Source organism: Chenopodium quinoa, unplaced genomic scaffold (assembly GCF_001683475.1).
Source record: "Chenopodium quinoa cultivar QQ74 unplaced genomic scaffold, ASM168347v1, whole genome shotgun sequence".
Taxonomy (NCBI): domain Eukaryota; kingdom Viridiplantae; phylum Streptophyta; class Magnoliopsida; order Caryophyllales; family Amaranthaceae; genus Chenopodium; species Chenopodium quinoa.
In genome coordinates this window covers 1696496-1768584 of record NW_018742651.1, presented here as the reverse complement: position 1 = coordinate 1768584, position 72089 = coordinate 1696496, and the positions used below count along the sequence as shown (strand labels likewise).

General features: G+C 36.6%; 7 protein-coding genes and 1 long non-coding RNA gene across 8 annotated transcripts in view; 7 read left to right on the top strand and 1 right to left on the bottom strand.

Annotated features, from left to right (window-relative positions):
• LOC110722094 overlaps nt 1-652 on the bottom strand; it is a 6263-nt gene extending 5611 nt beyond the window's left edge. Inside the window, exons 1-4 of the mRNA XM_021901332.1 lie at nt 482-652; nt 330-392; nt 180-243; nt 20-82 (exon numbers count right to left, since the gene is read on the bottom strand). The gene's annotated coding sequence lies outside the window, so the exon portion shown is untranslated. The remainder of the gene's footprint in view (nt 1-19; nt 83-179; nt 244-329; nt 393-481) is intronic.
• Nucleotides 653-16252: 15600 nt separating this feature from the next.
• LOC110721985 lies at nt 16253-18317 on the top strand. Its single transcript, XR_002511498.1, has 4 exons — nt 16253-16903; nt 16992-17055; nt 17139-17220; nt 17751-18317. It is a non-coding gene; the product is annotated as an uncharacterized LOC110721985 (long non-coding RNA).
• A 31113-nt stretch (nt 18318-49430) lies between these two features.
• On the top strand, nt 49431-50807 carry LOC110722014. Its single transcript, XM_021901236.1, has one exon. It carries the CDS (start codon nt 49431-49433, stop codon nt 50805-50807), a length of 1377 nt encoding a protein of 458 aa, XP_021756928.1.
• Nucleotides 50808-52093: 1286 nt separating this feature from the next.
• LOC110722013 (glutathione S-transferase T3-like) lies at nt 52094-53176 on the top strand. The gene has a single exon (XM_021901235.1). The coding sequence runs from the start codon at nt 52094-52096 to the stop codon at nt 53174-53176; it is 1083 nt and encodes a 360-aa protein (XP_021756927.1).
• A 565-nt stretch (nt 53177-53741) lies between these two features.
• On the top strand, nt 53742-55429 carry LOC110721984. The gene has a single exon (XM_021901213.1). The coding sequence runs from the start codon at nt 54487-54489 to the stop codon at nt 55201-55203; it is 717 nt and encodes a 238-aa protein (XP_021756905.1). The 5' UTR covers nt 53742-54486; the 3' UTR covers nt 55204-55429.
• LOC110722012 lies at nt 53788-54459 on the top strand. Its single transcript, XM_021901234.1, has one exon. It carries the CDS (start codon nt 53788-53790, stop codon nt 54457-54459), a length of 672 nt encoding a protein of 223 aa, XP_021756926.1.
• Nucleotides 55430-56607: 1178 nt separating the features above from the next.
• LOC110722093 (protein BLISTER-like) lies at nt 56608-69496 on the top strand. The gene is made up of 13 exons (XM_021901331.1): nt 56608-57476; nt 59300-59921; nt 60017-60567; nt 61503-61622; nt 62122-62187; nt 63063-63173; nt 63677-63753; nt 65628-65695; nt 66090-66200; nt 66427-66599; nt 66679-66747; nt 68365-68520; nt 69061-69496. The coding sequence occupies exons 1-13, from the start codon at nt 57399-57401 to the stop codon at nt 69136-69138; spliced, it is 2280 nt and encodes a 759-aa protein (XP_021757023.1). The 5' UTR covers nt 56608-57398; the 3' UTR covers nt 69139-69496.
• Nucleotides 69497-71635: 2139 nt separating this feature from the next.
• The window catches only part of LOC110722092 (uncharacterized lipoprotein syc1174_c-like), a 5615-nt gene continuing 5161 nt past the window's right edge, over nt 71636-72089 (top strand). Inside the window, exons 1-2 of the mRNA XM_021901330.1 lie at nt 71636-71842; nt 71976-72089. The exon at nt 71976-72089 is cut by the window's right edge and continues 21 nt beyond it. Coding sequence (XP_021757022.1) covers nt 71699-71842; nt 71976-72089 — 258 coding nt within the window. The 5' untranslated portion in view covers nt 71636-71698. The remainder of the gene's footprint in view (nt 71843-71975) is intronic.

The following is a 72089-nucleotide window of genomic DNA, read 5'->3' as shown; positions in this document are numbered from 1 at the left end:
AATAAACTCAACCACTTACCTGAGTATAATGGACTGAAAACGGAGGAGGCAAGGATTGAAGAGGAAACCGGCGACTTGATGCCTGCGAAGGAGTTGATTTGTGACCAAGTTTAGGGTTTTTGCCTAAATTAACTAAATTAAAAAAAAAAAAAAAAAAGTAACCAAATTGCATGAATTACCTGGAGTAGGGTGGACAGCTAACGGAGGAGGCTAAGAGAGAAAAGGACACCGGCGACGGTAGGCCTGCGAAGGAGAAGTTTTTTACCCAAATTTTAGGGTTTTCGCTCAAATAAACTGAAATTCAAAAAAAAAAATTAACATCGACTTACCTGAGTACCGCCGTCGGAATACAAAGGAGGGAAGAGCAGGAGGGGAATCCGGCGACGGTGGGCCTGCGTGGTGTTGATTTGCGACCCTAAGTTAAGGTTTTCGCACAAAATAAAATTTAAAAAAAAAAAAAAACAAAATCAAAACGACATACCTGTGTAGCGTCGACGGCCGGAGTGAGGTTGCCGGTGGGAACAGCAGCGGAGCAGCAGGAGCCTTATTGCCGGTCGCTGTTCGTGGTTCCCTTTCCCCCTTCTTCTCTGTTCTTATTTCCCTTTCCCCTTGTTTAACAAAAGCAAAATCGATTTTGTTTTATTTTTTTAAAAAAACTGTTACGACCGGTTCTACGACTGTCAGTCGTAATTATTTTAAAAAAAAAAAAATTCATATAATTGTAACGACCGTTATAACGGCCATTATAATAAAAAAAACGGTCGCAATTAATGAAAATTACGACAGGCTATAAAACGGTCGTTACGACAGTCGCAATAAAACAGTCGTAATATTCCCGAATTTTAGTAGTGGGCCCAGGCCATTAGCAAAGAAGGTCCCAAGATCGAATCTTATTTGTTTGTTTTTTCCATACATTGAATTTATTCATAGTACGTATAACCTATTAGCTAACAACATTTGTTTGGTTATATATTAGTTAAAAAAAAAGTTATCAAAAAAATATAGTCGAAGCTAATTTATAATAATAAAACAGAAAAAAGTTTGAAACTGAAAACATATATAATATTATCTTGGAAATTTTACATTAAACCACCTTTTATAACACTTTAATTGCAAGAAACCACCTTATAAAAAAAATTTCGCAAAAACACACCTTAATCGTAAATTTTTTTGCAATCACACACCTTTTCCCGGAAAATACCCATTGACTTGGTTTTCAGGGGTTGACTCGACAATGAGACGCCCTAAAACCGCTAACCCTCCCTTTTCCCCAGCCACCCACTTCCAGTGGCCGGCGACCATTTATTTTTATAAATGTCTTAGGACACTCCCACGATTCCCGAGGGTATGGACGACGACGTCTTAGAGTCTGAGCCTCGGGCCTCTACGGGTAGAGGTAGGTGGGTTCCACCTCTGTGGACTCCAGACCAGTTGGTTTTCTGTCGTGAGAACCACATTTCTCATCGCCCACTTGCCGGCATAGTTGACGGCACGCTTCGCCACCACGGTTCTGGAGCCGGAGATTTGATTCCTCGACTTCACCAGATTATTACGAGGGATCCTGCTACGAACGCCTTATGGGAATCGGCTGGTTTAATGGATTTTTATTCGGCGGTCGTAGGTTTCGCAGCCCCCAGGGTTGCGGTGCGACAGTCGTTCGCGCATTGTTGGAGTATTTTTAGGATACTACCAACACCTTTCACTTTGCTTGGGGGGAGATGACAGTGACCCCTCTTGACTTTAGCATGATTAGCGGGTTGCGGTTCACTGACCGGGCCGTAGCATAGATGTCTGATCTTTCTTGGGGAGCGGCTGAGGCAGCCGATTTGTTAGGTCCGATCGTTCAACATATCAAGACCCGGCCAGTGTCTCGAGGTGGTCCTAGGAGCGGGCGATCGGAGCTGGCTTTGGTTCTAGCTCGTGGTTTTGACATGGAGGAGACATCGGCTGAGCAGCGAGTGCGAATCTTCATTCTGATTCTTATTTCCATGACTCTTTCTCCTGATAGGAGTTCACGTGCACTCCTTTGCTACCTCCCTTCTTTAGTCAGGATCAGTGAGATAGGATCCTTTAGCTGGGCAGCCTCGGATACGCCGACCTTCTCTTGCCGTTACGTCATGGCTGTAGGCAGCTGAACAACGAGTCTCCCGTCACTGTCTACGGTCTATGGAGAGTTGTAGAGGTGACGATCCTTTCCTTTTCTTGTTTTATTTTAATTTGTTCGACTCATATGCTCAAAGATTACTTTTCACTGCAACTATGGTTCTACGAGTAATTCCCAAGATTGGCTCCTCGACGGCGTCGTGGAGCGATTCATGACTTCCCTGTCGGGGCTAGCTGGCGTGACCGAGGAGAGTCACGGGTGGAGTCAGTCTCTGCGCTACGCGGGCTGCTACGCCGAGGCACCTCTTCTGTTGGCGTAAAAATTAGTTTTGTTGCCTGTTATTTTCTCTTTGACGTTATTTCCGATGTCTCATGCCATCTTTGTATGGTTTTCAGGTTGTCATTGATGTCCAGTATCGTCCTTGGGCTGGGATGACTAATCTTCCCGAGGCCTTGCATCTTTCAGCGCACCGCACTATTTTGGTTGGTACCAGACGCTTTGTCTGGTATTTGGAGGAGCGTGTCATTCGTCAGCACAGTGGTGATCACTTTGTGGTGCCCTTATCTCCACCGGAGTCGATGCTGGACTCGCGCTTGCTTAGGGAGTTGATAAACAGGGGAGAGCGCTAGACTTTTCCTTGGCAGGAGCTTGTGCACATGGAGGGTGATTATGCGCAGAACTTACTTCCCTCTTTGGCTCCTCCACCCCACCTTCTTGAGGTATGATTTCTTTTGAGGTTTTTGCCGCTAGTCTCTGTTTAAATAGTCGAATAACTTGATTATTCGATCGTATTTTCAGACGATTGTTCGCCCTGTGAGGAGGATTGAGATTCCGCCTCAATTTGTCCGCTACCTAGGGCCGATTGGTATTACCGAGGACCATATTGCTGACGCGCCAGAGGGTTTCAGATATGCGCAGGAGTCTCTGCCCGAGGTTTTTGAGCCGATAAGTTTTTGATGCATTATTCATCCTTTTAACACCGCTTGTTACTGATTTTTCTTTGTTTTGTTCTGAGCCTAACCGCCCGGAGATGATGGGACTCATGAAGCTGGTTGACGCTCTGAAGCACTGCATCATCAAGCTTCGGCGTGGTGTGAGTTGTCGGAGCAGTTCTAGCGATGTTCTTGAGGTATGCTCATTTTTTCCACTTCTACCATTTGTTTTATTTTGCATTGTTGACGCCTTTTGATTTTGTATCTTTCAGGAGCAACGGAGGTCCCGCTCGCGCTCGAGGCATAAAGGCTCGGACGAGGGGGAGCTTAGTCGTGGTAGACGATCTCCTGAGGTTCATTGGCATTCTCATTCTAAGCGGGAGCCTCAGATTACTCAGCCATTTCAGGAGGCTCAGTGGCAGCAGCCTCAGTCTTCCCAGCACTTTCAGGGTCAGGGTCAGAGGCAGCGATAGTCGTTTTCATAGCCTTCTCAGCCTGAGTTTAGGCCTGTTTTGACTCCCGTGGATCCTGGTTTATTTTCAGCTCCATCGTATGGGATTCCTCCACCAGGTCGGGCTTGTTCTCAGTTCCAATGTATGGGACGATGCCTCCACCGACGATTCCCGTGTCTTTGAGTCAGTCTACACCGTTTGCCAGTTGGACGGGTCCTGCTTTGAGTTTGAATGCTGCTGGAGTCACAGGGAATAGTAGGGACACTACTCCCCGTACTCGGATGATGACGGGACTCTTTGGCTCACCGTTCCCGTATTCACATGCTGGAGATTATACTGATTTTTGACCGAGGGTCTTTATTTGTACACACTGTGATGACACTTGACACTGCTTATTTATTATAACTCATTTTGTATATTATTCACAGTTTATGTATTTATTAGTGTGTGCTTGAGACTCATTGTGTGTGATTGTGTATGTATTAATGACGCAAAAAAAAAACGTAAGTGGAGTAAGTGGAGGGTACCGACCTTCCCCAAAAGAAAAAGAAATAAAAAAGACAAGAATAATAAATAAGTATATAAAGAAAAAATAGGAATAAAATGAATAAAATACTAAAAAAGATAATAAATAAATAATTAAATAAATAAATAAAAATAAAATGATAAAAAAAAGTTGAGAGTTTTATTGGGAATGAAACTCTCGAAAAACAGAAAAGTAAACGGTGAAGAAAAAAACTAAAAAAAATCCGGATAGATACAGGAAAAGATAAAAAAAAAACGCGTGGGTGCCGCGACACGGCACTGTACACCGTGTCACGAAAAAATCTACCGTGTCGCGGCAAAAAATCCCGTGACACGGTGGGCGTATTCTACAACGGTGTGGTTTACACGTACGAAAAGATAATTTCTGAGTAGTTCCGAGTGCTTTTGCTATAAAATAGGACCAGTATATTCGTGATATGTATAATTACGAAATAATTAGAATTTTATATTTCAATAATAATGTCTCAGAATTTTGATAATACATTGCGCGACTGGTCTTATTCTTTGACCAATGCTGACAAAAGAGAGTTAGAATTATTTCATGTCAGGGGTTTACTAGCCCTGAGGCATGTAGCGATTGAACATGATTTTCTTAGGGCAACATTAGATTATTGGAGTCCAGAAACACATTGTTTTAAATTTGATTACGATGAAATATGTCCCCTGCCGGAGGAATTCGGTGCAATCTTCGGATTTCCTGCTAGAAATCTTATTGCCATGCCTACCCTACGTGAATATTATTACCAAGATTTTGAACGCCATCTGAATCTAACAGATCCAGATTTAAATAGAATTGTGTGTGGTAATGAGGTAGACTTAGAAAAACTTGCAAATTTATATTTTAATCGCCCTATTTCTGAGTCTTATCATGTATATCGTAGAAGGGCATATTTTTTTGCATGTTAGAAAGATTTTATTTGCAAACGGTAGGGTAGGACATGCTTGTCTAGCATCTGTGCTTGAACATGTTGAATCTAGGAGATCTCCTATGCCTACGTGCCTTGGAGAAACATTTTGTGGCCTTGACGAAGCAAAAGCTGACTGGAAAGCCATCAGGAAGGGCTCTCTGGTATTGCTGCAGGTAAAAATACGCTCCGAGTAGCCCCCGTGACACAAAACAGACACCGTGTCACGGTGGCTCTCTGCCGTGACACGGTGAAGTCTTCCGTGCCACGGGAATCTGCATTTTTTTTTTTGCAGATTTGGTTGATGGAGCGTTTAGAACTATATGAAGCCCCCGACGATGTTGAAAAATATGGCCCTGACGATCTAGTCCGCAGAAAGAAGAATTACTCTGTGAACATGTCGTATGAAGACTGGAAAAATTTCTTTGCAAAGAGAGAATTTTCCATTTGTTGGGTGGTGCCTTGGTGGAGGCTTACTAGGATGGTTGGTACGAATGATACTCCATATTGCTGTGTTCCTAGTATCTCAAAACTGACTTTTTATTGTCCTTCTTGACTGATGCGGCAGTATGGACTTGAACAAGTAGTTCCACGCTATAACGATAGTCCTCGTGAAGTATCGTTTCATGAAATTAACGTTTACAAATACGTGACTTATTGGATTGGAAGACCTTTGTGGACTGTTTCTGCAAGTAACCAAGCTCCTCCTCCTTTATCTAGTGCATACAAGTCATGGTTGAACCCTAGAAGTAGGAGGGAACGATTCGAATCACGCAAATCTGATGTGAAGAGTTATCTTGGCAATAAGAGAGCACCTCCTAAAGATCGTCTAGGTCCAAGAACACAAGGGATTGATTTTAAGACTCCTATGATGCTGAAAAGGAAGAATTATGTGAAAGGGAAGGGTAAAGTTCGACTAGGGGTGTAACGGTTCGGGCTACAAAAGACACATTAATGGTGAAGGCCGACCTAATAAAAAAGGGAATGAGGTTCCTAAAGTGAAGAGGGATTAGATCAGTATTGTTTTGCTTTTATGATTTATAATTTTTATTTAAAATAAGGCGTATGATGCCAATAATTGTAGTCACATTTATTTCAATAATAATAGCATATTTATTTTAGCCTTAAATAAAAAATTACAATGACTTTTTTTTTTATTTATTTATCCGAGTCAAGGAGTCGGACGCAATGGAAGAATGAAAATAAATAAAACAAACCCTCGAACAAATAATGAATTCGTAAAGACTACGTCACTAAAAAGAATCGGAAAATCTGAAATTCAGTGACACGTTGAAAATTCCTGCGTCACGGCAATTTTTTTTTTTGCTCAGGTCCACCGTGCCACGGTGGAATGTGCCGTGACACAGTGGACATTCCCGTGTCGCGGCAAACATCCTTTTTTTTTTTTGCTCAGGTCCACCGTGCCACGGTGGAATGTGCCGTGACACGGTGGACATTCCCGTGTCGCGGCAAAACATCCCTTTTTTTTCCTCAGGTCCACCGTGCCACGGTGGACTGTGCCGTGACACGGTGGACATTCCTGTGTCGCGGCAAAACATCCCTTTTTTTTCAGTGACGCAATGCTGAACTGACGCGTATACTTGATCGACAGAGGGAGGATTTTATTTTTTTAAAAGTGGACGGTCCCCCTTGAGGGGTTGCCTACGTATCCTTAAAAAGGAATCAGGCTAAACGTAGCTCTATTGGATCATGAACCCATGGGATTAGGCATAGAATTTCTTGAGTTGATCCAAGTTGGTTAAATTGTGGAAACTGTTACCGTCCATGTCTACCAATTGTGCCGCTCTGCCAGACAAGATGGCTTTAACAATGTACGGGCCCGACTAATTTGGTCTGAATTTTCCACTTGAATCCAACACATTTTTACGAAGTGCCTTAAGCACCAGGTCACCCACTTTGATGTTCCTAGTCTTGACTTTTTATTAAAATGTCGCGCCATACGCTGTTGGTAGGTTTGGACATGATGCAAAGCTGCCAAGCGTTTTTCATCGAGTAAGATTAGTTCATCATATCTTGCTCTAATCCAGTCGACTTCATCTAGTTGGCTTTCCAACGTGATTCGGAGAGAAGGGATTTCGAGTTCTATTGGTTGTACAACTTCAACCCATAGACCAAAGAGAAAGGGGTAGCCCCCGTTGATGTACGAACAGAGGTTCGATAACCCCAAAGGGCGAAATGTAGCTTACTTGGCCAATCCTTGTAATTTTCTGTCATCTTTTCGATGATAGTTTTCACATTTTTGTTGGCCGATTCGACCACACCATTCGTTTGTGGTTTGTAGGGTGATGATCGGTGATGCTTGATATGATATTTCTGTAATATTTCCGCGCATTCAGCTTGGAAATGCGTTCCATTATCGCTGATCATCTCATGAGGTACCCCATAGCAACATATGATATTTTTCTCAATGAATTGAGCTACGTGTTTCGCCGTTAGCTTAGCATATGAGGCAGCTTCGACCCATTTGGTGAAATAGTTGATCGCTACGAGGATGAATTCGTGCCCCCCTTGTCCTGGTGGTGTTATTTTTCCAATGATGTCAATGCCCCAAGTGGAGAAAGGCCATGGAGAAGTATATGTGTAGAGAAGCAAAGGTGGAACATGCTGTAAATTTGCGTAGAATTGACACTTCATACATTTCTTGACATATTCGTGAAAATCTTTCTCCATAGTAGTCCAATAATAACCTTGTCGTTGAATCTTTTGGACTAACATCTTCGCATTTATGTGCGTTCCACATATACCGGCATGAAGATTTTCCATGGTTCTGTGTGCTTCTTTCTTGGCTATTCATAAGAGATTTCTCCCCATTGCAGTTCTCTTGTGGAGTTCTCCCCTGATGAGCACATTCTGTAAGGCCAGGAGCCTCAAAGCACGGCGTGCCCTTTTATCAGTATTAGGAGGGTATTCTCCTCTTGTCACATAGTTAAGGATATCTATATACCATGGCTCTTCATCTTCTTCTTGTGATTCTTGTTCATCGTCGAGTGCGTGAACATAAGCCGGTTCATATCTTCTTTCTATGGTCAACGACATTCTGATTGTATCCGTTGGAATTCGCACCATTGATGCTAATTTAGCTGCGTCAGCGAACTGGTTTTCTTCTCTCGGCAAATACGTATATTCCACTTCATCTAGTTACTCCATGAGAGTTTCTAAATGAGCTTGATACGTAGCGAGACTTTCACTTCTCACTTTCCATCTCTTGGAGATTTGGTTAATGATAAGAGAAGAATCATCATAGATTCTGAGCTTCTTAATTCCCAAAGCGACAGCTGTTTCTAACCCCAAAATACATGCTTCATATTCTACTGCATTGTTGGTGACATCAAAGTCGAGCTTCATGGAAATTGGGATGTGCTCTTCATTGGGTGATACAAGCAAGACTCCTACACCACAACCTTTTTGGTTTGAAGCTCCATCGAAATAGAGTGTCCAGCTATCGTCTTCGGTCATGAGTAAATCTTCGTCAAGGAAATCGTACTCATCACCTTCTTTCTCAAGTTCTTCTAGCGGAAAGTCTGCTAAGAAGTCAGAAACTGCAGAACCTTTGATGGCTTTTTGTGGTACAAATTTCAAGTCAAACTGAGCAAGATTGACTATCCACCTTGATAATCTGCCATTGAGTGTTGCTTTTTTGAACAGGTCTTTGAGAGGATCCATCTTGGACACGACATGCACTGTATGAGTGAGCATGTAATGTATTAGTTTCTGTGCGGCCCACACAAGTGCGAGACACAATTTTTCAAGTGGTGTGTATCGTGTCTCATATCCTTGAAGCTTCTTACTCAAGTAGTAGATTGCATTCTCCTTGCTTTCAATCTCTTGTGCTAGCATTGCCCCCATCGTTTCTCTTGTGACCGTAAGGTAGAGTCGAAGAGGAAAGTCAGGTATTGCTGGCGCTAGCACGGGTGGGTTTGCCAGGTACTCTTTGATTTTGTCGAAAGCTTTTTGGCAATCGTCATCCTATGTGACAGGGACGTTTTTCTTAAGCTTCTTGAATATAGGTTCACATATCTCTGTGAGCTTTGATATGAACCTACTTATATACTGCAGCCTTCTAATGAAACCTCAATCTCCTTCTCATTCTTGGGCGGTGGCATGGCCATGATCGCTTTTACTTTTGTGGGATACATTTCAATCCCTCGAGAGCTGATCACATATCCAAGTAATTTGCCTGACGTGACTCCGAATGCACACTTTGATGGATTTAATCTCATGTTGTACTTGCGGAGTCTTTCAAAGAACTTGCGAAGTGCAATAATATGGCCTAGGCAATCTTTAGACTTAACGATCATATCATCGACATAGACCTCTACTTCTTTGTGCATCATATCATGTAACAATGATGTAGCTGCTCTTTGGTAGGTGGCACCCGCGTTTTTCAACCCGAATGACATTATCGTATAGCAATATGTACCCCATTGTGTGATGAATGTGGTTTTCTCCATATCTTCTCCAGCCATCAATACTTGATTATATCCGGCGTAACCGTCCATGAATGATAGGAGTGCATGGTTTGTTGTGTTATCGACCAGAATGTCAATGTGAGGTAGAGGGAACCCATCTTTCGGGCTTGCTTATTGAGGTCCCTGTAATCAACACACATTCTGACCCTTCCATCCTTCTTTGGAACTGGAACCACATTTGCTATCCATTCTAGATACTTGGATACTTTGATGAAACCTGCGGCCAACTACTTTCTGATTTCTTCTTTGATTTTGAGAGCCACATCCGGTTTCATACGGCGCAGCTTTTGTTTGACAGGCTTCATTCTTGGAATGAGTGGTATCGTATGCTGAGCTATATCCCTGTCAATTCCTGGCATATCTTGGTATGACCAAGCAAATACATCAACAAACTCACTAAGCAAGTTATTTAGCTCTTTGCGTTCATCTTGACTTGGTGTTAATCCAATTTTTACTTCTTTAACAGTCGTATCATTGGAAATATTGACTGTTTCTGTATCTTCGATAACTATCGTTTTATTTTCATGTTCTTCCATTGCTTTTATTATTTCTTTGTCATTTTTATCATTAGCAAAGCAATATTGATCAGGGCTAGGGGAATGACACGCATCGTAAGCAAAGGTACTCATTTTATTGAATTCATTGGCTAATACATCAAGAGGGGCAAGGTCAGCTGCGATCTCACCGGAAAGAGAAAATTCAACAAGAGACTCAGGATTGGACTCTATAGCAGAAAGAGGGTCGGCCTCAGACTCTAAGGACTCGTCTACATACTTAGACTCAGACTCGGACTCGGACCTAGACGACTCAGACTCATCAAACATAGGACCTTCGCCAGCAGTTATTTCCAACTTCTCTCCGCTTGGTGTAGTGATCCTCAATGTCTTGCGCCACCCCTTTGAAATATTATCAGCTTGGACGATTAACTTGGAGGGGTCAAAATCCTTGTTTGCTACAACAGCTTGAACGAGCTCGGAATTATCATTGCAGACGGGCTTAGACTCATTCTTCTCCATTCCAAAAAGCAGGTTGATGCCTAGATCATCAAAGTTTGGGCTAGCTGGTTTCTCAGTTGTGAAGAGCTCTTCGTCTTCATCAACAAAGTCACAATCGAGGAACATCTCGAATCCTGGTTCACGCTTCCCATTATGGACGAATGGCTCAGGGAATTCATAGCATGGGAAATCTTCCCCTTCTTTAATGTACTGGCCATTGAGGGTGAATGGATGTGGATCCATGGCCATTTCCGTCTTCGTGATTCGAGCGTTATTGCGAACCTTCATCTTCAAGAGAGCTTGTTTCACATCTTCTTTTGTTGGCTTGAATCCCAAGCCAAAAGTATCCTTCTTGAGTGCACTAGGATGGCCCCAAAGTTCGGCCATTTTCTTTTTGAGTCCGAGGGTCATTCTAGGGAAATTCCATTGCTTCTTCAGAATGGCATTAATATTGGTGTTTGAATAGGGATCGAAGTTGAGATGGCACTTTTCCTCTTCTTCAATCACGAGAACATCATCGAGTGAAAACCCCCAAATATCTTCTTCTTCTTCGTCATGTTCGACATGGACGATAGAAGTGTCGATAACTTGAATGCGCATAGGAGAGGCATCAATGGTAATTGGAACCCTTCCAACTATGGCTTTCACCTTCTGGTGCAACGATGATGGAATCGCCTTTAGCTCGTGAATCCAAGGGCGTCCTAACAACAGATTGAAAGAGGCCTTAATGTCCACCACCTGAAATTTGGTGCGACGTTCAGTAGCCCCAGTAGCTATGTTGAGTATGATAGTACCCACGGCTTGACGACAAGTATTATCATAAGCTCGAATCCCTTGAGTAGAGGCAGTCAGTTCTTCATTCTTTATGCCCAACTTCTTTGCAATGCGGAGTGGGCATACATTGATTGCAGAGCCGTTATCAACTAGGCTCATAGGAACATTCATCTGCCTACACACCACATTGAGGTGTAAGGCCTTATTATGTTGATCCTCTTCCGAGGGCAGATCCTTGTCAGAAAACGAAATCAGATTGCTAGTACTTGGCAATTCAGTAGTGAGAAAGTTGACCAGTCCTTGAGGAGTCATGTCATCATCAACTCCAATTTTCACCAGAGCATTCATCACAGCCTTTCGATGCTCATGGGAGGTGGCCAAAAGCTTCCATACATTCATCTCCACCTTGGTCTTTTGCAATTGTTTGACCACATCGCTGTTCACAGGGTCGATGGGATCAACTGTTCGATGTGATTGTGGTGGACGTGGAGGTGGACTAGGTTGTTGCAACCGTCCATTTCTGGTGAGAACCTTGACCTCAAATTATCCCCAAACATCTTCACTTGTTCCAAGAGATGAACAGGCTATATCCTTGAGATAGACGTCTTCATCGTCACTATCCCAAATTCCATTCACTTCTTCAAAACTCGAGACAAATACAACTTCTGGCAGAGGTTCATTCACGGGTTGAATGAGTATAGACGGATCAAAGGAGACTTCATCTCCCATGATAGCCAAAGCATCAGAAATAGGACCTGTTTGAATGTTAGGCTTCTTGCCCCCTGGAGGGACAGGAAGTTGATTAGCATCAATTAGGTCTTGGATTGCATCCTTCGACCTCCAACACTTCTCAGTATTATGACCCTTGCCTTGATGAAACTTTCAATAAGCATTGGGGTCATAGCTAGCGGTCCTATTCTCTAGTCGAGGTTCTGGAAATGGTCCAATTGGCATAATCAGTCCTTAACCATGCAAACGGTCAAAAGCAGCATCATAAGTCATTCCCAAAGGCGTGTAAACCCTCCTTTGCCTTTGGAGTCTTTGAGGAGGAGCATTAAGGGCCAACACATCATTGATATTGATATTGATATTGTTGGTAGCGTTATTGGGCTTGGAAGACGAAGAAGAAGGAGTGTCGTTCTTCTTGTTTTTCCAAGTGCTGTTATTATTGTTGCTACCAGCAGTCTTCATTAGTTCGTCCTCGATATTGATTCCAATATCGTATACAGCTTCAAAGGTACTCAGAGGCAGAAACTTCAAGTGTTGCTTGTACTTATGAGTCAGATTGGCAATGAACAAGCGAACCATCTCTTTTTCCTTGGGGGGATCCACCAAGAGCGCGGCTATTTCCCTCCACCTGCTTAAATAAGTGGTGAAGCCTTCATTCTCTTTCTATTTGAGAATGGAGAGTTCACATTCAGAAGTCTTGGCCTGAATGTTACACTTGTAACGATTCATAAAGCTTTCAGCAACATCCTCTCAGTTCGCGACATGTTTGGATTCCAAAGAGTAGAACCACTGTTGACAGGCATGCTCCAAGGAAAGAGGGAACACTGTAGGGAAGAGTGTCACATCTACTCCCTTAAGAGCCATGGTTGCAGAAAAAGCCTTCAAATGGAAAAGCGGATTATCGGTAGGCTTGAATTTGGGAATGTCGGCAGTGGAAAACTTCTCAGGAAGCTTGTCCCTTATGGACGAAGAGGTGACTGGTTATTCCACATAAGTGAATTCTTCAGAAATCTTACTCATTTGTTCCTTAATCTTGTCCATTGCAGCGGTAGTGACATTGTTTTGGTTGTCTTGATCTACCGTGTTGACTCTAGTGGTGAGTGTCTGCATCATGTTAGACAACATTTCAATTGTCTTGTTGATATTCTCGATGTCTTCCTTAGTAGCCATTGGTTGAAAGTAGACTGAAGATGGATCTTGTGGAGATGATTGTGGTGGTTTCCTTGTACGCCTCTTTGGTATAAGAGGTTGTTGAGGTATTGACTCGAACCGTAACAATCTACCCCTGCTTCTTGACCAAGTGCTGTGACACCAAAACAAACACACCTTTAATGACCAAACTTAACCTTAACCCATCTGAATAAAAAAAAAATGAATTTTAAAAAAAATCTATAATTTTGAATTTTTTTTTTCTTTTTAAATATGGGAGGATACTATCCGACTTACTCCAAAAAAAAAGAGACAAAAAACAAGACTACCCTAAAATACGGTCAAAAAGTGGTGCACGACTAAGGAAAAAAGTGTGTGAACACGATATGTGAGTGATTAAGTGAGGTTATGGATGCGTTTTTTGACCGTACAACAAGACATGACACCAAACTGGACACATAAACCACATACATACGCACAAAAACCGAAAAAAGACTGACGGGACACTTTTCCTGGGTACCGTGTCACGGTGCTACTGTCGTGACACGGTGCAGTCTACCGTCAGACAGTAGAAAGCCCCGTGTCACGGCACTGTTTACCGTGGCGCGGCAGAACATGTCGTGACACGGTGCATAGTTCCAGGTCAGTTTTGTGATTTTTCCATATTTTAATCGATTTTAGGTCCGTACTAATTACTATGTAAAAATAAAAACCCTTGGTCATGGGTTAAACAAAAGAGTAAACACATGAAGGTTAGAACCAAACAACCACATAGCATTTAGGCACGATGATGTAAAAAAAGTTCGCAACCTAGAGTCAAGATCTATGTTCAACTATTGGTCAAGTTTTGGGTGTCAAAAGGGTACCATGGTTAAGAGTTTGAACGCGTTAGCAAGGGAGCCTCCCTTGAGGGTGTATGCCAACGGGCGGCTCCGCGAGTTCGTGATGAAATCGAACTCGACTCCATGGTTTAGGTGGATTTAATAACTCGGATGAACCCTTATTGCCATGAGCATTTTTGGGTTGATAGAGCTTAAATCCCCCGGGGCTAAGACGCATGTAGAACACATACGTTTTTTAAGAAAAAATCGAAGGAAGTTGACTATGAGAAGAGAAAATAAGCCACCGGACTGATTTTAGGACTGACGTGACACGGCAAAAATTCCCGTGCCACGGTACTACACACCGTCAGACGGTGCACTGTACCGTGACACGGCAGATTTTGCCGTGGCACGGCAGTCAGAAAATCTGACTGGTGCCCTGTTTTCCTTCGTACGCAATCAAGTTATTCAATTTTTTTCCTACGGGACAGACCTAAATGCGACGTTAAAAACGTCTATGCATATGCGAAAATGCCAAATTAATCACAGGAATATTTTTTCAAGAATCTTTCAAGTCTCATCCACTCATCTTAATTAAATACTGATCACTCAAATCGATAAATAACCAAGAATCCTCCCCAGTGGAGTCGCCAAATTGTAGAAGTCGTTCGAAGTGCGCCTACGTTAAAGCATGTTGTAAATATGCTTGGCACTCATATGAAGTGGGAATTGACATTACGATTAGGGACAACGATTAGGGACAAATAAAGTAGGGAGCCGCCAACAAGTTTTTAAGGAACTTGTAAACCGTTCACGGATCATAAAAAGGCAACCACGATAAGGGACAACGATAGGCAACAATGATTGACCCGTGAAGGTTACACCCCATTCATAATCCATGAGATTACTAACTCCATATGGTTCGGAACCACGAAAGGAGGATCGGGGATGATGGTACGAAGTGAGTCATGGAGTCACATTCGCCCGTATTGGCCTCTACTCGATTCTTATAGTGAAAAGTGATTCCTGCTGTGATCTCAAAGGCATACAAACAAAATATTCAATTCCCTCCAAACTATTATTAAGCTAAATTGGTTTAATATTAATGCAACATATAATTCTAAAATATTAGTGATCACTTTAATTAAAAACAAGATTAAAAAGGATCCTAAACCGGTTGTCCAAATTATCTTATTAGGCGTGATTTTCAATTACATATTCCCTTTAATATGCAATATGGTGATCAATAAAAATATAATAGAAAAACATCAACATTGGAAGCAATTTAGCAATAATTCCAACAATACAAAATCGTTAGAAAAATAATAGAAATAAGAGGAACATAATTATTACTTCGATTATGTTTGTTTGCAACTACAAAATAATAAACGAGTTAGTAAATTCAAGGAAATAATAATAAAACAACAATTAAATTAAATTAAATAAAGTAGAGTTGATTTGGGACCAAACCCTCAAACAGTTCTACCTTTCATGCTTTGGCTTAAGGACAGAACCACGAGTAAAGTATGGACTCCTTGGAATACTTGAAGAAGGAATTTTGAAATAAGAAGGGTAGGCTAGTGTTTAGGCTAAAGCATAGAAGAGAGAAAAATAGAGAATTAATTGATGCCCCGTACATCATAAATGAGGGGGTATTTATAGAGAAAATGTGCTGAGGGAACACGCGGAATCCTAAAATGATAAAAACCCTAAAAAAGTATCCCGCGACACGGCAAACTGTACCGCGACACGGGAAAACCCACCGTCAAACGGGAAACATTCCCGTGACACGGTGCAGTTTTAGTGTGACGCGGGAAATTTTTAGTAAACGGGGAAGAAAACGCGTTAAGGGTTTACGCGAAAAGGACACGGAAATTCCCGTGTCACAGCAGGTTTCCCGTGTCACGGAAATCCCACCGTCAGACAGGAATAATTCCCGTGACACGGTGGGTACCTGTCGTGGCGCGGAAATTCCCAGCCCGCTTTTCCGTCTAAATACATTTTTAACCCTAATTTCGTTCAGCGTTTTAAGTGCCGATTGATAATTTCGGGTCTTTTTCTTATTTATTATTATTTGGGCTAAAATAAGAAAATAATTAAATAAAATAAATAAAAGGTTTGGGCCAAAAATAAATAATAAAACAATAAATAAAAAAGGTTTGGGCTAAAAATAAATAAAATAAAAAGAGATTTGGGCTGAAATTAAATAATAAATTTGGGCTGAAATTAAAACTACGCTTTTACCAAACATCAAGACTAATCCATGGACTGTTCAAAAATATGAATTTAATCAATTACGATTTTTTAAGCACTCTCGGGATTAAATACTGAACCCGACCAATAGTGGCGGTGAAAGGTGGTTCATCATCGGGTTTGGTTTTGGGGAGACTTTTTTAGGTGTCTACAAACGTGGTTCGGCCATTGTATAGTCTATTCCTCTTATTCAACTTATTTTCTTTTTTGGTCAAGGATCAAAGCATGTATTTCTTATTGTTTTGATGTTCATATGCTTGGTAAGATAATATTGGTTGGATCTTGCCTGCTACCTTGAGTCTCTTTAAACCATTGAACTTGTTTTGGGGGGTCTTATAGTTTGCGAATCAGACAGATTAGTGTGCTTTTTCTGCTTGTCATTTAGGACTTTTTTTTGGTGTTTTGGACTTGGACACAATAAGTCATCCTCATTTGTCCAGTTGTTTGTATCCATCTTCACAAGCATATTAGTGCCTGTGAGTATCTCTGAGCATTATTTTTCATCACTGTTTTTTTCTTAGTGTATTATATATTCCTTTGACCTAGCTACTAGATCTTTTACCGAGTTTTCCTTTTTGTTGATCTAATTCGGTGCTTTATATGAGCTAAGTTAGTTATAGTTGAAATGCAACTACTCTTGACATGGTCTGTGTTGGTGTGTTACCTAAGATCAGCATGGAGAAGATCCTCGAGCACTATGAAAGATATTAATATGCAGAGAGACCGCTGACTGCTCGTGGTCCTGATTCCCATGTATGCCAGTTACCTTCTTCCAAGCAAAATAGTTGAGATTTTACATTCAGATGTGCTTCAGCTAATAAATCATGCTTATTACTATTAGGTACGCTGGCTCTGGAGCATGCAAAGCTGAAGTCTAGGCTGGAAATTCTGCAGAAAAATCACAGGTAAAGTTTAAGAAACAAATGCTGCTCTCTACAAAAACCGCCCTATCAATGAAAATCTTAAGCTTTTTTTTTTATCATTGCAGGCTTTACATGGGAGAAGAACTTGATACCTTGAACCTGAAGGAACTTCAACATTTAGAGCATCAGCTTGACAGCACAAAGAAGGTAATTTTCACCAGCATTAGCTTATCTTCGAAGTTCACCAAGTTACCTCTTTCATTCTTTGTATCAATCTGATCAATGATTCCATGGTATATGACGGTTGTATTCCTCAAGCTGAATAAGAGGAAGGAAGGAAGTAGGGGAGGGTGGCAGCTGATGAAGTGATCAATTAATAGTCAAATTTCATATATCATGTCTTAGACCTCGGTCTAGGATCTTTATTTTGGAAACACATTGTGCAGTAAATTTAATACTTGGTTTTTATACTTTGCTCATTAACCTGCTAAACGCCTTTGTTTTTATGAACAACCTGATTCTTTAGGTTTGATATGTAGTTTTGGCATTGATGATGATCATTTGAAAAATTGCTGGATTTTTATTTTGATTGCTGTTTTCATTGGAAATTAATTTAATCAATGTTATTTTGTCCTGAGTTTGAGTTAATTTGATGATGTTATTAGAATTTATAGTATGTAATATGCTCATTTATTTTGGAATTGGCGTTTTTGACATTGATGTGTTTTGTTGTTCAGGACATACAGCAAGTGAGAACGGACACAAGCCGGAGGAGTAAATCAGGCAGGTGGTGAGGAAGACAATAAAGAGGTGGTTCCTCAAGAGGTTACTGAAACTGAACCTGTGGTTGCTGAGCGTGAGAAGAAAATTGATGCCAAATATGGTGATTCGGAAGACAAAGATGCAGAGATACCTTCATCTGAGAATGTTCCGTTGGAAGGTGCAGAAACGACTGCCACTTAAGGTACAGAACAAGGTGGTGTTGCGACTGAGCAACAATATCCTGATTCTGGTAATAAACGCATGACTTGGAGGATTAAGATTCCGAATAATAAGGTGACTTTGAGTAGCTTTTCTTTGTAGCGTTTATTGCTTACTCCGTATTATTTGACTGGACTGAGTGATCATGTTTTAGTATTACTGGAATGAGGTTGGTCATTATTTCTTAATTCTACCTAAAAGAGTATTCAACTTCGGTAGGATTTGTGTGTTTTGTTTGTTTAGGCCCCTCTTTTGCACCCAAAAAAAAACAAAAAAAACAAACAACCAACTTTGGTAGGATTTATTGAGACTTTGAGAGTAGTTATTTGTTCAAAAAAAAAAGAGTAGTTAACTTCTAAGATATTGGATTGTGCTATAGTTTGTCTCTTCCTTGAATCGGACACAAACAACCTATCTTCTGATTTTTCTTTCAAAGAGAAAGAACGTCCCATTTCAGCAGAATGAGCTCAAGCAGGGGCTAAGAAAGAGCATGCTAATGGCCACAAACACCACTGACAAATAGCTTAGACGGTGTTACTAGGTTACATCCTGTTGAATCTAGCGAGGTTCACACTACTACTGCAGAGTCAGAAAAGCCCATTTTTATTTGGGATGTAGTTATGTGGTTGTACGACTTGTACCACGTAGCTTAAGAAGCAGGAAACCATCTGACAACTTTTGATCGGTTTTTTTGGTACCTTTCACGTCAAACCGGCAGCAGCCACAATCAAACTTCATTGACCAGAAATATGTGCGCTCACACTTCAGAACTTCCTCATCTTTATCTTCTTCTTCCGGCCTTGCAATTTTATAGGCGAGGGAGGACAGGCTAAAATCAAAATCTGCCAACCCAGGGCATTCTAATAGAATGTAGAGGACAAATTTGGATGGGCTTGGTTTCGCAAACTTATGAATTATGCAGCCAGTTGGACCACGGGTGATGAATGGGTTAACCAAGTAAGCTTCCGGCGGCAAAGTAACTGAGAAAACACAAAAGAAATCAAGATAATTCAGTTGATTTCAAAATATATCAGAAAGATAAAGTAGAATATCATATATTTAGGAGACTTATCATATATTTAGAAGAATATTTATTTAATATGATATATTTTCATGTTGCATTGGTGCTCACATCATCATCCCCACATAATTATACCAAGCATAATAAGGATTACATTCACAGCAGAGAATACTTGTGCAATAATCACATGACCCTAAAGAGACTGCAATCTAACATAAGGTAGGAGGGTCAAAAACCTTTAACTTTGGACTGCCTTATAACTTTCACAACAAGATGTAAAGCTTTTTCAGTCATTAATCTAGTTATATTGATATAGTTCATTAACATCATAAGTTATGATTTTTCAGTCATGAATCTTGTAAGGGAATTCTAGGCAGTAGTTCCATGTCTTGTAAAGAAAACAGAGTTACCCACGTTTTCCAAGTCTTGCCCGATTTTGTTGATCAATCAAAGTAGTTCCATGATTTCCAAATGTAATATGGTCTTTGGGGCTGTTGACAGTATGTTGAGCTACTTGGTGTGTTTGGACTTGGACTTGACCCTTTGCATTATGTAGGATGAGTGTGACGCAACCATCAACAACATAGTGCTCAATATCAATATCACTTTGCTTTCTATTGAGGTCGATAACACAAGAGTATGTCCTCTCAAAATCAGACCATCCATGCATTTGATTTCGAGTCACATTACCTGTCACCTTCAATTGTCTTTCATTTCCTTGAACAAAACTCAAATCATGTTTAGAAGCAATTTCGGGCATATCAACTCTAAGGTAGTAGTCTCTACCTTCCTCTTTCTCTTCCATCGAATAGATAGGCCTCTTGCTAACTTGGAATGGGTGAACCACTAAGCCTATACAAAGTATGAAATTCAAATAAGATTTTATGTAAAGGAAAGCAGAGAGATATTAGTGATAAATCAGATTTTGTGATATCTTGTATTCAGTTCAACTTATTTCAAGTCTTTGATACTTTTTTCAGATAAACCAAATATAATATAGATCACATTATATGAGATAACACCAAAATTCAAATCAGAATGCTTTAATGAATCACAGATTCATGTATCAACATTGATTCCATTGTTACTGTTTCATTCCTGTTACTATAAAGCTTACTATTGCAATTGTTATGCATTTTACAGCAATAAGACATGATGGTGTATGTAAACTGGATATGCATTTTACATTGGTTTCCTACTTTTTCTCTAATTCACATGTCTCTAAAAAAAACTCAACCTAACCAAAATGTGTAAATAATAAGGAAACATTTTGGGAGAGACTTCCTACCTCTTTAAGAGTAGGAATTTGTATTGTATTACCCTGATTTGATCAATACTACGATCTGTTGCCTTAATTGTGTGTGTTCGACTTGATTAGAGCCTTGTCTAATCTGATTCACAGCACGTACTAACATACATATGCTAAAACTACTGGTACGAGACTACGAGTTATGCTGCTCATATCCTTCTCATCCATTCAATTCTGATACATGTGACAAGTTTAATCAACCTTCATTTTTATAAAGTTTGTGAGTAGTGATAATAGTGATGGTGGTGACACTTAGTGGTGTTATTATTAGACACTAATTAAAAAATCAACGATATAAATCATCAAACAATGATAATATTAACAGTTGCAATATCATCTTTAAATTTTAAAAAAATTTAGATCAGTCATCTTGAATATAACACATCGTATAATAACTCACAAAGGACAGTCGATGCATATGTATTAATCGTATATTACAGCCCATGTTCCTAACAGGAACCCATAGTATGATACATAACACATTGTCTTAGAAAAATTTCATAATACAATCGCAACAAATAAGCAGATTGCACAACCTTAGCACATACAACAAGCTATGTAATAAGAATTTGTAAGGGCTTAAGAAGAGAAACACAATCAAAATTTATAAACAGAATCAGCCAATTAAACGTTACAAGAAGAATATGTAGTAGCACTATTATAAGGCTTAAGCTATGTAATAAGGTACCACAAAAAAAAGTGAGGAAACATTTTGGGAAAGACTTCCTACCTCTTAAAAGTAGGAATTTGTATCTATTGGATTACCCTGATTACATCAATACTACGATCTGTTGCCTTAATTGTGTGTGTTCTACTTGATTAGAGCCTCGTCTAATCTGATACACGACACATAATGATACTAACATATGCTAAAACTACTGGTACGAGTTATATTGCTCAAATCCTTCTCATAAAAAGCTAGACATAGTAATGTTAAACACCATTCAATTGTGATACATTTGACAAGTTTAATCAACTGCCAAAATAGCAAAAGCAACCGCGGCTGAAGCAGTAGCCACACTAATCACGATCACGACAACCAGTATAAGGATAGGATATACGTAGGCAAGAGGCAACACCACGGTTGCCACAGGAATTTTTGCATTTGCTTCTTGAACTACTACTTCCCATGCATCCATTTTTTTTTTCAAAGAATAACAACATACTTTGGTATGAATGTATGATAGTATTGCTGTTACAGTATAGTATTCTATTTATAGTTAATAGTTAAAAATAATTATGAGTGAGTTACATGTACTGTAGTTCGTGGGTAATTTAACTTAATGTATTGTATATTTCTAATAAAAAAAGTTAGACATATTAATGTCAAACACCATTCAATTATGATACATTTGACAAGTTTAATCAACATTTCAATATTAAATAGTCAAGAACAAAAAAAACACGAATAATCATAACCCCCATAAATGCAAAATTTGCAAATTCAATTTAACAACATACGAAGTATAATTTAACAAAACCCATATAATTTTTTTTTTTTTTTTGAGGAAACGATAGAGCAAAAGTAGAAACAAGAATTTGATAGAAATAAACCCACAATTCTTTTTTTTACTGAAAACAGAGGAGATGATGGAAGAAAGAGAGACAAAAAAAAGAAGAAACAAATGCAGACATATTACAACCCATATAAAATTTTCAATCAAACCCAGAAATGTAATCGAATTTACCATCACAAAATCAGAATTTTAGAGGAAAACCAATATCTATATTTTATACATTTTTCATTAAAAAAGAAAAAAATGCAGACAAATTACAACCCATATAAAATTTTCAATCAAACCCAGAAATGTAATCAAAGTTACCATCACAAAACCAGAATTCTACAGGAAAACCCATATCTATATTTGGTGCATTTTTCATTAAAATGTAAAGTTTACCATAACAAAAATGCAAAAAGACAGAGGAAAAAGTGATTCATAAGTAACCCACAAAATAAATTAAGTACTACCTCAGTTAATTATTTTGTGCAACTTTTGCCATTTTAGGATGTTTTGTATTATGTGTAACTTTCTGATTTCTTTCTATTTTTAGTTATGAAAAAGGTCTGAAATGACGGTTTTACCCTTACTTAACCAACTTTTTTTTAATCTTTGCCCTTACTCTAATCTAATCTAATCATATTAACCTAATCTAATCACATCACCTAAATCTAATAACTCCCTCCATTAATTACCCCAATTCCCCCCAACTCTCCTCATTCACTCACATTCCCAACCACCTAAAATTAATTACGATGGTTGGGCTCCTCTATTTGTTCTGGAGTTTTCTCCGGATGAACCCTAGTTCATCATTTGGGGTTTTCTCTCTCCTCCTCTTCTTTGATTTCCCACCTCCTCTCTCCAGATCTTTACTTCTCTCCTTCGATCTTTATCAAACACAACTCCCCCCTCAACAATGGTTAACTTAGATCCTTTGAAGGATGCGTACATGGCTACCAACGACAAAGGGGAGGAGAATCTGATCTAGCATCTCATCCATTGCTTTGAGACTGGTTCACCCTTCTCTCGTGCTTTCTATGAGTCCAGCGAAACGGGTCCCTACTGTACCTTATACACATACAGAGCTCTGGGTCAAGTCCTCAAAAGCGTCGACGAGGAAGAAAGACAGAAGAGGGAGGAGGGACAGGGTGAGTCCCGTCGGAAGTCACTCGATTTCTCAAAGGCTCCTCTAGATCTGGTGGCTGAGAGTGGAGAGGGGAGTTTTGTGGCCCCAACTAAGCCCACATCCAAGAGGGAAAGGCCACCACCTAAGGTTTGGTCTTCGAGGAAGGCGACGCGTGTGGCTTTGCGAAGGATGCGTGGGCTCCCTGACACCGAGTACATCGTGTTGTCCTCTGATGACGAGGCTGTTGAGGAACCACCCTCTAAGAAAGTAGATGTTGCCTCTTCCTCTGTCCCTGTTGTGCACTTCTATGTTAGGCGGATGAACCCTAGGGTTCAACCCTCTGAGTGAATGCTCTCATAACGATTTATATCCCTACCTTATGCCTTACATTTTTTGAGTCCCTATTTATTGATGCCTGTGTTTGATTGTATGCTGTTATTTGTTGGTTGAAAAGTCCCAATTTAATGCTTGATTTTTGGTGTTGAATGTTGTTGTTTGTGTGTTGTGTTGGTTGATTGATTGTTGTTGGTGGAGTATGGTGTATGACTGTTTTGGATTGTGGATAATTTATTGGATTGTGGATAATTTGATGGATCTGGTATTTTGGCCTTGATTCTGGTTGTGGGTGTTGTTGGTTGATTAATTACTATTGTTGGAGTATAGAATATGACAAATGTTGGATGGTGGATTTTATGATTGGTCTGCTGTATTTTTTGCTTGATTCTGTTTGTAGTATTTGTTGGTTGAATGATTATTGGTGTTAGATGGATTGTGGACAGAATGCTGGGTTATGTTGATTGTTAATGGCCTTAAATGAAGTTTTTGTATCATTACTGCGTTTGAACTTGTTTTGGCCTTTAAGGGAATTGAATATGTTTGATGAATGATGAGGCTAATTTGGCTTGTGTGTTGCATATAATGTTCTCAATGACCTTTTTGGAAGAGAACACTTTGACTGTGAGTCCCTCAATGTTGCCTTTGTAGTACTCAGTTTAGAGTCCCTTTATTTTTTTCTGAGTATGATGTTATTGTATAATCCATATGATGAAAGGACTCCTTTGAATGTCAATTTGAACAAGTATGTTGCTCCATCAATCACAATTAAGTGATTGTTGTTGAGGTAAACTTGTTTGAGTTGTTGTATTCAACACACTTTAAATCTTCTGATGGATTTTTAAACTTCACATTACAACCTTTTTCATTCCATTCAAAATGTGGCTACAAAAAGCCTATTACATGAAAACTAGGACTTACACATCACTGCCTTAGTGGTATATGAAAACCTAAGACACAAAATACACCTAACCACCTATTCATTAGGATTTCAAAACATTTAAAAAAAACAAAAAGAACTTCAGATGGTTATGTGTGGCAGTGTATGCTGATGTCTTGATTTGCTGTGTACCCTTGTCTAATCTGCATCCACCTCCATGTCCTCTGCTGCTACTTGAGTCTCTACTGGTGCTGGTCTGAACATTGTATTCAAGTACTCTACAGCCTCTAACACTATCTCCTTCTGAACATGTACTTGATCTGGCAGAATGCCAAGATTTTCAAGTTTTTTCTTGTTCATGTGTGGAATTTTATACTTATTCCCACCTTGTGCCTTGAGTATTTTGATCATGCATCTCTGTAGAGTGGCCCATATGTACTTATAGACTTCTGGTTTGAATGTGTTGTAAGAGTCAATCACCTTCTGAACTAGCTCATCAAGGTTCTTAGGAAAAGATTGATATTGTAGAGACTGGATAGACCTGAACAGACCTAGATCTAACACATTTATATCAGGAGATTGAGCTGGTTGGAACACAAATTGAATATTAAACCCATTGGCTCTTGTTGCTGCAACAAACTGTTCATCTATTGGTATTTGATGTGGCCTTGCATTGTCCCATTGTATGACAACATTCTTAGGCAGACTTTGAGGCCATTTATCCATGATTGCTGGAATTACTTTGTTAAGTAACATGTCTCTGATGACCTCTCTGTTTACATTCTGAAGGGCCCTTGTGACTATTGTTCCTGCTACTCTGTTCTTGCTTGACTTTTTTGCTCTATCTTAGACTGTGAATGGGAAAATCTCATACTTTCCATCATGAAGTAGTTCCCCATTGATGCCATACAATGGCTTCCCAATAATTGCCATGAACATAGCCTTTAACTTGAATCTTCTTGACTGTTGTGCCACGTATGAATCTTCTTCACTTGGAAGGAGATAAAACCTTCTTTTGTCAGGGTTCAAGTAGAACCATTTCTCATCTATGTGAATGACATAACTCATGTCTTCAAAAGTGGGGTCCTGATTTCCTTCAACTGGGTTTATATGATTTAAAACCCACTTCATTCTTGCTATCTTGTGATCTGCTATTAGTGCTGGTTTGCAACTTGTTGTGTGTGTTCTTAGCCTTCCCTTTTTCTTCAAGTAGTGCAGAGTGACATATGAAATGTTGAGTGTTGCTGTGTTGGACTTAATGATTTTGATGATGACACAACCTCACTTACTTACAAACTAATAAGTGCTTGATTGTTTAAGTGTGTACTCAGTTACAAAGACTAGGAGAATGAAGTTTCTTGTAAAAATATCATGAGGAACAAGAAGGCCAGAAGCAGAGCTATCCATAAAGAAAAGTTCCCTGTAGGAACCGGCGCTTCAGAAATGAAGACTAGAGAAGAGAAGGTTCCCTCAGGGAACAAAATCTTCAGAGAAGAAGCCACATCTGAGAAGAGAAGTTCCTCCCAAGGAACAGAAGCCTCGAATTAGAAGCTTCAGTAGAGAACATGAAGACTAAATATATTTTTATATTTTAGGATTTATGTAAGTATAAGATATTAATTTTCACTCGAAAAATCTGTGTGGAATTGGTCTAAAAAGATAATTTTGTGCTAGCTAAATTTTAGGGAAGTTGTAATTTTCTAAACGATTATCTTTTCAAACAAAAAGAGGATTTTATTTTTATTCTGATTTTACAAAATATCTTCTGAAAATAAAATATCCATGTTTCCCAAAACTTACGGCCTACTCTCCCATGTTCTTCTTCAGTCATGGGTTTTCACATTAAGGAGTTCATGGTTCCTTAATTATAGGGACATGATCTTTTTAGTGGGTATGAGTAGTGGGGTAATGGTGTTGCTGCACAAAGAGGATTTTCCAAAGTGTTTATTGATCTATAAATAGCCATTAATTTCAGAAGGAAAAACTCACCCTTGCTCACATAAGTTTTAAAGCTTCAAATCGTGTCAAGTGTCAATTCCACACAAGTTTATTAGAGTGTTCTTAATGTTCTTATACTAGAGTTTGTTTTTCTTTCGAGTTGTAATTTGGGGAATGGGGAAGTTCGAGTGAACGTGTGTGTATGAGAAAGAGAAGTGAGAAAGAGAAGTGAAAGAGAAGAGAAAGAGAAGAGAGAACAGAGAAGTGAGAAGAGAGAAAGAGAAGAGAAGAGTAACAAGTTGGGTGACTTGTTCCTCAGGGTCTCAAGTTCGTAGAGGAACTTGGGTTTGAGTCGTTAGCTTGTAATAGGTTCATTTGCCCTATTATAGTGAAGATTCTTTTCCCAAAATCCCAAGTGGTCGTGGTTTTTCTCCTTGTTATGGCCAAGGAGTTTTCCACGTAAAATCTCTCTTGCATTCTTTAGTTCCTTTAGTTAATCTTTCAGTTCCTTTAGCTAACTTAATTTTAATTCCGCAAAAAGTTTGGCTAAATTCTCTTACTACAATTCAACCCCCTCTTCTTGTAGTATTCTTTAAAACAACAATTGGTATCAGAGCCTAACTTTTAGGAAAATCAGGAAACCCTGAAGAAGAAAGGTCTTGGAGAAAATGAATACTCATGAAAAGCTCGAGGAAGGATACTCAACTCAGAGGCCTCCTATGTTCAACGGAAAGTTCTATACCTACTGGAAGAATCACATGGAGATCTTCATCAAGGCAGAAAACTATCAAGTCTGGAGGGTCATCGAGGTTGGTGATTTCGAAGTCACCAAAACTAATGCTCGGAATGAGGTAATCTATAAGCCTATGTCTGAATATGAAAAAGAGGACTTTGATAAAATGGAAATAAATGCTATGGCTGTGAAATTGCTCCACTGTGGACTTGGACCTCACGAACACAATCGTGTTATGGGGTGCAAGAACGCTAAGGAAATCTGGGATTTGCTGCAGATTACTCATGAAGGAACTAATGAGGTTAAACGCTCAAAAATCAATCTACTTATGTCTAAGTATGAACAATTTGAAATGAAGCCTAAGGAAACCATTCAAGAGATGCTAACCTGTTTTACTAACATCATAAATGAGTTGGTTTCCCTTGGTAGACAAATTCCTACAGATGAGCAGGTTAGGAAGGTTCTTAGAAGTCTTCCACAAGATGAGAGATGGAGAGCTAAGGTGACAGCCCTTCAGGAAACGAAGGACTTTACAAAGTTCAATATTGAACAACTAGCAGGTTCTCTCATGACTCATGAGCTACACCTTGGAGTCAACAATGAACCTATGAGGAACAAGGGATTGGCTCTTAAGGCTGATGGGAGGAAGACTCAGAAGTGGACGAGGATGAGGTTGCCTTAATTGTGCGAAGATTCAAAAAGATGTTCAAGAAAGGTCGAACCTCAAGGAACTTCGGGAAAAAGACCTCAAATACAAAGCCTGACTACAGCTGCCACAAGTGTGGATCCCCAGATCACTTTATCAGAGATTGTCCCCTTTGGGAAAATGATAAAGGAAAAGGAAAGGCTAAGGAATAGGGAAGAGAAAAATTCAGCAAAGCCAACTATCAAAAGTCAGACATGAGGAAGGCCATGATAGCAGCCTGGGGAGACTCAGAAAGTGAAGAAGAAGATGATGACCAACCAGAAGAGGAGACAGCCAATCTTTGCTTGATGGCCAAATCAGATGATGAAAAGTCTTACCTTGAGGAACTCCAGAAAGAGGTATTTCTTGATCCTAAACAACTTAAAACTCTCTCTAAAGATGTCTTAATAGATATATGTCTAGAAGAAGAAGAATTCTTTAGAGATACATGTGTAAAGTTGAAAAAATGTGAAAAAGCTCTTAAGGTTTGCAAAGAACATGGTGCTTGGTTGGAAATAGCCTATGCCAAGTCTCAAAGCAAATTAAGAGAGCTTGATTTTAAATACAAACACATAACTGAGATAGCTGATAGAATTAAGAATGAAAGTATTCTTATGAATGTTGAATTAACTCAGTATAAGCTCATAAATTCTGATATCAGTTCTAGCAGTTCCTCAAGCGATCAATTACTTAAATTCAATGTTGATTTTGAAAATTTGAAAAATGAGCTTTCTACCTTAAAAACTCAAAAAGATCAACTTGAATCGGACTTGAATGCTAGAAAGGATAAAAGTATTGACCCAAAAGTCATACCTAAGTGGATAGCTGAAGCTCAAGGTAAAAGAACTGAAGGCCTTGGATATATGACCAAGAGGAAAGGTAAGCAAGAGAAATATGTTGAGCATCCTAGCATGAAGGTATGTACTTTTTGTGGTAAGATTGGACATCTCTATGGACAGTGTAGGATAAGAGAAGAAGCTGATAAAAGAAATGTAAAACAAGTGTGGGTCAAGAAAACTGATATTGCATCCACGTCTAAGGAACCCAAGGAAACCTGGGTTCCTGATCCTAATGCTTAGTTTTCTTGCAGGTCCTAGTGAGGGGGAACAACTCGTGGTATCTCGACAGCAGTTGTTCAAAGCATATGACAGGTGATAAATCAAAATTCCTCTCACTAGAAGACTACCCTGGAGGAACAGTAACCTTTGGGGATAATAAGAAGGGCGAGATCATTGGAAAAGGAAAAATTGGTAGATCAAAATCTCATTCCATTGATAATGTGTTCCTAGTCGAGGGCTTAATGCACAATTTGCTCAGTATATCACAATTCTGTGATAAAGGAAATTCTGTAAGTTTTACTTCTGACTCTTGCAACATCATCAACAACAAGTCAGGAAAGGTTGTTCTAGAAGGAACAAGAAGAGGGAACACTTATACAGTTGACCTCAACTTGATCCCAAGGAACAACCTTACATGTCTGAGTGTTGTTGAAGATGATCCCCTGCTATGGCATAAACGTTTTGGACATGCTAGCTTTTCACTACTGGACAAGATAAGGTCAAGGAACTTGGTTGTAGGACTTCCTATTATCAAGTTCCTACAGAACAAAGTTTGTGATGCATGTGTGAAAGGCAAGCATGTTCGCTCATCTTTTAAATTGAAGAAAATGGTGAGCACCACAAAGCCTTTGGAATTAATCCATATGGATTTGTGTGGTCCCATGAGAATTCAAAGCAGGAGTGGCAAGAAATATGTTTTGGTTATTGTTGATGATTATTTTATATTCACTTGGGTTATTTTTCTTGCTAGTAAAGATGAAACTTTTAACGAGTTTGTTGCTTTTGCCAAGAAAATACAGAAAATCAGTGGTCACTCCATAGTCCATCTCAGATCAGATCACAGAACTGAATTTGAGAACTCAAGATTCGATGAGTTTTTGCAGGGAAAATGGTATGAATCATAACTTCTCAGCTCCAAGGACTCCCCAACAGAATGGAGTTGTAGAAAGGAAGAATCGAACCCTTGAGGAAATGGCTAGAACGATGTTGATTGCAAGTGGATTGCCAAGGAACTTCTGGGCTGAAGCTATGAATACAGCATGTTACATCCTTAACCGGGTAACAATCAGAAGTATCATCAACAAGACTCCCTATGAACTATTCAGGGGAAGGAAGCCAAACATATCTCATCTTAGAGCCTTTGGTTGTAAGTGTTTTGTACATAACAATGGTAAGAAAAACCTAGGGAAATTTGATGAAAGAAGTGAAGAGGCCATATTTCTAGGATATGCCTCTGATAGCAAAGCTTATAGAGTTTACAATAAAAGCTCAATGTGTGTTAAGGAAAGCATTCATATAATATTTGATGAAGTTAACCAGTTTGTGAGTGTACAGGAACAAGAAGATGATAATGATTTTGAAATTGGATTGATAAGAGACAGGGATGAAGAAGAGACCCAAAAGCAAACCAAAGAAAAGCAGCCTGCTCCAGAAGAGGAACATCAAGAAAATGGAGAGGTTCCTCAACCAGATGAACAGGTGAATGAGGAACAAGCAGAAGAAGCAGAAGGAACAGAACCAGAAGCTCCTCAAATTGGAGTTCCAGCAAGGGAATTTCAACCCAGGCCATTCAAGTATCAAGGTTCTCATCCAACTGATCTAATTATCAGTGATATAGGAAAAGGAACTCAAACAAGATCACAAATGAGGAACTACTGTGCATTCCATGCATTTCTGTCCATTCTAGAGCCAAGAAATCATCAAGAAGCCTTGGGAGATGCTGATTGGATAGTGGCCATGCAAGAGGAACTCAATGAGTTCGAAAGGAACAAAGTCTGGCACCTTGAGCCAAAGCCTAAGGGAAAGAAAGTAATTAGGCTCAAATGGGTGTTCAGGAATAAGCTTGATGAACATGGCACCATAGTAAGGAACAAGGCTAGATTGGTTGTGAAGGGCTACAACCAACAGGAAGGTATTGATTTCGATGAAACCTTTGCTCCTGTAGCTAGATTAGAAGCTATTAGAATCCTAGTGGCTTTTGCTTCTTTTATGGGTTTCAAACTCTATCAAATGGATGTGAAATGTGCTTTTCTAAATGGTTTCTTAAATGAGGAGGTGTTTGTTGAAAAACCTCCAGGTTTCAAAAATCCAAAATTTCCAAATCATGTTTTTAAGCTTGATAAAGCTCTCTATGGGCTCAAACAATCTCTAAGAGCCTGGTATGAAAGGCTTTCAAAGTTCCTACTGAAAAATGATTTCAAAAGAGGAAAAGTAGACAAAACTCTTTTTCTTAAATCTCGAGGAACTAATTTGTTAGTTGTACAGATCTATGTAGATGATATTATATTTGGTGCTACTAACAATGGTTTGTGCAAGTATTTCGCTGAGCTAATGGGTGGTGAATTTGAGATGAGCATGATGGGTGAATTAAATTTCTTCCTTGGACTTCAAATAAAGCAAACAGCTGAAGGAATAATGATTCACCAACAGAAGTATGTCAAGGAACTTCTGAAGAAGTACAACATGGAAAATGCCAAGACAAATCATACACCTATGGGAACAGCAACAAGACTTGATGAGGATCCACAAGGAACAAGTGTGGATCAAACCAGTTACAGAGGTACGATTGGTTCATTGCTAAATGTAACAGCCAGTAGGCCTGACATTTCTTTTAGTGTTAGATTGTGTGCTAGATTTCAGTCTAATCCTAAAGAATCACATCTAACGGCTGTTAAGAGAATTTTGAGATACCTCAAAGGAACAGATGACATGTGTCTGTTCTATCCTAGAAGTGATGACTTTATGCTTAGAGGATTCACAGATGCTGACTATGCAGGTGACCTAGTCAATAGGAAAAGCACCTCAGGTATGGTTCAGTTCCTTGGCTCTTGTCTAGTTTCTTGGGGTTCCAAGAAACAAAATACTGTTGCATTGTCTACTGCAGAGGCTGAGTATGTAGCAGCAGCTGCTTGTTGCTCTCAAGTCCTCTGGATAAAACAACAGTTACGTGACTTTGGTATTAAATTTAATTGCATTACTATCTACTGTGATAACAGTAGTGCAATTTGCATATCTACAGATCCAGTCCATCATTCAAGAGTTAAGCATATTCATATAAGGCATCATTTCCTTAAGGATAATGATGAAAAGGGTTTGATTAAATTAGATTTCTGCCAAACTGACAATCAAATTGCAGATATATTAACAAAACCCTTGAATAGAGAGAGGCATGAGAAGATGAGAATGGAACTTGGGATGATTAAGTTATACTACGAAAAATGCATCAAGTTCCCTCAGGTATGAAGCTCAAACTGACATGCTTAATTTGTTGTATACTGTGCACAAGTGTTATATGTTTAAGTACATAGTTAAGACAGGTTGTGAGCAGGAGTAATATTTACTAAAGGCATGTAAATTTGAGAGTCATAGAATATGGAAAGTCCAAAATTGGTTGCATGAGCCTTGTTGATTTGTTCCGTGTATCAAGTTGTATTTGCAAGTGATCTCTACTGATAATATTCAAAATATAAAATTGTTGTGTTTATCTATCTTTTAAAATTCCAAATTCTTTTTATCTAAACACAAATAATCAGATGAATGCATCTAATTTCATCATTATCTTTTGTTCAAAAAGTAGCCCACTTACACTACTCTCTTGAAACACGGTTTGTGTTTCCCTAAGCAATAAATATGAGTGTCAAATCAACTAAATTCACTTCACCTCCCAAGCGACACCTCACTTCACCAATTTACCTCCACCATAAAAGATGTCAGCCTCACACAAGTTTACACCACACAAAAATTACCTTCTCTCTCATCACTCCGATCAAAATTACTCTCCAATGTTTACCTCTCCAAAACCCAAATTGAAGCCGACCTAAACACAAACCCAATTCCAGAAATTACCATGGAAATCCCACCAAAAATTAACCCCATTGATGACCAAGAGCCTCCAAAATTGGATTCAACTACCGAATCCCAGTCTTCTCGAGAAAGGAAGTCCGACGACATGCAAGAAGAAGAAGAAAACGCTCCGGAACTAGGGGTCAATTACCGGGACAAGCCAGCAGCCATGAAAAGGAAAGAGAAGATCAGTGATCACTTTGTAACAGGTTTGGCCATTAATCTTCCTTGGTGTAAGTCTGTTAAATTGTATGAACTGCTTGATTTGATTGAGGCTCAAAATTGGGTGAATTTGTTGAGTGAATGCTTTAATCGGAGTATGTATGTTGATTCTATGAGGGATTTTTGCAAAAGTTTCAAATACTCTAAAGGTGTTATTCGTTGTTGTGTGTATGAAAAAGAAATTGAGTTTGATGCGATGTATTTGGCTGAGTTGTTTGATGTTCCTAATACTGGATATGACTTTTATTTTAAGAGTAATGTGATAAGGAACCCTCTTCCTGATGCAAATATTGATGAGATAGTAGAGTTTCTAGGTGGAGACCCGGAGGAAACCTACATAAATCACAATGACGACCTAACCCCTCTTGACAAAATTCTGCTAAAATTCGTTTTCAATGATATTATCCCTCGAACCCAAAAGAGAGACAGTGCCAACAAGCTTGACTCTGTTCTCATTTATTGCCTAGCCAAAAAGATCCAAATTAATTTTCCCTCCATCATGATCCAACACCTTTCTCACTGTGTTCCAAAAGGATGGAAGGTGGGATATGGTAACCTACTTACCTATGTTTTCGAAAGCTTTGGTATCTCCTTTGCTGATAAAGAACCCCTACCCCTCAAAAACACCGAATACATGCAACCTATTTTCCTTGAAAACCATAAGATGAAGGTTGTGGATGGATGTTTTGAAGTTGTGCTGGAGGAAAAGGAAAAAAGGCCTAAGGAAGTAGGTGGACTAGCTGAGGGGGAAGAAGAGAGGGCTGCAGGGATAGTAGAGGGAGTAGTGCAGGATATTCAGGAGGAGGAAGAGGAAGGTAGTTGAGGAGGTCACTGAGACAGGGGGAAGGAAGAAAAGAAAGAGTTTGAGGCTGATGAAGAAAAAGGAGCCCTCTGCACCCATTTGCATTGATATGACTAGGGTGCAAGAGGAATTGCAGAAAGTCACAAGCTCTCCTAGTCTGGGCAAGCATGCATCTGCAGGAACAGGTTTCGCAGCTTTCAGTTCCCCATCAAAGGTTCCCAGCGAGGATGTCAAGGAGATGAAGGATATGCTCCTGAAGGTGCTGAAGGAACAAGAGGATTCAAATCAAAATATGGCAGAACTGAAGAAGAGCATGCTCATTCTGAGCACTGATGTCAAGAATCTGGTCTCAAGCTCTAAACAAGGGAGACAGACCATTGTGAAGGACATAGTGTCTCAAATCAGCAAGAAGCTGGAGGATCTTGCTGTTGATGATGACCAGAGCATTGCATCTTAACCTGTCTTTCCTTGAAGCCTCTTTATGTTGATGAAACTTATATTTTATTTGCTTTTGAGAACAATTTTTAATTTGGTCTGTAATATTTTGGGCACTTTTTAATTTCTTTTGGCAAACTTGCAAATTTGGTACATTTGGCCGATGCTTTAAATCGGTTTTAGATGATTATAATCTATGTTTCTTTTGCTATATGCTTTGTGAACGTTTTCTCTCTTTGCATGCTTCTTGTCTTAACACTAAACCACTAGATGGTGCTGTGTTATGGTATACTATACGTGTGTGTGTTAGTTTTTGATAATGCCAAAAGGGGGAAAAGGATGCAAACTATCAAGGAAACTTAATCATTCTATGGTCTCAGTTCGAAATCTTCACAAGCTGTCTAATCTCTACAAGCAGGTACAATGTATATACAAGTTCTTTTCAAGTTTTTCAGTTTTTCCTTAAGTTATTTATTTATGCATTGTTTTTATTTTCTTAACTTAGTTTCCATTCTGCATTGTATCTTGTTTTTGCATTTTCTTTTCTTTAGGAATAAAATGGATTATCTCTGTTTCCTTGTAAGTAAGTTTGGTTTGTTTGTCATCATCTAAAAGGGGGAATATTGTTGGACTTAATGATTTTGATGATGACACAACCTCACTTACAAACTAATAAGTGCTTGATTGTTTAAGTGTGTACTAAGTTACAAAGACTAGGAGAATGAAGTGTCTTGTAAAAATACCATGAGAACAAGAAGGCCAGAAGCAGAGCTAGCCATAAAGAAGAGTTCCCTCACAGGAACTGGCGCTTCAGAAATGAAGACTAGAGAAGAGAAGGTTCCCTCAGGGAACAGAAGCTTCAGAGAAGAAGCCTCATCTGAGAAGAGAAGTTCCTCCCAAGGAACAGAAGCCTCGGAGTAGAAGCTTCAGCAGAGAACATGAAGACTAAATATATTTTTATATTTTAGGATTTATGTAAGTATAAGATATTAATTTTCACTCGAAAAATCTGTGTGGAATTGGTCTAAAAAGATAATTTTGTGCTAGCTAAATTTTAGGGAAGTTGTTATTTTCTAAACGATTATCTTTTCAAACAAAAAGAGGATTTTATTTTTATTCTGATTTTACAAAATATCTTCTGAAAATAAAATCTCCATGTTTCCCAAAACTTGCGGCCTACTCTCCCATGTTCTTCTTCAGTCATGGGTTTTCACATTAAGGAGTTCATGGTTCCTTAATTATAGGGACATGATCTTCTTAGTGGGTATGAGTAGTGGGGTAATGGTGTTGCTGCACAAAGAGGATTTTCCAAAGCGTTTATTGATCTATAAATAGCCATTAATTTCAGAAGGAAAAACTCACCCTTGCTCACATAAGTTTTAAAGCTTCAAATCGAGTCAAGTGTCAATTCCACACAAGTTTATTAGAGTGTTCTTAATGTTCTTATACTAGAGTTTGTTTTTCTTTCGAGTTGTAATTTAGGGAATGGGGAAGTTCGAGTGAACGTGTGTGTATGAGAAAGAGAAGTGAGAAAGAGAAGTGGAAGAGAAGAGAAAGAGAAGAGAGAACAGAGAAGTGAGAAGAGAGAAAGAGAAGAGAAGAGTAACAAGTTGGGTGACTTGTTCCTCAAGGTCTCAAGTTCGTAGAGGAACTTGGGTTTGAGTCGTTAGCTTGTAATAGGTTCATTTGCCCTATTATTGTGAAGATTCTTTTCCCAAAATCCCAAGTGGTCGTGGTTTTTCTCCTTGTTAGGGCCAAGGAGTTTTCCACGTAAAATCTCTCTTGCATTCTTTAGTTCCTTTAGTTAATCTTTCAGTTCCTTTAGCTAACTTAATTTTAATTCCGCAAAAAATTTGGCTAAATTCTCTTACTACAATTCAACCCCCCCTTCTTGTAGTATTCTTTAAAACAACATGCTGCATATGACCTTTCTGTCTGCCTTAAATAAAGAGGGACTAATTGTAGGAATTCTTCTGTGAATTCTCTTGGCTTTGGACCTGTCCTGCCATACTTCTTTGTTCTGACATCAATCATATTACTTTCTTCCATTTGTTTTTTTATGTTTGTGAATATTCTGGTGATTGTTGATTTATGCACTTTGAATTGTGTTGAAAGTTGCATTTTGTATCCTCTTGGCAAAGCTCCATCTTGCATCTTAACCAACATTGCATCAACAATCTCTCTTCTCTGATACACGGTAAGCTGTTTTTTGTTGATTGTGTTTATTGCATGTACTTGTTCTTAATCTTGATCTTGATGGATGGTCATTTGATGACCTGCCCCAAGTGTTTCTTGAGTCCCTTCTTCAGACTCTTCTTCTTGCTGCATGTTTTCATTGTCAGAGTCATATAACTCTAAGTATTGATCTTGAATTTGTTCTTCCTCTTCAAAGTAAAATTCTGCCATAAGTTCCTCTGTCAGTAATTCATCAACATCAATGTGCTGAGATTCATCGAAATCTGCCATTTTTGGGGTCCCTTTTTTTCCAGGTTGTTGATGAGGCTATAGGGGTGGCAGATGAAGTTTTTTGTGAAGATGAAGTTGGCCTACACTTTTGTGTAAAAGAACGAGGCTAAGCACTCTTGAAGATGGTGAATATCCTTGTGCAGCACTAACGTAACCTAGGATGTAGTTTTTTGGATTAGTGGGGGCAAATTTTAGGATTTAGCTGCTAACTTTTGGGAGTAAACATTTAATGGTATTGGTTAAACAATGATGTTGATGTATTTAATGCTTTGAACTATCAAAGCTTTTTGACAATGGGGGCTTCCTTTTATAAGCCTCATAAATGTCTTATGCTTGCTGTTTAAATTGGTGACAATGAATTGAATGCACACTTTTTATTAAAAGGTGGAGGTAATTTTAAACCCATCTAAAATTTCAAATTGTTTAAAATTTGGTGAAAAAATGGAGGGAATTAGATTTCCAACCAAAGAAATCTGATTTCCCCACTAAAGCACATGGGGGGGGCCATTCTCTCTCTCTCCTCTACATTTAATTAATTTCATCTAACTATCCCTTAATCAATGTCATCCATTTATTACATTGGTACAAGACTACAAGTTGTAAAAAGAAGAGAGAATAAAGTACAAACCTGAGATTGTGTCATATGATGTTGATGTTGATGTTGATGTTGATGTTGATGTTGATGTGTCCATGATGAAGTCTGAAGATGACGATGATGATGACGATTAGTGGGCCGACTTTGAAGTTGTGGAGGATGATGTGTTAGAGAATGTCTTGTTTTGTTGAATTTTATGGAGTAGCAATGAAGTGGGTATTGTAGTTGTAGTGTTAATAGCAAAAATTACTATAATTGGGTGTCTTTAAAAGTGTTGTTTGTCTTATTAAGAGTCTATGTTTTCTTGCAAAACAACCCTCAATTAAATGGAAATTATTTGAAATTTAAGGTGGTAAAACAAATTGTATTACTTTATCCGTAACAAATTAACTTCAATGAGTGAGTGTTCACATATTTTAAGGAAATTATTTAAGGGTACTTAAAACTAATTGTTCAAGTAATTAGTGGCAGAGTCAAGATTTTGTTAAATTATGTGAAATTAAGTTTAAGTATAAGTCTCGTCCACTAAGATAATTTTTATTTTTATTAAGAATTATCCTTCCTAATGTTTTCTTTTTTCTTACCCTTTAAAAAAAATATAAGTTTTATTTAGAAAATTTACTTGGATGTATTCTGCCATAGAATAATAAAGGTTGTGACGTATTGAATGCTCGTATTGCATTGTTCAAATATATAGTGCAATTTGGTTGATTTTGCATAGCATTGTTGTATATGTTGAAGTTGTATAGCAAAAGTTACTTTGTAAGCTAAATTTATTTATGATTACATATAATCTTCAAAATAACACATGGATTAGGGCCTGTTCTCATTGACTGAAATCAGCTGAACTGAACTGAACTGAACTGAGCTGAACTGAAATGAACTGAACTGAACTTAATAATTAGTGATTTTTAACTACGGATTAGTGATCTTTTATTATTTACTACTATACATGTGTATATACATATGTACATATTAATATATTTATGAAAAATATACTTTATAATTATAATATTAATGGAAAATATATTATAAACATGAAATCCCAAAACATTTTAAACACATATACTATATAATTTAAAAATAAAAATAGTATTATGACAAAAGAACACAAAACACTTTGTTGTTTAATTTTTTTTTTTAAAAAAAAAAAAAAAAAAATTACGTTTTCAGTTGCAAATAATCGTTGCTTGTTGTACTCTACATAATTTTATTCGTTTACATGAACTAGGAATTCCATTCACTCACCAAGTTGAATTCATGGGGCGAAGAGAAGATCATACTATGTACGATCCTAACAGAAAAGCAGCTATGGATATTGTACGACAAGAAATAACTGATCAGATATGGGAGACGGTTCAGAGGAATGCCGAGGTAATGGAGGAGCTTGGTGGACAAGAAGAAGACGAAGAACTAACCGATTATGAAAATTAGTTTAAGTTGTGTAGTACTCTAGTTTTCTCAATGAGTTTAACAGTAGAAATGTGTAAAAAAAAAATAGAACCATTTGAACAATGAATTGTATCAATATTATTATTATTATTATTATTATTATTATTATTATTATTATTATTATTATCGTCGTTGTAATAAGAGCTTAAAATAATGAAATTTGGCTTTATATCATTAGCAATATCATTAGACATCAACTGAACTAAAGTGAACTGAATTTCAACGTAATGTATCTAAAGCTATAGGTCCTTACACAAATCACTATAACAAAAAGTGGAATCAGTGACTTATTGAGACCAAATTTTTGCGACTACCCATGAAGTCACTAAAATTTTGCGACTAACATAATTTGGAGACCATAATTTGATTACGACCAATATCACGCGCAAACATGAAAATCAGTCCACTAGTTTTTTTCCCCTCTAAATTGATTCATAAACAAATACATATATGAACTTTAATATTTTTATTAATAATTATTGTAATACTCTGTATTACAATTTTATCTCAAAGAAAGTACTTTAATTTATCAAAGCTAAAATTAGAATTGATTGCAACATTTAAATGCATCGGAAGCAACAACAACAACATTAATAGCAGTGACAACAACATTGAACAGCATCAGCGATGGAAACAGCAGTAGTGCGAGGCAGCAGCAACAAAGGCAAGCAGCAGCAGTGGTGAGGAGCAACAGTGGCGAGGTTCAGCAGCAGCAGTGGAGTTAGATAGGCAGCAGCAGCAGTGGCGTTGACCAGGCAGCAACACGAGCAGAAGCAGCACAAATAGCAACAAAACTCTAGCAGTTTTAAGAAGAAATAAGATGGGTCATCTGTAATAAATAAAAATAAAAACCAATAGCTATTTAAAAGATGGAACAAAAATGAATTTTTTGGAAGAAAATGGACAGGGATATACATTGAGATTTTAGCAAGACTATTGCAGCGATTGCTTAATAGCCCCTGCCATGCTTCAAACCCTTCTTCTGTTTCAAAGACATCAGTGATTTCAGAAAGACAAGCATTAGATATACGAAGTAATCTATATAAGGAAGTCTTCCCCAAGTTCCAATGGAAAATCCTTAACTTGCTAGAAATTGACTTTTTTTGTTACACCTAATTTAATGTAATTAATCCATGTCACACTCAAACAATACTAGCACCATGACTAATTATGAAGTTATAAGGCAATAAATAGAGCAGCGTCTCTGCAACTAAAATTAAACGAGGATCGTAATCAGGCATGGATACAAAAGTAACAAAACAATGTTAAAATATAAATGAACACCAAAAATTATAAAACAAACCGCTCATCACCATTTAATTTTGCTTCTGTGTGCACAACATTACAACAACCCTTGCCAACTGAAGCAAATTTTACAGGAAACTCTACCATATGGCTGCTCCAAGTTCCATGCTCTTGAGAGAAAGAGACATATAACGTAATGGAGTAGTCCTTGCTAAATATAAAAATTATATCCTAGTCGTTACCTAGAAAAATATACAGAGTAAAGGATGTTAAGCGTCTTGTTCAGCCATCAACCTTGAGAGAGAGAGACATATAATGTAATAGAGCAGTCCTTTCCAGCTAAATATAAAAATTATATCCTAGCCGTCACCTAGAAAAATATACAGAGTAAAGGATGTTAAGTGTCTTGTTCAGCCATCAACCTTGAGAGAGAGACTATAATGTAATGGAGTAAGATACACAAGTTAACTTTTTAAAACTCTTAACTTCTACATGTAGCATTCAGATTGAACATCTAATCAATAAACTGGAAGTAATTTGAAGAACAATATAAAATGCTGTCAAAACTCAGTTTGTTTGTCACTAATAGAGATACATGTAGCATTCAAGCATTGTAGTACTTGTTATTTTTTAAAACTTTCTATAAAAACGACAATTGGAGGAGGAGCATATTCTGGCATAGAGTTAACGCTAATAATTTGAACAGTTGTAATGGAAAGCTTTTAAACCAAGGAAGCACCATGTTCACCAAGACATTGTCCCACCTAGACATACATATATAGACTATAGCTTCAACATGTAATCCAGGGACTAAAATGTAGCATCGAGTCACTTGATTGATCAAGCTCCCACATTAAAGCACGCCCAAATTTCATATTTTTTTTGCTAATACAGTACTAGTATTTCCCTTATTATATTATGCAAGACATTGCCATCAACATTACCAAGTAAAGGGTATAATAATCATCTACATGTTTTTCTTCCTCGACTCATGCTTTGTATTTCCCCTAGCAGACATAGAGTAAGGCCAAGCCGAATGAGCCAAAGGAGAGGTGGGTGGAACAAATCACTGCCATAACCAACAGGTAGGACAAATCTCAGTTTCTGCAGTACCAAGATGTTGCTAATAATACACAAAAATAACCTGGGAATAACAGCTTTATAGAGCAGCAAAATAAACATAATAAATTAACAATACCATTAAAATTGATTATGTATGGGGAAATATTTAAATAACATTTACATTAATAGGCCGATATTGTACGATAGGCCGATATTGTATGACAGGCCGATATACTATTTGAATCCGGTCCATCAATAATTCTTGTTAATATCGGCATTTATGTATAAAGTATACATATCGGCATGTAAGCAGCTGACACGTGTTGTTCTCACGTTCAACACGTGGCAAAAATTACTTTGCCTATTAAACTGCCACCCGTCACTTAATCAACCTATAAATAATCTGGTTTTACCTCATAAATAAGGGAACATTTATTACACTCTCTCTCACTACTTTCTCTCTCTAAATAATCTCTTTCTTCTTTCTATAAACACTTGCTGACTTAATCTTTGGAGTGGTTATCCCCGGATTAACCCCGAGGCTAGCTAATCTCTTCCCTGTATGTAGGTTCTTATTTGGCCGATAGAAGCAGAACGGGTTATACGCTTGAGCTTCGGATCTTGGATTTGGGTCATCGGATTCCTGCAGAAACAGATTATATATTTTTTTGCATTACAATCAAAATAATGAAATGTTTAACAATTTAATCAAAATTGAGCAGCAAATCAAGCATTCGAACAAATTACAGATTATTAAACAAAACGCAAATATTTTTCGAAAAAGAGCAGCGAATTACGCATATAATACCATTAATTTCGATTTGACCAAGAAATTATGAGCAGTTAATTAGGTGCTTCGAACCAAAATACCAGAGAATTAACGAGCTTCAATGGAGACTTAAGAATACGAACCCTAAATTGACTATGTATACTGACAAGCTACATACCCTAGAATCCTAGATTGCATGATTGATATTCACGACACAAAGAAAAAGAAAATAATTCATAACCTCAAAAGCTGATTCAATGGAAAAGAAAGCACAAAAAGCTGCTTCAATGGAGGAAAAAGCTTATAAGTCGCTTGAGAAGTTGAGAGGGAGCAGAGAGAGCTTTTTTTTTTTTTACAGGAGAGCTACAATAACTAACATTAACAAAAATGTATTTCCCGCTTAATTATGTTGGTTTTGGACTAGAGAGTGTATTTTACTACTTTGGTTATCCGCACGTATTAATTTAAAAATCCGACCATAGCATAGCTATCATGAAACACATGTTGCCACCTAAGTTTTCCTCACGTATTCAACCCGACTTGTTATTTACCTGATCCCAATTTTACCCGACCTATTACTAATCCGACCCGAAATTCAAACCGATAATGACCCGACATGATTATAACCCGCAAATTATTGACTTGTAGACTTGAACCCGAGAATGACCCGACTTGAAAATGACCCGACCTAATTATAACCCGCAAATAATTATTGACTTGCCAACTTGAACCCCAAGATGAACCCACTTGGATATGACCCGACCAGAATATAACCTGCAAATTATTGACTTGTTGACTTGAACCCGAGAATGACCCGACCTAATTATAGCTCACAACTCGAGAATAACCTGATTTATAACTCGCAAATTATTGACTTGAATCGAACCTGACATGAACCCGAGAATGACCCGACTTGGAAATGACCCGACTTGATTATAACCCGCAAATTATTCACTTGAACCGAACCCGAGAATGATCTGACCTAATTATAACCCACAAATAATTGACTTTAACCAAACCCGACTCAAACCCGAGAACGACTCTAGCTCGTTTTAACCCGTAAAAACCCGAATTTAACCCGACCTATTATTCACCCGACCCGATGCAACCTGGCCTTTTATTAACCCGACCCAAACCCAACCCAAACCCTGTAAGATGTATAACCCAACGTGACCCGACTTAAGCATGACCCAACCCGAACTTGACCCGCATAGATTACGACATTAACCCGTATTGACCTGATCCGAGTTGACCCGACCCAAACCCGACTCGTTTACCTGAATCGACATTTAAGGCCCTATTTAGTTCGCCTTATATTTGCTTATCTGAATGCTCTAATTTGGTCTTATCTGATCTGATCTGGTTTGATCTCATCTGATCTGATTATTTGATTTGACTAAACTTTGACCTTAAGTGTAGATAATCCATAAAGAAAAAATACATCAAGTGGAATCTTGTTAAATTCGTAATAATGTGTATTTTATTAATATGTAATTTTCATAATTCTTTTTCATTACGAAATTAAAGATATTTAGCGATAAAAACTGCACATAAAACAATGATCTGATCTGAATTTATTTTTTCTGATCTAATCTAAACTTATTTTTTCTGAAATAAGTAAAATTATGGTGAAATAAACGAGGCTTAAATCCTTTACAAGTACAAGTAAATTTTCTTGATCAAGTGCACTAGTAAATAGTAATGATTGTTTGGAGCAATCCCACATCCCATAGGTCCGGATGTTAAAACCACTGCCATTGACTTTTACCAGATTGGGCATTAATTCTAAAGTTCAAGATTCTACAATTGTGTTACACTTGTTTGGTAGATGAGTAATACTTGTAACTAGCAAGTCCAAAAACTCAGTTATGCTGAGGATGAAGAAAGAAAAGCACATCCAGAAAATGGGTATTGAACAAGCACAAAATCTCGTTCGAAAAGTTCATCATAATATATATAAAACATCTACGTCTATATAAGACAGCTTTTGATGGGTTTCAGACTAAACCTCAAGAAAATAAGATCTAATTCCTTACCATCTTAACCAATAATAATTGATGTTATTTATACATATAAATATAACTATAAATGACATACATCAATTAAAAAGGAAATACGAGATAAGCAGTTTGAAAAAACAAATTAAGAGGAAAAAAATCATCATACCTCAAACAATAGAATGTTACGAGTAAAAATTATCTTTCTATACTCTTTATTAATTACTCCCTCCGTTTTTATACTTGCTCCATTTCTCTTGGACACGCATGTCGATGCTAATCTTTGATCACTAATATCTTTAATTATCAATAGGTATAACTACTAACAATTGAAAAATAATAATCTATTCATTGAGATGATTCCAACAAGTACCTACACGACTATATTTTTTCTTATGTATAAATCACAAACATTAGTCAAAGTAGGGTAAATGAATAGTACAAAAAATAGAAATGGAGCAAGTATCTAAAAACGGAGGGAGTAGTAACATTGTATTTAACATTTATGCATAATCGATGATAATATATATTTCATAAAAAACAATTTAATTAAAGTGGTAACCCGCTGCAACGCCCTGGCCGCATACTAGTTAGTTGAATTAATAAGGGAAAATTTGCCAATTGCAGACATTTAAAGTTAGTATTTTGCAAATTGTAACCATTTAAAAAAAAGATTGCAAATTGCAATCCAAAAGTTCTTATAAATTGTAAATTGCAGCCTGATTCAATTAGAGAATGAATTACACATTCATACAGAATTAAAGAGCATGATACTAAAATTCGCAATAACATAACAAAAAAAAATGAAAAATTTAACTCAAAGCAGATCTAATATTATAAAAAGTCAAAAAGAGAGAATTTAGACTACTAAAAACGAGTAATAATTGGTCTCCAACATGAAATGCAATACAAGAAATCATATTCTAGTAAAAAATGAATTATGAAACACAACCATTAAAAAGGCAAAATTAGATACCTTTGATTTACTTTGCCTCATTCATACTCGTAGCAAGCTAAACATAGTAGGAATGCACACTCATTGCAAGCAACAAATGATTCACTATTTCCATCACATTTTATTTCATCTCGACAAATTTGACATAGATGTCCACTCAATTAATTCTCATATATATCACCTGTAATTACACCAAAATTACAATGGAGAAAGGATTATTAACTCATAGTTCTAGATACCCACCAAAATGCAGAAAAACCAAGTTTATATCCTAGAATTTTTGAGTCAAAATTGTTACAAGTTCAATAATCTATGAGCTAAAAGGAAAAAAACAAAACTTTATTAAAGGAGAGGACGGGCAGCTTCTTGTAGTGGTTGTACAGAGGGTGAAATGTGATGGGCGTGTGGTGTTGGCAGCTAGATGGGGAGTCTTGATTGCTTCCGTTTGATGGGGTAGAACAAGTGTTCTTGGATTCATTCTGTAAGGCGTGCAAACCTTAGCGAAAATTTATGTAACATAATTGATAATTCTCTTTGATTTATATTATCATCACTTTCGTTCTCAAAAAGGGAAAAAAAAAATCAATTAACCTAACCTACATGTCCTACAAATTACCGATAGAAATTTACAATCAAGAACATAAATCAGTTCAATTAACCGCATATGTAGTCGAATTAAATTTATATTCTGAATTCTAGTAAAACCCATTACTCTATAACCAAAACAAAGTTCTTGAATGTTTAAGAAACTGCCTATATCATCATTTCATCAACATTATTGATAAGAACGAACTCGTTTCGATTGTGACAACCAACAACTAGCCGTCCATTTTACCATTTATTGCCATTTTTGCCTGTCCTTCGAAAATTTGAGAAATGTATCAATCCCTCTATTAAATAATAATAATATTAATACACAAAACAGTGTTGTCAAGTGCACCGTTGTATATTGTTTAACATAAGTTATTAACAATTTATTTATTTTTGCTATAAACTAATAGAGAACAGTCAACTATAAGAGTTGTTCTATATTCATTAACTCATAAAACGCCTCTTCTACAATATTATTGCAGTGAACGCCTATCTAATTTGTTAACCGTTCTATATTTTGCATTTTTTTAATCTAATTTTTGTAGAAGTGTATCATGTCCTCGATCTTGGTGTTTATCAGAGATTGATTTCCAATAATGTATTGCAACTATATATCACCACTTACTAACAAACAACAACATTTTAACAAAGGACGTGATTTAATGTATGAGATTTAATTAAAAGCATGGATAATGGAGCTCAATCATGCCTAAGTGTCCTGAAACATGAGAATAATTTGATGCAATATAATAAACCTAAAAAGGCCATTCTTTAGTAACATACTCATATTCACCAAAAACTGATGAAAAAAAATCCTAATTTAATTCAAATTTTGATCAAAATTTAGCCACATACATCATAACTTGGGTATGGATTCAAGCAGTATACATAATATGTAAATATATAGCATCATAATAAATTCAAGCAGTTGCAAACTTGCAATGGATACATATGACAAATTCCTTTTTTTTAACATTGGAGCGAATTTCGTTGCTAACTTGATCCCATTATCAAACTACCAATAAAGTAATAATAAGAATCCAAATTTTTCTTTACCTTCTCATCTACACAATATAGAAAACACAACAATACCAAATAATCCAATCATAAGGTACTATATAATTCAATCTTATAGTTTATTTTGTAATTGGTTTATGAACCTACCTTATCACGACATTATGCACCTGCTATCAATTACACTACAACATTAACAATGCCTTAGTAGTTCTGAACCTATTATAAATCAATCACACTCAAATAAAGTAATTCCAACCAAAAAAGACCCTCCCTCTTCCTATAATGGAATTCTGAACATAATCAATCAATGTCGAATTCAACAAACAATTAATTGAAGACGAATTTCAAGCTCAAAATATGTATTCCTCAAAATATTTAATCCATAACTATAGGGAAAAATCATACACGAATTCCTCAGATCATGAAATCAAAATCAATTTATCAACACATTCAATTCGTCATTTCAAAACATTCCTCTGAAATTACAATCATATACCATAAAAATGACCAAAAATTACAAATAATTAGTTTAATTATACCAAAGAAAAAAAATCACAAATTTTCAACCTAGAAGAAAGAGAAATAAATTACCAGCACAAGTCATATAAGCAATGGAAGCATAAACTCCATGTTTAATCAAGCATGGTGGAACCTCGAAAGAAGATGTGCCATCAAGCTAAGGAGTTAGACATTATATTAGAGGAAGAGAAAACAAAAAATCATGATTAAGACTTTAGAGAAGATGAACTAGTCAGAGTAATATAAAGGAGAGATAAGGATCATGTTTGAGACTTTAGAGAAGATGAACTACTCAGAGTAACATAAAGGAGAGATAAGGAAAAGGTATTAAAAGTTCAAAACTTTAAATGAGGGTAAAAATGTAAATAATCTTTTTAGGGGTATAAATGGAATCACACTGTTCATAAGAGTTTGTTTGCACTTTTTATAAGGTAGGGAGGGGATGTATTCCTTAATTTGCTACTTTTTGTTGCAATCTAAAGTATTCTATTAATTGCTATTATACAAATTTAAATTATACAAAATGTAAATATTATGGCGCTATAGAATTTCGATGTATATATGTCACAATATTTATGTAATTTTATTATTATTTAAAATTTTGTACATAGTGGTTTGATATTATTTTTTAGTTATGTAACATGTGTAACTTATGACACCATTACAAATTTATACTATTAAAATATCAAATATAAAAAAGGAAAATAAGAGCACCAGCATCAAGGCCTTTTACAATCCTTTCCGTGGCTTTTTGGTGTCCTTTCCCAATCCTGATGGATTCTATTACTTGGGAAAGATAATTGTTAGGGAAAGGATATTGTAGTATCCTTTCTCTGGAAAGGAAATCTCGCCTCGGCCCAAGTGCCATGTTAATTCAACAATCACAAACAAAAGCATATATATTGGAAATCATCCAACGCTCAACTTGTTGACACTTGTCAACATCTTGTTTCTTTATTTTTTTTTGCTCCAAAATATTATAACGGCTATAATTTGCAAACGGTAACTTATTTTTGAAATCCGAAAACACCAACGGTCATAAAATTTTTTTGTCTATAAACTGAGTATAAATTTGCTATATTTTCACAAAATTTCAGTTTCACTTGTACAATACTCTTAAACACAAAATTATTCTAATCTCCATATTTTCAAGTTTATTTTTCTCCATTTCACTTCCAATTTCTTAGAGTCTTTAATATGGATCGTAATAATTCTAATTACGGTCGTAACCCAAATTTTCCTAACAATTCAAACTTTCAATTTAACCAATCTAATCCTCCTGTTGACCCTAATCTGTTGAGTAATCCTCAAATTCAAGCTGCATTTTTTCAATGGTGTAGTAGTCAACCAAGGCCAACAAATTTCAATAATATTCCACCAATACAACCAAATTTTCCTCATAATTCCCAATCCTATCAACAAGCTTTTGGTAATACCCCTTTTTTCCCTATATCAGAACATTTAACTCAAAACATGAATCAATCTCCAGGTGGACTTTGTAGTAGCAATGCTACTCCAATAGAGTTAAGTGGTGAACATGTTGAAGAATTAGCGGGAGCACAACATCTTGAAGAGATTGACAATGCTGAAGTCGAAATTGTTCCAGAAGTGCAACTCAATACATCTGCACAAAGGAAAAACCAAGCATGGAGTATCGCCGAAGACAAAGCTCTTGTATCAGCCTATATAAATGCAGGATGCGATGTGGAGAGGGGAACCAAGACCAAGAGAAGCGGGTTATGGGCAGAAATTCACAACCAGTACGAAAAGGCTAGAGCTAAAAATCTCAATGAGATTAAGGTAAGAAACTTTAAATCTTTGCAAAATCGATGGGATCACATAAATGAACATGTAAGTAAATGGGTTGACGCCTACGGTTATCATTTTAGAACTAAGGGTAGTGGTGAATCTGAGCAAAATTTGGAGAGATTCGCTCACATAGATTACAAAGCAACTAACAATAAGATGTTTTGTTATTTGCATTGTTTTGCAATTCTGAGGAAATACCCCAAATGGGATCCCTCCTTGTCCAAAGTTCAGTCCGATATGTTACCGGGTGGTCAAGCATCTACAGATAGTGGGGGGAGCGGTAAAAGATCCCAACCCGATTCACAGTGTGAGGTTGGCGGAAGGGCTAAAAGACCTCTTGGCATAAAACAGACAAAGATGAAAGGTAAAGCATCAAGTACTTCGTCAAGTGTAAATCTTGACTCTTAAAATACAAATTTTAATGACATGGGAGAGAAATTGGGTCAATTGGGAGAGCGACTACTTGATCAGATGAGAGAACGAGATGAAGAACAAAAGGCCCGGGTAGAAGAAAAGAAAAGGCAGAAGGAGGAGGCCATGAAGTTCAGAATGTTAGAAAGGTTAATGTAGAAGCCCGTTCTTGATGACAAGGAATTAGCAATGTATAACAAACTGAGAGACGAATTTAGTAGTAGGTTTTCGCTTTAATTTCATTTTAGTATTTGCAATGTTTGTATTTTAATTAAGTATTGTAAGGTACGCAAGTTATTTTTTTAAAAAATTGTTTGTGCTACTAGTAATGTTGATGTTTATGTAGTGTTGTTATTGTTGTTTATGTATTAAATTAATATTAGTGTATTTTAATTTGTTTTTAAAACTATGATGTATCTTTTACCTTTTGACAAGACTCATGCATGCATTGGTAAAAAAACTGACCTTACAAAATTCTGCATGCATTGGTCATAATTCTCACCATACAATCCTTATCTTATCCATATCTTATGTGCAACAATTATGTTTTAACAAAATCTTATCTTCTGACCAACAATATCCTATTTTTGTCTATTTAAAGTACATGATTTCTATCTTCTAGTGTCACAAACAAACACACCAAAAATAAAACACCAAACACAATATGAGCTTAGATTCAATCTCTTCAAGTTCTTCAAGCTCTTCCTCCTCAAGTATAACTGATAAAATTTATGATCACATGGTCATGAATTTTATAAATGAGAGTCAACGTTTAGTTGCGATGCAAAATTCAGTGCTTAATTCATTACAACCTGAAAAGCAAAAACATCCGAGAAAACAAAGGGTAACTGTGCCTAGAAATCGTGAAGCGGCTCACGACAATCTAGTTGCAGATTACTTTAGTAATCAACCGGTATACAATGATACCGTATTTCGAAGGAGGTTTCGTATGAGGAGACCCCTGTTCCTTCGCATTGTGGACACATTAAGTGCAAGTAATCGCTATTTCCAACAACGTCCCGATGCTACCATGCGTCTTGGTGCTTCACCCCTTCAAAAATGCACCGCGGCTATACGTATGTTAGCTTATGGTTGTTCAGCTGATCAAGTAGATGAATATCTAAAGCTTGGTGAAAGTACTGCTAGAGAATGTCTTTCACAATTTGTCGATGGAGTTATTGCTCAGTTTGCAACTGAGTACCTCCACAAGCCAACAATGGAAGATATCCAGCGTCTTCTAAGAGAAAGGGAGGATAGAAACTTCCCCAGCATGCTAGGAAGCATTGATTGCATGCATTGGGTATGGAAAAATTGTCCAGCTGGATGGAAAGGAATGTATCAAGGCCGATCTAAAACGGCCACTATTATCTTGGAAGCGGTTGCATCTAGGGATTTATGGATTTGGCACGCCTTCTTTGGGACTCCTGGGTCGTGCAATGATATTAATGTACTACAACGTTCTCCTGTGTTTGATGATATAATAAATAATCGTGCTCCACAATTTCTGTTCACAGTTAATGGAAACACTTACACAAAAGGATACTATCTCACCGATGGGATTTATCCAAAGTGGTCGACATTTATAGATGCGGTTACTGCCCCTCAAATAGCTAAGGATACGTTATTTACTGAACGTCAAGAGAGTGCGAGAAAGGATGTTGAGCGTGCTTTTGGTGTGTTACAAGCTCGTTTCGCAATAATCAGGAAGCCTGCTTTGGCATGGAGTGTAGATTTGTTGTGGAAAATTATGATGACTTGCATCATTATCCACAACATGATTGTTGAAGACGAGCGTGATACATATTTAAATTATAAGGATCCACTCGAGTTTGCCGATGAAAAGCCTGAGAATATGCCGGGGTCGTCCTCAACTAGGAATACAACAACATTCACCGTAACTCCCGGACAGTATGATCCAGATAATTTCGGTAGATTGATAGCTTCGAGAGGGGAAATTCGTGATAGAGACGTCCATATGGCTTTGAAGAACGACTTGATCGAGCATTTATGGGCACAGTCTATGAGGTCCGATGAAAATTAAACATTTCAGTTATTTTTAAACTTATGCTTGTTATTTTCTTTGCTATTTTTATCAACGTAATTCATGTTTTTTTTATTCGTGTCGTTTAATCAATGTATTTCATGTTTTTAATCAATGAATTTTATGTTTTTGAATTCGTTTCGTTTAATTAATGTGTCGGTTAATAGAACGATCTATTATTAATTATTATTAACAACATTTTCAACAATAATAATAATTAAGTATATTAATAAATATATGTAATTTGAAAAAGGAATAAATGGTGGGGTATATGTAAGTAGGAGAGAGAAAGTGGAAAAGGATACTCATTGATGTTGGAAATTTTGAAGGGAAAGGATGAGTAAAAGGATGGAAATAGTGGGAAGTGATGTGGAGGAAAGAGAAAGTGATGTGTCAAGTGTAGGAAAGGAGAGAGAAACCGGGAAAGAATATAAGTATCCCCAACACTAATGATGCTCTAAAAGGCAGGATACTTAAGAGTGGGGCCAATGGATGACCAAGTCTTTGGTCATGAGGAGAGAGAGTAGAGTTTTTGTATTAAAAAAATGAAACAAAGAAAAAATTGATGAAAAAAGTGATGACCAGGTCTTAAAGATGACCAAACTAGAAATGTGGTCATGAAAATGTAAATGACAAGTGGCAGGTTATAATTGGAGGAAGAAAAAGGAAAAGTTGCATGTACTTGCAACATATGACACCAACGACAATATTGTTGGATGACACCACGCATGCATACAACGGCTAGATTATTATCATTGCAAATTTTTGCAACGGTAATAAATTAAAAAATACAAATTTTAAAAAAAAAATTACCAACGTCTTTATTTTTTTTTCTCTATAAAAAGAGACCAATATTGAGGTATTTTTGAACAACTTCTCATTAAGCTCAATTCCTTCATTTAGCTCAATTTCTTCATTTAGCTCATTTTCTTCATTTAGCTCAATTCATTCCTTTTAAAGTAATTTTTTTTATCTACAAAATCCAAAAAACTATTGAATATGGATAAATCCAATCGGAAAAAAAAATCCTTCAAAATCGAAAAAAAATTCAAATACTCAACCTTCATTTTCTGATTATCAAATAGATCTCAACTCTCAAGTGGAACCAAACTCACAAATTTTTCCATAGTTTCCAAATTATGGAATGAATAACATCAATTTCACAAATCCAAGTTCTATATCACAATTCCCTTTACGACCATAACAATTTCTTAACTTCTCATATTCTCAAAATGTTCTTCCATCTGAAGGACACTCACCTTTTCAAAATCGTCAATTTGCTGAAAATGAAACAATCCTTCCCTATGTCGCAACATTTTATCATGTCAGAAGGTGAAGGTGCAAATTCAAATTTTAATTGGTCATATAGATCAACTGCTGACTCTGATGACGATAATGATGATAAAGCTGAAGAAAATGAAGTTGGGGATGTAGGAGGCGAAGGTAGAGGCAATACGGATCGAAGGAATTTTTGGTCGCACGCTGAAGATGAGGTCCTTGTGAGAGCTTGGCTTGAGGTAAGTAAAGATAAAAAAACAAATACCAACCAAAAGGGGAATGAATTCTGGGCAAAAGTTGAGGCAATGTTTAATAATGTTAGATTATTTAGAGAGAGGCAATTTGAACAAGGTACTGAAGAGATTAAGAAGGATGATTTGCTAAGAGTAAGGGCTTTGGAGCCACTTAGATGTCGGTGGAAAAGGCTAAGTGCTAATTGTTCAAAATTTTCTGGTGCGTATGCACATGCTGCATCAAGGAGAGGAAGTGGTCACTCTGACGACGATGTTATTAAGATTGCGCGTAGAATTTATAGAGATGACAAAACTAGGAAAAATACCAGTAGAGTTTTCCAAGATATGCATGCTTGGGATATTCTGAAAAATGAACAAATATGGGCGAAAAATGAAGATCCAGTCGAGACATGTAAGCAGAAGACAGCAACCCAGTCCAGTGTTTCAAAGAGATCTCGAATTAATGAAGCTGGTAATTACTCGTCTTCAACAAACCCAGATACACCGACCAGTGGTGATGCTGGGTGTTCAGGCTTCCCCTCTATTGATGATTGTACCAAAAATAAAGGTAAGAACAAAGTTATGAACATGGAGACGGAAAATTCTCAGCAATGGTTGCTTACTATTCAAAACATGAACATAACAAGGAAATCTGAAACTGAGATGGAGATGATGAAGTTGAGGTTCCAGAGAGAGAAAGAAGCTGAAAATGCTCAGCTAGAAAGGGAGAGAGAAGTACGAAAGCAAAGGAAAATCAACTTGGAATTGTTCAAGATACTTGAAGCAAAGCCATACTTATCAGAAGAGGATCAAGAACGAAGGAACAATTTAGTGAAGATATTATTCCCATCCAATTAATTTATTTCTTCAAAATGTAGTAGTGTTATATTCTAGAATGATTAGTTTGTTGTTTAGTAACCGCTTTTGTACTTGAAGTTGTAATCATGTTGTTTAAGTTGTTATTTATTATCAATTAATGTGTAGTCATTATGTTTTTTTTAATAGCTCTAATATAGTTGTACTATTATGTGATATATGACTGTCATATTTAAATAGTTTACTATTCTTAAAAAGTTGTGCATTAATGGCATTACTGACATTGATGAGATATAACAATAACAAAAATTGTGCATTGCTCACATGAACTTACGTATTTGTATTTTTCTGATAAATGATGGTGTATAATTTGATGTGATTGTTCACTGGAAAAACCAAAGACTTACTCTTCTGAAAAAGTGAAGCAATTATTGATTTTGATAAGTCATAAAAATGACCACACAACCTATTGATATGAAATCACATTGAAGCTTCTTTTCATTACATTATTTTTGATGAATGATAGCATTACAACAACACACTATTATTAAAGTTCGTACATTGTTCTATATATTGCTATATGTTTTAATTTGGTTTCACTCAACCAACAATCTATTAGCTCTCTCATCAAAGTAGCTTCCTTAGCTTTGAAAATGTATGAGAGTTATAATTCGTCCAACTCATCTTCTAACTCTTCCAATTCCTCTGCCAACTCAAATCAAAATTCCGATGATGACTACAAACGACTTTATGAGAGACGGAGGCAAGCAAATCGTCTTGTTGATCGAATGATGGATGAATTCATAATGACCAATCCAGTTGAATTCTTTCAAATGGTTAATCAAGTTCCAAGGGCACCAAGGACGCTGGTCGAAAGGGATCGTGAAGACGGACACAACCGTTTATGGAATGACTATTTTGCTGATCCTCCAGTGTTCCCTCCAAACTTGTTCCGTCGGAGATTTCACATGAGAAAGCACGTCTTTCTCCGTATTGTGCATACTTTAGAAGAACGTCATCGGTTCTTTCAACAACGGCAAGATGCTACTGGTAGATTTGGAGCATTAGCATTGCAGAAATGCACCGCGACTTTAAGATTACTTGCATATGGAACTGCTGCTGATTCCGTTGACGACTACTTACGGATTAGTGCATCTCTTGCGCGAGACTCCTTACAACATTTTGTTGAAGGAGATGTCTCTTATTTTAGTGACGACTATCTGAGAAGACCTAATGAAGAGGATATGGCCAAACTCCTACGAGATGGAGAACGTCGAGGCTTTCCAGGGATGATGGGATCCATTGATTGTATGCATTGGCGATGAAAGAATTGTCCTTTAAGATTGAAGGGCATGTTTTCCGGGAGAGCTAATAAGCCCACTTTAATTTTAGAAGCTGTGGCATCACAAGACCTTTGGATCTGGCATGCTTTTTTCGGGACTCCAGGTAGGTGTAGTGATATAAATGTTCTTGACAGGTCTCCATTATTTAATGATATATTCGAAGGTCGTGCACCTTCGGTTAACTATATCGTTAATGGCCACCAATACAATATGAGATATTATCTCACTGATGGTATATATCCTACATGGGCGGCATTCATTCCCACAATATCCCTCCCCCAAAATGAAAAAGAGGGTCTTTTCGCCAAAAAGCAAGAACGTCAGCGAAAGGATGTCGAACGTGCATTTGGAGTACTACAAGCTCGTTTTGCCATTGTGCGGCATCCTGCTCTGGCTCGTGATGTATCAATGCTTGGAAAAATTATGATAGCTTGCATCATCTTACACAACATGATCGTCGAGGATGAGCGAGATACATACGCAAGATATTATGATCCAAGGTATGATGATCCAAATGAATATGAGCAAGCTGAACCCCCGTCTTCAAGTAGAAGAAACTCTCAAGGACCATTTCAATTTAGCAACAGTAGTAACCGACCAGCTAATTTGGAGACTTACATGGCTAATAGAGCTCGAGTTCGTGATGAAGTTACCCATAGAGCCTTGAAGTCAGATTTAGTGGAACATTTATGGCTTAGATATGGGGAGTCTTATAATAGGCAGTAATGATGTATTATTAGGCCTTTAAGAGTATTTTATTTAAGTAATTATGCTTGGTGTATGTTTTAGCTAATGCTAAATAATGTGTTCTAATCATGCATGTGTGTATCGTACTATCGTGTATTATTATTACTTAACGAGCTTTTAAATTAAGTGTCCATGTATTTTACATTTGCGCTTCAATAATACATCATTGATTACAATTATTGTATAATTATATTTATCATTAAGCATTTTAAATTTTAATTATGTGCAACAATTATAGGAATTATTATGTTTTTAACAACAATTTTAATTATATGGTGGGATAGAAGAGAGAGAATATATGGTGGGGTATAGTAAAAGTAGGAGAGAGAAAATCATGACCAAAGTAATTTTGGGCAATCATTGGGAGTCTTTGGTCATGGTTGGTCATGTGAGTTGGTCATGGATGAGTGGAAAGAGAAAGAAATTATATAATAATTCATGACCAAATATTTTGGGTCATCCATTTGGTATGCTCTAAGAGCAGAATAACTTGTGTGGACCTGGTTCACAATAATATTATTGTGGACCTGAGGTTCTACACGTGCGCAACTGGCTTTGTATTGAACATAGTGACCCTAATATTAAATATAGTATCCTTTAATAAAATTTGTGCTATTTTTAATTTGTTGCAAACCTGAAGTATGACGTTATAACCCTAATTTTAGTTTACTGACCTATATTATTCATATTGGGTAGTATGTTAAATTTTTCATTAAAAAGTTAAACTCTTATGATCTTTATAAAAATACAATCACTTTTATTTTAACATAATTACCATTATTTAACATGGTAACCTTTTTTTTTTTTTTTTTTAATAAAACGACCATAGTAACTCTACTATCAATGGCCCACAATAATTAATGTGAATCAGATCTATTTAAGAGCTTGTAACTTAAGAGAGCTTAAATGAGTCTGAGGAATCTTGTTAATAAAAATAAAAAAATAAATGAGTGTGAGGAATGAAGATCTAAATTTAGTTAAATCTTAAAGAGCCTTAATATAACTATAAATTATAATGTGTCATGGGAAAAAAAAAATCTTAAAATAAAACAGGACTAATCTTAAAAATAAAACAGCAACTCTAATGGTTGTAACTAGCGACTAGTGACTAGCTTGCAATATTAAATAATCTCTAGCTATTAGCTTAACCATTGGAGCTACAAAATGCAATTAGTTTGGAAAAAAAAACTTGCTAAAATAAAACAAGTTAGAATAAATAAAATAAATTATCAACGTAAATTAAGGAGATATGATCCATTTAATTAGTACGTTAGCCATTAGAGCTAAAATGACAATTACCTTAAAACCTTATATGACATGACAAACTAATTTGACAATTAGCTTGTCATTAGAGTTGCTCCAATGATCTTCTCTCTTATTTTTAATCCTACTCCTAATAAACTTGTTATTATTCTTGATGATGCCACGTTATAACAATGAATAAAATTACACCACGTCCCAACAATTACACGTTTAACATGGTATTTATTTTAGGTTAGAGGGTAGATCACTTTTTTTTTTGACAATAAAAAAAAAAAAAAAAAAAAAAAAAAAAAAAAAAAAAAAAAAAGAAAAAAAAAAGAGAGATCTCTAAATTATTAAGAAGTGTCAAAATACCGACAAATCAAATCAAAATCAATGGCGCTTCTTCTTCAGCAAAATCAACCTCTTTTCATGCTCCCTTAAATTTCACACAATTTAAGGAGCATTATTTTTTACTTCTTTACCTACTTAAATTTTTATTTTTTTTTTCAATTTTCAGCTTTAAGTTTGTTGTACAAATTTGAATTTTTTTTTTATAGTTTTATATATTTTCCCCTAAATTAGATTTCTCATATTTTTAGGGTTTTTTTTTTTCCTATCTCCCCCATATCTTTGTTTTCTTCGGAGATTTGGGGGATTTTGATTACTGTTTTGATCGAGAGAGATCTGCTGAATTTGGGGCTATAGATACAATCAATTTTGAAATTTGAATTGCAATTTTGGGGTGTGATTCGATCTGTTCAGACGATTTTGTTTGGGCGGACTGGATCAGAATCAAATTACCAACAAATCTAATCAGATTAATTTTGATTGCGCTAATTTTGGGTGAAAATTGAAGGGTTTTGAAGGGGTTGGAATTTTGAATGTGGGTTGTGTAATGCTGAATTAAAGGGGCGGATTTTATTCTGGAGATGGCATCTGCTCAAGTTTTATCTAAACCAGCTGTTTCGTCCCGGAAAAAGAAGGATTTGGAAGCTGGTAGACGCTTGGTATGGCCTCAATTTTGGGTTTTGATTGTTTAATTTAAGCTATATTTTCTAGATTGTTTCTTTTGTTGTTGTTAATTTGTGTGTACGAAACTTTAGAGGGATTCGAACCGGGGAACTAAATTTAGCATGACCCCGATTTTGATCAGTAGGCTAAATTGTTGTTGGTAAGAGATGTGTACTTTATATGATTTGTTCAAGCTCTGTAATTTCAGGATAATGTCAAGTTTTTGACTTGGAGAAAATAACTTATTGTTTTAATCTGTTGGTTTATGAATTGTTTGAGCTTGAAAATTTTGCTGATAATGTTGGATTCTGATCCTTTAGGAGTGTGCAATTGTGCATACCTTGGGACTTCTTTGCTTTGAGCTTCCAATTAGAGTAACTTTCTTTTATTCAGTGTTCGAGCGTGGAACAGTGTAAACTCTGATTAGTGTGGCATCAACTTTGCTGGTATATTGGTGAAACTGTGATGTTACATACTTACATGCTTAGTTGATGGTATATGTTGTCCTTTCGGATTTAGTTTTGTGCCTTCAGTAGTTCTTTTGGGGAGTGTAATAATGAACCTTTGCTATTAGGTTTAGAATCAAAATCAGATCGGATTATCGACCTTATAGCCAAATTGGAGGAACATCAAACATGAGAATAACACTAGATTATTAAATTGATTTGGATGCTCAAGTCTTATTTAAATCTGTTTGCTATCATACATAAGTATAAATTTGGTATGATTGAATCTTTTTCTAGCTTCATTCCTGTTTGAATTTTGCTATTGGTTAAGTCTATGTCCTTTAACAACTGCCATCAGGCTCACCACTACATGTGTACCTCGTCACCCCATTTGTGATGAATGGGGAGGCCAAGATGTATGTAATATAGTACTAACTACTAAGTAGTGAATGCTCACTAGCTGTTTCTAGATAAACACAGATTCAAGTATACTACACTGGAACTTTGTGAGTAAATGTTAGAATATTGGTTGGTTGTGATAATAATATTATAGAATGCGACAGATCTAGGGCTTTTGAACCAGGAACAAAACTTATCTCTTCTTTGTTCACTCTGCCTTCTACTCTCTTTCAATTTCACTTATGGCTCCCTGCCACAACCCATAAACCACTATGGTGCAGCCGCGCAGATGGAAGTCCATCATGAGTCTCTTTTTCTTTCTCTTCCTTATTTGGCAGTATCATTTTATGCAGTCAGAGCATATGACTGGACATTAAATCTGCTCGTATGTAAACCTGCATGACATGCACAGGAAGTGTTATCAATGCAGCCTCTTTACCTAATTATCTGGGCATTGTGTGGTTGTTATATTGCACTTGTCTTTTTTACTTTGTGCGGAAGTATAGATTTCTTTCTTTCGTTTTAGTAGAGGAGAAAAATGGGGGGAAAAGAACGAGGGACTTAGGGAGCTATATCATTCCAGAAATTCATGCTTCAGAAAGCACCTCTCAGTTTATAAGGATACTAAGGACTTTGTAGATCACATAAAATAGCGACTTTGGGTTGAAAACACCAAATATGTCTCTCCTACCTTCTTTCTCCTCCTCGTGACTTCTGTCTCCCTTTGCATGGCACAATAGTGAAGCGGTGAACTGGGGTAAGAGGAATGATCTTGTTTATGCTCCGAGAAATAACTGGGAAAATTTTGTGTGTTGTGCTAGATTCAAATTGTGTTGTTATTGTTACTTTGTAAACATTATGTGCTAATCAATCTCATTATATTCTATTTAGGTTGTGTAACTTTATGTATGTAATTGTGTTTTGTATCGAGGACGATCTGCTCAAAGTTTTGTTCTAATATATGTTTCTTTTAGCTGGAAGAGTTCAAAAAGAAGAGAGGAGCTTCAAAAAAGCAAGCATCAAGTATCCAACCTCGTACAGATGATGATACACCACCTACGAAACAAACTTCAGGATATGGACAAGCGTCGTCTGACAATTCTGGCAATGCTCATACAGACAGTAGTTCCGATGCAGTAACTGGAGCTTCTGTTTATACTGAACACAGTGACAAATCATATGTTTTCACTCGATATAATGGGTCTGATTCGGTTCCTCATGCACACATTGATACCCAAAGTGATAATTCTTGCTCACCTGATTTGCTTCAGAAGCTTCCAAAACAAGCGGGAAATAGTCATGAGATTCCAGCTTCAAACTACCAAGCAGGTTCTGACTTCTCACAACAAACAGATGACAGTATTGGAAACTTTGGGACGGGTACAGGAAGTGGAAGATTTGCAGATGCAATATCATCTAGCAGACCCAGTGCTTCTCAAGTTTATAATAGTAGTGATTCTCACTCAAAATTCTATGGATATGATAATGACTTTAGTTCTTCTGCAAGCTTTGCTAATACTATCGGAAGCACCAATGATATTGCTGCAAAAGTCTCTACCGAGGGCCAAGTCACCAGTGTTTTACATCAGGAGTCTGGTCAGTGGAGTTTTTTAAGCAAGAACGTAGCCTGACAATTAAATAGTGATGGGTTTTATGATTGTTTCATGTAACATGTTTTGCTATTATTGCAGATTCTGTTCGCTCACGTTTGGATTTGCCAGAATCTGCATCAGAGTTTGGTCATAGCTTTCTGAAGTCGAAGAATCATTTTGGGTTGGAGGAAAGACAACCTAGTAATGTAGTGGGGAATTTGGCAGGTTATGGAAATCAATGGCCATCTGAAACACGTTCCATAGGTTTCAACTCTAACACCAGCAGTTTATTTAATGGCCCCTCGCATTCAGTTGTGGCTGAACCATATCCCAGAAGATCTCGTCCTTCTTTCCTTGATTCTCTTAACATTGTTAAAGATTCTTCTGCATCTAGCCGCCCTTTTGTTGAGAATGACAAGTTCATGAATGCAAAGGTTCCTAGTAGCAATATTGCTGAATCGTCTGCAATTCATGATCCTTCTACAGCATATGCTCCTGTTGAACCCCTTTCAACATCAGTTTATTCTAATCCAAGTGATGGTTTCTTCAGCGATGTGTCAAAGGGGCACAAATCATTTGAGCACAACCTGGAGAGTAAGCTAGAATTCACTTCCCAGAAACAAAATGAAGATTTTGCTGCATTGGAGCAGGTATCTCTTTTTCTCCAATGTTTAGAATTACCTTTACAGTTTCTTGGCCATGGAGTATGCATCTTTTTCCATATGTAAAATCTCTTCTGCTTTTCTCTGATTTTCACTGACAAGTCATGTTTGTTTGAATTGGAAAAGTTCCTTGCTCACTTGCTCTATACATCATATCAGAGTTTCCCTCCCATCTAGAGTCACGATATGCATTACAACGTTACAATATCTGTGCTAAATCTTCTAATATACCAGTTTGTAAAAAATTCAATATGCATATATGTATTTGATCACAAATCACCTTATACTTGGCTGTGTGGCTCTTGCTGATTCTTTTTCGAATGGAATTATAATTTGAAATGCCTGGAGTATCATTAGGAAGCTGCATGTAAATTATATTTCAGGCATGTTAACTCAGTAGTTTTTTTTTCAATAACTCCTTAGTTGTACTTAACGACTTTCTAGCCATGATGACCATGGATCTATGACCTGAAATGCTTGATTTAGTACTCACTTAGGAGCATGTATATGTTTGAAGCTCTTTATGACTGAATTTCACTGAAACCTTTTTAATATTCCGTATGGTGAAAGTAATAAATAATGTGGTTTTCCGTTGAAGAAATATGTAGGTAGGGTTGTCTATAGTGATATTGTTTTTGATATTTTGTTAGCAAAGGTGATGTGGTAGTGTGCTCTGGTTACTTTCAAAAAGGACTTTCCAACTGCTATAGTTGTAGGTTGGATACTTACTTGGGGGAGGATTGTATTTTTAAGGCGTTACTAAATGTGGCACCTTCATTCAAGAATCAAGATATGCATTTTAGTTTATGTGTGAGATTGGGTTAGAAGAAGATTCGCTGTGACATGCTTCTTGTGCTTTGAATGCAGATCTACATCTACCAGTAATTTTACTTATATACTATTTCCTTTGCCTTCTCTTGCAGCACATTGAAGATTTGACGCAAGAGAAGTTTTCTCTGCAGCGTACATTAGAGGCCTCTAAAACTTTGACAGAGTCATTAGCTGCTGAGAATTCTTCTTTGACAGAGAGCTATAATCAGCAGGTCGGTGTCTCCTCTGTTAACTTTAACTATTTCATATGACTTACTCGATTGGATACATGGTTAGTAAATTTTCTTGGTTTTTTTGGGTTAACACTTCACGTCTCAAGATTCACCAAATGGTTAATCTATGTGTATAACATTTGATCTATATCTGTTTCAGATATATGGATCCTATTATTATGAATTTGTGGTAAATGAGAGTTCTGTGGTATTTTGAGAACCTCTTTTAATGCTGGTAGAGCTATCAAATTCAGCCTTTTCTAATTCCTCGCTTATTAGTCATTTAGTCCCCAGATAAAATAGTATTAATTGCGCCAGTCAAAATTCCTCTATGCTCTGTCACATGTTGTGTAGGATGGCCTTTTTTGATGTAATGGAGGTTACTCTTGTTGACTTTCTGTTTTGTATAGCTTTTATTTTTTTTGGTTTGTTTCCTTTAGTACTACTGTGCATTAAGCTCTCTGATAATTGTCGACTAAATTATTTATCCTACTTTCAGGCAAGCATTGTGAGCCAGTTAAAGGCTGAGATGGAAAGATTGCAGGATGATATAAAGTCCCGGCTGGTTAGTGTCATTATCCTTGTCTATCTATGACAATAACTTATTGCTTATTGGTGAAGCCTGCTGATGGCCTGTAATGTGGAGTTTATGGGGGTGTTAAATTGTCCCCTAAGAGTAGCCTGTTTTCGTTTTGTCTTCTTATTATGTCTTAAAAAGTTAAAATATATGTCAAGCTTCTGAAATTTAAAGCATGTAATTTGCGATAACTCTCAATGGCAAATTGCATTTAGTCAAAAGCAAAATAAGGGGAAACGTTGCAGTATATAATGTTTCTTATTTGTTGAACTCTTTAGATATGACCATATTTATAGGATGGAAGGGATTAGTATTCTTCATAGACCTCATCTTTATTTAAAACCACAATATAATTTTTATGCTGACTTTGATGCCAATGGCATATAACGGAGTTTGCAATGTATAAGATGAAATGCTTATGACAAAGAACATTAAAATAAACTTTTAGGGCTCGTTTGGTTGAATGTAGGAATTGCAAATTCCTTGGAAAATTGATTTCCCATGAAATTGAACTTCCTAGGAAATTCTAAAAATTGTTTGCTTAACTAAGGGAAGTGGAAATTCCCTTGGGAAGTTCCACTTACCTAGGTCCCCCTAGGTAATTAACTTCCCCCATTTTGTGGGAAATAGAAATTCATGGGAATTTCAATTCCTAGGATTTCCAAATTCAAAAAATTTCAATTCCTAGGATTTCCAAATTCCCATGTTTTTCTTTGGCAACCAAACAACCCCTTAATTACAAAGGAAAATGAATCAAGTAACATCATCTCTATGATAAATAAATGTTTATTTTATTTTCCTAAAGCTCACATTTCCAATCCAATATTTTGGCTTTTTTTAATTCTGTCATCTTGGTGCAGTAGGTTGAGCTTGAGGCTATCAAGTCTGAATATGTGAACGCACAACTTGAGTGCGATGCTGCTGATGAGCGCGCAAAACTTTTGGCTTCTGAAGTTATTAGCTTGGAAGAGAAGGTGATTTTCATTACATCATTATCTGAATTTCTGATGGGGAAAGAGAAAAGGGGTGGGGGGCAGGGGCATACATTTTGACCAACATAGGGAGCTTTGTTAGAAATACGTGGCTTTATAAACTCAATTTTTTTGGTTCGCTATATTATTTAATGAGATAGGTGTGAATTTTGTAACATGATATGGGTGTAGTATTTCAGACCGTATATTTCTTGACCAAAGTCATGGGAGGGGACATTGTTAGAAATACAACATTACTTTATAATCTCGTTTCTTTTTTAGAAATTTGCTGCCCATAATATTCGATGACATTTTTGTGAATTTTTTTAACATTATATGGGTTGACATTGAGCTGATGTACATCCTTTCAACATTGATCCATGTTTTTAAATAATACTTAAATATGGGCCCGGCATTGACTTTTGATATGTGTTTGGCTTCAGTGTGTCAATTTTTTTAATGCTGATATGTTTAGTTATTTTTTGTGTCTTAATTTTATCTTGTAGGCCCTTAGATTAAGATCTAATGAGCTGAAGTTGGAGAGGGAGTTGGAAAACTCAAATGCTGAAGTTGCTTCCTACAAGTACGGATTTCACCTCCTCAGTAGCTCTAAAAGCCATAGCTTCTACTGTTTCTTGCTTCCGTATTGATTCTGTTTTGTATTACTTTCTATTACCGGGTTATCTTTCAAGGCACACAGCCTATTTCTAGATGTAAGTTTATGGGGGTAGGCAGCGTTGCAGCCTACATCTGCATGCAGTGAATATCATTCTTAATAAAGGTGGTAGAACACATGTAACTTTGTTACTGTGTCTAAATTAGCTTCCAGTATCTGTGAATAATAATACTTATGGCCTGAATATAGTAGCGTGCTTCCTGATTATTGATTTATTGTAGTAATCCATGACAAAACGTGTGTTGTTATTAAATTTAGTTTGCAGATCTTGTATAAGCAAAATTATCTTTCCTGAATTTTTAAATTTGACTATACCTTCACAATTTCTGGATAAGAATCATATCTCACATTCTCATGTGTATATTTGCATATTTTTCCATTGGTCATCCTTGACCTTCGATAGATGTTTTTAATGTCCTTACTTTAAATGTTCCAAAGTTATGTTGAAAGATACTGATTCTGAAAAATTGCATTTTGTGCTGTTCCACTATTCTGTACTCCCTCCGTCCCTTTATTAGATGCCTATTTCTGGTATTTATTACTCACATAATAAAAAGAAGTAGGCATCTAATTTAGGGATGGAGAAAGTAATGTAACAAATAGTGGTCAATTTGCAATTAGAACGGCCCCTATATCATTACATTACATTAATAAAGGAAGTTTAAATTGTAAATGGAAATGAAAGGATACTTTTTGATATAATATATATATTAATTATGTGTTGCTATGTTATTGTTTTGAAGAATAACTGATGAGTGATTATAGTTAAAGATCAGTAAAGTTGTTGTTCTGTTAACTACATTATGTATTCTTTATTTGAAAAATTATTAATTAAACCTTGCTGTGATGGATTCTATTTCTTATGCTTTGTTGTTGTGTGTTTTTAATGTACCTTATGATTATCTTGTTCAGTTGTCAAGTGTTCGACATGAGAATTGGTTTTACTTAAATTTGTAAATAAGTCATGCTTGATTTTATAAATTTGAGTGTAATTTGTCTATAGGTTCATTTCTATGGGAGATTTTAATTGTCTTGTGGGTATTTACCTCCGTTTATTATTAGTTGACATGTTTTGAATATAGCACTATTAACATAAGTTACTTTGATTACATTTTGTGATTTATACTTGAGAAAAACTGTCACGTGAGCCGTGAGGTCTAGTTGGATTTGTCTCAATGTATATTTTCTGAATATCTACTTGTCTCAAGCTCTTTTTAGAAAGCCCTCCTCCGGCTCCTTAATAATTCAAGAAAAAGAAAAATGCTTTTGTAATTTTGTCTATTGATTATTGAAGATATTATCATTTTAAAACATGTGGTAAATGTGTCTAAAGAAACTTCAACTAATATGAAACGGAGGAAGTGTATATTTTTCTCGGCCCTCCTTTTGTATAGGTTGATCACTAGACATCTCCTTGTTAGTCCCTGTATTTATGATTTTTTATTTCCTACACACAAATTCAGGGTCCCATGTTAAAAGCTACAATTTTTACGATGGAAATGGTTCTTTCTGAGATAGAACTTTACTTCTTACGATTTATTAATTTTGGTGGGACTATTTTTTTTTCCCTATTGCAAATGTTGTTCAATGCTTTTTGCTTGTGCATATCATGCATGTGGCAATCCTTTATTATTAATGACTTTTCTGGTTTTGAACATGATGTTAAATCTTTCTGATTATCATCTCTGTACTGTAGCTCCCTAATTCTTTATTTTAATAAAATGTATAATTAAGTGTCATTTTTTCCAATCGTAATGTTTTAAGTATGGTGGGCCATGCAGGAAGAAAATGTCTAGCCTTGACAGAGAACGTCGAGATTTGCTGCAGACTATTGATGCCTTACAGGAAGGTATGTAGTTTAAGTTATACAGATCTTTTCATAAAATATAGAAGTATCTCATACAGTTGCTGCAGACTATTGATGCATTTGTTGCTAAATAAGTGCTACTTATGACTTCTTGGAGGGTAATAAGTTGATTTTTAATCCTTTATGTATGCAACATAATTAAACTTCTGAGTAGTTACAGACTGACAGTGCATTTTAATTTTGTTGTTAATATATATATATTTTTTTTTTAAGTGGCAAAGTGTGATATTCCATTTTTTCTAATAGCTATCATAATTTGTAACTGCTGTTGCTTGAAATTGCTTGCATTTTTCTTTGCAACTTGAAATTTGATCTATTTGCTTGCTAATTGTTTGGCTTGGACTTCCTCTTGACTGTAAACATTCTAATTTTGCAGAGAAAAAGCTGCTTCAGTCTAAATTAAGGACAGCTTCAGCTAGTAAAATTTCTATTGAGTCTAGTAAGGGGCATGAGAAAAAAGATGCTTCAACTTCTACCAATGATTTAGGTATTTGTGATCCCAAAATTCTCATCTCTCTTTGTCACCAATTTTTAAAAGCAGGTGTTAGTGTGCTTGTAATTTACACTACGCTCCCCATATCGGGTTTGATTATTCCTTTAGCCCACTTTTTATTGCCATATATCTCTAGTATTGCATGCCCAATTATTTAATGGATGGAAAAATCATATGCTTGTGATTGATGGCTTATCGGCTTATCCTGCCACTGTTGTAGGTGAAACTGCTGGAGATAGCTCTGAACAAGCTTCATCCAACATGCAAGTGGTTGACAATGCAGACAACTTGCTGCTTTTACAAAATAATTTAGCTGGTCATGATGATTTTGCTATGAGTATCCCTCCAGACCAAATGCAAATGATACAAAATATCAATTCACTAATTAGCGAGGTAGCTGATCACTTCTGCTCATGTATTGTTTGATGGTATGTATCTTTTTAGTAACTAAATGTAGAAGTTTTGGCTGCAGATAATATCAGAAAAGGAGGAATTGATGCAAGCTTTGATTACTGAAGTTTCAACAAGTACTAAGCTGAAGGTAGTTATTATTTTGTCTGGCCTATCTGCCTATGTATATACTACGTATTACTTCCATATCTTTTTAGTTGCAATTTATTTCTTTGACTGTTAATCTCTTTTATGAATGAATGAGACCCACCCGAACCTAATTCCTTCTTAAGCAAGATCAACCAATATGAGTACACAGTAGAAGAACTAAAAATCAGGATGAATTGTCTTAGATTTAAAAATAAAATAAAAACCTCCGTCCCAAAATGGTTCAAACATTTACCCGGATAGAGATTTAGGTGATAAGTTGTTGATATGTTATACTACATCCGTTTTTTTTTAGTTGACACGTAATCCTTTTTGGAAAATTTCTTTTTAGTTGACACGTTTCTCTTTTTGGTAATTTTTGTATGTGAAAATGTGAATTTTATCCTCCCCAATTTCCCCAATCCATCTTCACTCTCCTCCCTTTAGCAAAGACTGATTTCTCACGCCTCCATTATCTTCCCCACTCCACCTCCATCATCAAATTCATCACCATGAAACGATCACCATCACAGCAACCACCACTGCCACTTCTCTCTCTCCTCTCTTCCTTGTAACATACCCAATTTTCTAAAGAATAACCCCCATTAATGGCCCAAAGCTTCTCCTTGCTTCTCGTAACTCCGCCAAACCATGACCGCGGCACCACTTAGCCACTAAAACCTCACCAACCATGACGCCGCCTCCCAAAACCACCTATGCTATTGAGGATAGTACTTTCAATTGTATATAAAAATATGAAATTTTCATCTGTTAGCTAATTAATTTGTGCCTTTTTGTTTTAATTGGTAAAAGTAGGAAAGAAAAAAAAAATAGAAGGTGAAATAATCAAGAATGAATGTGCAGACCGTGAGTATAGGAGGAAAGAAAATGATGGTGAATGGTGATGATGAGAGAGAAAGGTAGTACTCCTAGGTGGTACTTGGTAAGAGTGGGTGGGTAGTATAAGGGTATTTTTGTCTTTGACCTTCTTTCTCACTTCTAAATATGTGCGCCAAAATACAACGTGTCAGCTAAATAGAAATGGAGGAAGTATGAGATAGTAGGTTATTATTTTATTGGAAATTTAGTCTTTTTTAAATTTTTTTTTTTTTTTTTTTTTGAATTATAAGAGAAGGTAGGGCATAAGTTGTTGGCAGTGGAAAAAAGATGTATTAAAATAATAGTGGGGTCTCTCTCAAATAGGAATTGTCACGTTTGACGGATAATAAAAGGAAATCATTTGAATTATACTGGGATTTAGGGAGGTTTTTAAAGTATCATATAATATTGGAGTAAAAATAAAGGGTAAAAACTTCAAAGAATATTGCCACGTATCCATTGTGCTTAGTAGTATGTATTTTAGATATGCTGATTGTTTGTGAAGTATGACCTTGAAATAGCAAATTTTTCCAAGAGAAATCTATTAATCAACTAAAAAACCCTTAACAAACTGTAGTGTCATAGTAAGTCTTTGTAAATTAGTTAATGTGAAGTGGCACCGCACAACAGACTATTGACTTGGGTCCAGCATGTATTGTGACATGCATTATTGACTTAATTGCAATCCTGCACCCTTACTGTCACATTATTTGTGTTCATAAATGTTACTTTTGATATGAAGGAATTGAACAAGGAGCTATCTCAGAAGCTTGAAGTTCAGACTCAGCGACTGGAGCTGTTGATGTCCCAAAGCATGGCAAGTGAGAATATTGCTGCCAAGCAGCCTACTGCTTCTAATGTACGGGAAACTGTTGCATATGCAGATGAAGGCGACGAGGTACCTTTTTTGCTCTTTATTTATTTGTTTTATGAAGGGGGAGTCATTGGCTTGGGAAGCTTGAGTCATACTGTGAATGCTTCTTTAATGTCCCTATTGTGGTGATACATTGATACCTACATATTTTGCTCTTAATGTGCTGAGTTTATGGGGATGTTTATGATGGTGAATTTCACTGACTTTTTTGAGCTCTTAATTCAGCAGATATCTCAAAACTGGTTTATAAAATTGACTTTTCATAATTGGCTAATAAATAAACAATCAAAATATAAAAGGAGATCAAAACTTAGAAAAATAAGTTCAAGTGGCAAATAATGAGGAATTTTCGAGTAAGGCTGTATCGAGTGGTATCAGATTTTACTCTTAGTTTTGCCAAATGATTCTCTTCTGCAAAAGGGCATGGACTCCATAGTGTAAATTTGCTTGCTTAACATTTACTAAAGCTTTTCACTTGTATAAATAAACTAATCATTAATTGTGTGTTCCTACTGCTGAACATTGATAAGAGTAATTATCCTGACCTGTTACTTCTTCCATTAGGTGGTGGAGCGAGTGCTAGGATGGATAATGAAGCTATTTCCTGGAGGACCGTCAAAGCGAAGAACCAGCAGACTCTAAGTTGAGTATAAAGCTTGGATAATTCATTGTCCTTCATATTCGCATTTTGAGGGCTAGAGTATAGAGGATAAATATTGTATATCATGTGTGACATTTTGTTTATTCTTTTCAGTTAAGGAAGCATTTGAAAATGAGCAATTTCTTAGATAATTAGATTGTTTGGGAAATTTATTTACACAATTTATTTGACACAAGACAATAATTCCATTTCTTTGTACTTTATATTTCTTATAAAGGCTAGTTTCTTTTTATCTGATGCATGGTGGAAAATGTGGTCACCACCAGATATACTGAAGGACAATTCTATTATGTATGAGCGTTTTTTGATAGAAGATGTACACACGTTTTGACTGCCTTATGCTGTTCCTTTCCCATTTTATATCTTTGAAAACTCTGGAAAGCCGTGAAGTATTATTTCTTGTCTTTTTTATGAATGCATATTGCCCAATGCATACGTACCTTGAAATGGGTAGATACCCTGTATATGTGACTTGTTTGGCCTAGGCTGGGTCGATGTTGGATCATTTGAGATCATGTCATTTTTGGGACATTTTCTCGGGAGGAAATCGAACTATGAAGAGCCAAAGCATTAGTTTTGAATAAACTTTATTGTGCAAAGGCAAAAGGCATCTCATGATGCTGGCTTCATTTGTAAGTGTGTATGAGTAGACTATAAATGAAGTTATTTTTCTTTATCTAAGATTATAAGTGTTGAAAAAAATACAAGTTATCATCTTGATAAATAGCTCGTGTTTATTAAAATGGCAAACTTGTAAATACACAGTGCATTGTTCATAGTAGTTACGCTACTACTAGTAGTGGTCTACCAAGAATAGTGTACATTTTTGGTAAAATCGTTAATGGTGTTAGTAGTTCTATTATGAACACTACATTGTTCATTGTTTGAATAGAATTTATTATAACTGAACACTTCATGAGCAATTTCAATAATGGTGGTCAAAGCACTTGAAGGGGGTTAACAATAGCTGACTTGAAATGAGGTCTAGACTTATTGTTACTTTTCACATACACACTTTAACAATACCAACACCACACAATACATCATGTATACAATTAACATAATGTATCACGGTCCAAAAACCAACCGTCCCAATGACAATTCAACTCTCCCTTAAACCTCCAACGTTGTACGTTTAGGGTTCGATTTTCGCTAAACATAATTACATTACACCTTAGGTATTCGTCAAATAAACATAATTTAGGCATTGTCCATAAATACGAGTGGTAGTTTCTAGAAAATATTACTAATGGTGATCAAAATTACTTGATCACATTAACTTATTTTTTATTACCATAAGAAATACAAGTTAGTGAGCCACCCTTCTTTCTTTGGTAGAAAATTACTTGGAAATGTCCCAAAAACCTATAAGGTATTTCAGTATTTATCAAATAAACACTATGTAGGTATTGTTCATAAATACATGTGATAGTTATCAGAAAGAGACAAATTATTTATTGTGGTTATGAATCTGCCACCTCAGCGAGCCTACTTTTTTCTTATATTTGATCACTATAGAAAAATCTTTCATTGAAACGTTTCATCGGGTATATATAAATGTAAAATTACTAGCTATCATTTAGCTACCTAGAATTAGTGACAGAAGACAAGAAATTATGTACATGCATTTTGTATATAATTGTCAAATTTTGTGTACATTTATCTCACTTTACCTCATAACAAAACATACAATATTTTTTTCTCAATTTTGTCACAACTCACAATGCTTCACAACATAATTAAATCTTAATTTAAAATTTGAACAGTTTACTCATTGAAAAACACTATTAATCTTAATTTAAAATTTGAACTGTTTACTCATTGAAAAATGATAGAGTATAAAACATATTCCTGGGCCTCAACCATCAGCTTAAGCTTTTGGTTGAGTTGGTCCTCTAACATGGTATCACATCTTAGGTTAGATCTTGGGATCATATACAAAAATTCTCACCCTGCCGGTGGGTTAGAAAATTAAACCCACCTGCGGGATATTCAAAGTTTTTATGCTTCCGCAAACACATATAGATTTTTTTTTTTCTTTTCTCAAAGTTTTTGTTTAGAATCTTTATGTAACCTTGCGCCTCCTACCAACAGTAGCAATCGCGAAAAGCCTCCTCCATCGTTGTTGGCAATCGCATACACTACCGCTTCCCACTACTGGCAGTAACCACATCTGCCAACCTACTCCATGGTCCATTAACATGGTATCGGAGCCAACGTGACATAGAGGTCATGAGTTCGAATCTCATCCACCCCTCCTTCAAAGTGGAATTAATTTGCGCCGGGTATGAGAGGGCCTGTGCCGCATCCACATTTCAAGCCCAGAGGGCCTTTCATGTGAGGGGGAGTGATAAAGTATAAAACATATTCCTGGGCCTCAACCATCAGCTTAAGCTTTTGGTTGAGTTGATCCTCTAACAAAAAACACTATTAATGCTTGTAATGTTCTCGAGTGTATAATCCTTGTAGAGAGAGGCATACAATGACAAACATTCTACAACTAACCCTTCAAACACAATCAAGAACAAGAAAGAAAGAAAAATGGCGCTTATTCTAAAACCCAGTCCCACCTTTCCTTCTTGTTCCACCACCCAATTTCCAACCTTGTTCAAACCCCATAAATCACCATTTTTGAACCTTCCAAATGCATTTTCTTGCTCCAATTCTTACATCCCACCCAACAAGGTCAGCTTCTTCACTATTATGTTATTAATATACTTAAATTGCAAGTATAATTTCAATTTACATGGATTATTTTCTTACTATAATATTGTTATGCATTTGATTGATTTGAAACTTTGTTTGTGTTTTGTTATAGTTTAAGCGGCCATATACGAGTGTGATGATTGTGCCAACGGGAGTCGGAGCTGCCATTGGTGGTTACGCCGGTGATGCTTTACCGGTGGCGCGTGCGCTTGCGTCTGTTGTTGAT

Coding starts and splice junctions, on each gene's coding strand:
- LOC110721984 (XM_021901213.1), top strand. CDS start 54,487: ATGTTTTCCGGGAGAGCTAATAAGCCCACTTTAATTTTAGAAGCTGTG.
- LOC110722012 (XM_021901234.1), top strand. CDS start 53,788: ATGTATGAGAGTTATAATTCGTCCAACTCATCTTCTAACTCTTCCAAT.
- LOC110722014 (XM_021901236.1), top strand. CDS start 49,431: ATGAGCTTAGATTCAATCTCTTCAAGTTCTTCAAGCTCTTCCTCCTCA.
- LOC110722093 (XM_021901331.1), top strand. CDS start 57,399: ATGGCATCTGCTCAAGTTTTATCTAAACCAGCTGTTTCGTCCCGGAAA. Junction 63,754..65,627: donor GCTGAAGTTGCTTCCTACAA/GTACGGATTTCA, acceptor TGGGCCATGCAG/GAAGAAAATGTCTAGCCTTG. Junction 66,748..68,364: donor CAACAAGTACTAAGCTGAAG/GTAGTTATTATT, acceptor TTTGATATGAAG/GAATTGAACAAGGAGCTATC.
- LOC110722013 (XM_021901235.1), top strand. CDS start 52,094: ATGAAACAATCCTTCCCTATGTCGCAACATTTTATCATGTCAGAAGGT.